A 67,217-nucleotide genomic window follows, 5' to 3' on the forward strand; every position below is an offset into this window, starting at 1 on the left:
GAGATTCCCCAGGTTTTCCACCCAAAAGCACAAATGTCTTCCTGCCCATAAACTTGCTTTTAGCTCTTGTGGAATTTCTGATTCCCCAGATGTTTGATTTTTTAGGTGGAGTTGGTGGAGGGGGATTGTGTGGCCATTCCTGTGGAGCTGGTGGTGGCTGCTGGATGTGGAAGAGCTGAGAGCATCCTTGGGGCACCAGCTGTGCCCACAGCACCCATCTCTCCCCTGGGTGAGTGGCACTGGCTTCATGTTTGCCACAGCAACGTGGCTGAGCCTCAGCCAAACCCAGAAGATCTGCGTGCTCACGAGATCCTGCCCTGGGCTGGCCAGAGGTTGATGCTCTTGCTGCCTTTCTCTGCAATCTGGGAGGAGTCCGATGTCCCAGAGGCTCCTCTGCAAACCCCTCCAGGTGCTGATGGGACATTTAGGTGGATCCAGCCCAGTCTGTTCCATCAATGCTCGCACACAGAGCTTCCCTCGACGCTTCGGAGCCGCTGCCTGAGTTTTGAGCGCTGAAGTAATGACTGACAGGATTTAACCATTTCATTTTGCCCGCTCTGCTCAGCGTGGCCGGTGCTGCGGGCAGGTGACAGCAGTGGGAGAGGTTGGGGTGAGGAGGGGATGGGGAAGGGCAGGGTGGGGGCTCCGTGGTGGGGTTTAGGTGGCAGAGGGGTGAAGGTGCCGTGGCTGTGGCATCCCTGGGGCCACCCCGGGCTGCGGGATCGCGGGTGCCGATCCCTGGCCGCCAGGACAGCGGCTGCCGCCAGCCCTGCCTCCCCCAGCCCGGGATTGAGAGTTTATTCACGCACTAATCAAAGTGACATGATGGTCGTGGCAGACTAAAGCCATTCACTCCCCGAGCTGGCGAGGTCGGGAGGTCGCCCAAGTTCACAAGAATGGGGCTTTTGTGATGCAGATCGGCAGAGAGCGGCCAGACGAGCGTGGCAGGGTCCCCCCACGGTGACGGTGAGCGGGGCCGATGTGCCGGCACGGACCCGAGTGGGGGTCCCGTGTCCCCCGGGGCAGCTCGGGAGGGACCCCGGGCTCTGCCCTGCCGGGGCCCGTCACGGTGCGGGTGCTGCGGGTCTGCGCTCTGCAGCACGAGGGAGGAGAGCTTGAGGAACCATGTGGGGCACGAGTGTCCCGGCCCTTGGGCAGCCACCCGGCACCCCTGCCCAGGGTGTGCCTGGAGTCTTTGAGTCTCCCCTCGCACGCTGCTGTGCCCGTGTCAGCTCGGTCCCGGCGGTTCCTGCAGCCCCGGGATGTGCCTGGGTGATTCTCCTTCCACCCCGAGCCCCCCAGCTTGTCCATGGGATCAGCTGAGCTGCCAGAGCTGAGAAACCCCGAGCTGGGGTTTCTCCCAAGCCTGGAGCTGCTGCTTGTGGCAGGGGAAGGGGAGATGCTGCTGGGCAGGAGGATGGAGGTCTCGTTCCTGAGATGAGAATCTGCCTTCCTGCACTGGCCTTTCAGCATCCCCTCCATCTACACCCTCCTCTCCCGCCTGTGCAGGGCCATTTGGGAGCTTTACAGATGTGACGACAATTTTGCACCTCTAAAGCTAAGCAAACCCCCAACCCAATTTTTATAATTGGCTCTTGACCAAAATGAGAGTTTCTTTGAGGGTGTTTCAAACAAAACGCGCTGATGGAAGGGGCACCCTGAGCCACAAAAGGGCTTGGCTTTGATCCTTTCTGCTTTTATTGTCAGTGGAGGTAAAATAAATGGTTTAAAAATTAAATTGGTGCAAGGGTTTTTTTTTAAATTTAAGCAATGCTTTCACGGCAGATTTGAGGCAGCGACTGTGCTCAGGCACCTCTGTGGGCACTGGCATAAGCAATGAGGAGTGAGGTCAGTTTAGGGTTGAGGACTGCTCTGGCTAAAAACAAAGGCTAATCAATTTGAGCAAAACTGATTCCTTTTTGTTGGAATGGAAAGCCTTGGGAGGAATTATCCAACAAAATTAAATCCTCGGGGTTGGGGGGTGGGGATGGAATGGGACATGACGACACTGGAGGAGAATTTGTTAAAAAACATGAGCAAACTCTGCAAGAAACAGAGAGGTTTTCCCTTTCTGGAAGTGAAAGCTCAGGTTATAACCCCAAAGTGCTGAGTTTGGACTAACACAGTTGGAATTCCGACTTGTTGGTGTGAACGTGGAATGTCCTGGGGCTCACTGGGTCTTTGCTGTGGTGGTACAAGGGCTAGGTTGTGCAGGGCAGGCTGAAGGTCTCTGCTGGCCTCCCTGATAGAGAGATACAGGCAGTGGCAGGGCATGAAATCTGCTTGAATTGGTGACTCCCAGCTCGCGCCGGCCGATGTGCCTGAAATGACTAAATTACCTCTGCCCTGCCCGAGGTTCCCCTGGGCTGGGGAGGGTGGGCAAAGCTGCTCTGCACAGCTCGGAGAGGCTTTGGAGCCAGGGCCTTGCCTGTGTTGAGGGGGTGAGCTTGCTCAGCAGTTGGGGAAAATCGAGTTTATTCCTCTTCAAATCGTGCCTCACATATCATTTCATCTATATTTGAGGTGTGTTCCGTGGCATTTTTGCTGCTGTTCAAGCTGGAAAGTTCTTGTTCAGCCTGGTTCTGTAAGGACAAGGATGCGTGTGCCCAAACGTGTCTCTGCCTCCCAAAAACCCCTGTCGGGACCCACTGGCTGCAACTCCATCTCTGTCCCATGGCAGAATGCAGCACTGGGGAGGGATGATGGAGAAGAGCAGGCTGGAGGGACAGAGAGGGATTTACTCCCACATTTTCCTTATATCTGCTTTTAAAGATGATTCCAAGGAGCCTTTTGGTGCCTCCTTGGTGGCGTTTGGGGAGCTGGAGCACAAGGAGGCCGGATGGTGAGAGCTGGTGGGGTGAAGCGATCCTTCCCAGGGCTGGGCCATGCCTGGGGAGGGGGGACACAACCCCAAATACAAAATGAACCGGAGAGGGACCATCTCCCTCGGACAGAGAAAGCAAAGGCAGAGGCACAAAGGGGTGGGCTTTCTTCTCTTTTTTCCCCCGGTGGAATACAATGTGATGAATTCAGCGCGAGGGCCAGCGCCACCCTTTAATATACTTTCAGCTGAACGGGGGTTTCTATGGCAGCCGGGAGAAACAGGCGAGCCCTGAAAAGCTGTTTGTGCAGAGCTGTGCCAATGGCATTTGTGGTGAGGGGCACCGGTGCCAGACGGGTAACGCTGCGCAGCCACTCATCACGAGCTGACAGCCCCCGGTCCCCCACCACCACCCCAACGTTTCTGGGCTTTTAATGCCCTCACACAAAAGGGGTGGCAGCTCCAGCCCGGGATGTGCCTGGGCATCGGCCCGGCACCGCTGCCTGCGCCATTGTGGAGGCAAAAAATCAGCCGGGGGAGCGGGAGGAGACACTACCCCCAGACAGGTGCTGGAGAGCAGGATGGAGAGGAGGAGCAGGGAACAGTGTCTGCCAGAGCTTGGCCATCCCTCCAGCTCCAGCTTGTTTTATTCCCTGTGGTTGGGAGCGTTCTTCAAAGCAGGAGCAGCGGAAGGGTCGGTGTAGATTGTTTCTCCAGTTGCGTGGCTCCTCTTGGCTCTGCCTGCTACTGAGTGCACTCAGAGTGGTCCACAGGAAGGACCAAGCAGCTCCTTGTCCCCTCTGCTTTCCCCTGGCAGGACCTGAGGAGGTGCTGATGGTGGAGCTTTGGGTGGAAGGGAGGGCAAGCCCCAGCCTGAGCACAGCTCCTGCTCACCCATCTCGGCACAATTCTGCCGTAGATCTCCAACACCTCGTGGCATCTTCCTTCAAGGGAGTAGCTGGGTTAGGGTTAGCCCTGCTCAGCTGCTGCCTCTCCAGCAGCTGCAGGTTGAGTTGCTGCTCACCCTCATCCAGGAGCACTTTGCTTTTCTCCAAAGCTTCCTCTTTCATCAGCAGCTCCCTGGGCTGAAGCTTTGGAGCTTGTGCTCCCCGATGCAGCCAGAGACAGAAGTGCTGCTTTTGGGGTGAGCCCTGGGCTGGCTGTGGTGGGTGATTCAGGGTGGTCCCACTGAAGGGAGGGGGTTCGGTGCAGCCCCCACATGCTTCCCCTGGTGCTGCAAGTGCTTCCAGACGGATCCTTCCCCCATCCCCGGGGACCTTCTTATGCTCGTCCTCGCCAAAAGCTCCCTCTCCCCCACCAAAAAATGTTCTCCAACTTGCTCCTTTCCCGTGGGCATTTCCATCCCTAATCTTTTGTTGTTGTTGAGAAAACATTTTGAATGAGATTTTTCCTGAGCAGGGTTCCTATAGATTCAGGGCTGATCTCATTAAGACAGCCGGAAGGGGAAGAGGATGTTTTAAATTCATTGGCAATACGAGAAATTTTTCTTCCCTTCTCCTTCCCCCTTTCTTCCACTTCTGAGGAAGAACAAGAGATGAAACTTCAATGTTTTTCTCAGAGTGAAATTGCAAAGTAAATTACTTTAGACTCTATAATGTGAAATATTAAAATGAAAAGTGATTTTTTTTCAACAAGCTCAGTGTTCCTTCTTGAAAAGCCCAAAGCAAAATGTGTTGATCTTGTTTCAGTGCTTCTCCCCTCACAATTTCTCTTTCAAAACAAGCTCTTTGTAGGAACGGACTGTGTTTAGGCATGACATCTTGCTTTTGATGAATTGTCATTTTCCATCAGAAAAATGTCCAGCCAGCTCCACCCACTAAGCCTTTCCTTGGTGATATCTCCAACAGCTTCAGTTTGTGCACAGCTGGAGAGGGGAGCTCGCCAGTCCCCTGGGAAGGGTTAAAGGATTGCTGCCACCTCTGCACCAGTCTGGAGCTGGGTCCCCCAGTCAGCACCAGCAAAAGCCAAGATAGTGCTGGGACCGTGTGTGGGTGCTGAGGCTTGGCCAGGTTTGGGGTGTGCAAACCCAGATATTTTCACCTCTGAGCTCCAGGATTTCTCTCACCACTTCTCCACCCCGCCGGAGCAGCCTGGGATGCTCAGCTCACCCCAGGGCTGCAGGATATGACTCTTCCCCCTTGCCTCTATCGGGATTTGGGAAATAATTGAGCAGCTCCAGGCTCAGGGAAGGTGATTTCTGAAGGTTTTTGTGCTCATTCTCTAATGGGCACCAAAAGAGCCACTCCCTGGTGTCCCCACTGTGGCCTGAGAGCCCAGCAGTGCTCCAGGGCTTGGGGTGAAAGGGATGGGACCAGGCTGCACCCATTCCCTGCCTGTCTGGGCACCTTTGAGCACCTGAGGAGTGCACAGAAGGCTCATCTTCTTCCCCAGCAGGAGATGGCCTGGTGAGGTGTGTCCTCTCCCAGGCCTCTGAAAGAACCCAAACCAAAACTGTGCATGGAGGAGGTAAAAGCTGTGAATAAATTACCTCCAGAAAGTAAGCAGCAGCTCTCAGGAGGAAGGCCCAGCACTCTTTCAGTGTTTCTTGCCAGTTACTTGACTCAGTGCAGAGACACTGTTATTTTTTAAATGCATAATTGTCTGTTTTTTCTCCCGAAAAATCAGGTGGGAAACAGATGGGGCTGCGCCTTCCTATGTCCCAATATCTGAGCTAACAAAAGGTTTATTAAAAAAGCAGGGAGCAGAGCAGCAGTGGTGGCTCTGTCCCATCGAGGAAGGTGATGCACGATGAATTCCCGCAGCCCTGCCTGCCCTGGGCTCCCCCAGCCCGAGTTCCCACTTCGGGCTCCGGGGAGCATCAGCCAGGGCTGGAGGTGGCTCCGGGAGCCTCTGCTGGCACCGGCCCTGGAACTGCAGCACAGCCCCGCATCTTCACCCAGAGGAGCCTCGGAAAATGAGGGGAAACCCCAAATGCCACGAGAAAAGAAGCCCAAATCCCAGGCGGGTGTGGCAGGGGGCGATGAGCAGACGCGGTGTCCTGGGGCAGGATGGGCAGTGATGCTCTCGGCGGAGTGACCAGATCCTGCCCTTGCTAGGTCAGCTCTGCTCTCAGCAGCTCCTGCGCTGCAGAAGGGCGCTGCCAGAGAAGTTAAAGGGTTAAAATCATCACTATTTTATTTTAAAACGTTGGTGAAGTTTAAAGCAGGATTTGCTCGCAGGGTGCAGGGTCTGGCTGGGCAGTGGGGCCAGTCCGGGCCGGGGGCTGCAGCTCCTGTGTCCCCCCAGCCCCGAGCTCCATCCGCTGCTTTCAGAAGAGCAGAGACCCCCCCGAGCTGCTCCTTCCTCACCCTGGGCAGGGCTCAGGAGCTCCAGAGGGTGGGCAGTGCCACGGGGCTCTGACCTGCCTGAGGGACTTGCAGTAAGGACTCAAATAACTCTACATTTTTAATGCTTGGAGTGATTTAAAAGGTCTTTTCCAACGTGAATTATTTGATAAAATACATTTATTTCCCTTGTTCTGGCTACATTAGTGAGAAGGGAGGACTCTGCTGCACAGAGAGCAGCTACAGCTGTGGGAGAGCTGGTTTGGGAATGTTGTTGGAATTGCTGAAATAATTTATTCCTAGTGAGGCAGTAGATCCCTGCCTTCACCTGCAAAAAAATTCAGGAAAAAAGTGGCATGGAGGAGAAAGGGGGATGTCAGTTAAATTTTTTAATAGAACACAGGAATTCTGTTAAACTTTTGTCCTGAAAAAAATCAATTATTTTCTTGTATTTAAACTAGAAAAAACCTCCTTGAGTAAACCAGATATTTATTTTTTTTTTTGTCATGTAATATCCACATAGTCCCAGTTAACATTTGGCACAAATATAGCAAAAACAGCACCAAAAATAAAAAAGTTGAAAATATTTTGACCAGATCTAAATATAGCAAATATCTGTGCAATTCCCTGTGCTCCCTAGGTAGGATAATAATAAAAAAAATAATTTAATTTTTAGATATGATGAAGTATTAATAAATCTTTGAGTTAAGCATCAGAGAGTTCAGCTGGTGCTGAGGCTTAAAATTGTGGCACAGAGCAGCGATGCCGTGTCCTGATAGCCCTGGCTCCGAATCTGCAGCTTGTGCTGCTGCTGCCACGGCTCTGATATGGAGTGACCCCTCATAAATATCCTATTCCAGTGTAAATGAGCAAAAACATTTATTAAGGCAAAAATTACCCATCTCCCCTAAATGAAAACAAATCCCTTTCCAACTGTGTCGGCATTTTTAAAGGGAATATTTGTCAGCAGCTCAGCGTTGTATTAATGGAGGGGTGGGGGGGACGTGGCGATTCAGCTGTGAAGAGAGTGTTTATTTTCCATTTATTTTCTGGACATTAATGGCACTGAAAGGCAGGGCACTGCCGCCACTGGGCTGGGAGACAAAAGGCTGGTTTGTGGTGGCAGGTACAGGAATAGGGATAGGAAAGGGATCCAGGGCTGGAACATCCCGGGCATGGCCCTGCCAAGGAGCCGGGTACCTCCGGAGGTGAAATCCTAAATCCCGCCCCGTGCTGCTCCTGTGGATCAGCTCAGGCGACAGACAGACACGTATAAATAGATTTGGGCTCCTCTTTTTTTAGGCTGTTTGTGTGGGGGGCTGTCGCATCCTGCGCCTGCTCCTCTCTCTGAAACCTGTTCTGGGCGAGCGCTTTGTTAATTGGAACAATCTTATTTAAAGGAAGATGAATTAAAAAAAATAAAAAAAAATCAGCAGCCAGCTGCCCCCATCGAATCCCCCAGTAATTGTCATCGCTTCGGCGCTGCCTGGCAGCTGCTGCCCTCTTTTCTCCGCGCTGCGTGCCAGGGCGCTGCCTTGCTGCTGCCACTGGGAAACGCTGGTGGCTTTAGTGGGATGAGAATGGTTCCACTGGGGCTGCAGGGTGGTGCCTGTGCCCGATTCCCCTCCACCAGGCTTTTGGGGTTTTCCAGAGGTCGATAGTGAAAGCTGCCCCGTTGTTTGGAGGGGATCTAGGGGGATCCTGCTCAGGGTCACGGAGGGAAGGTGGATCCAGGGATGTTCCCGGCCCATGAGGCTGCCTTGGCTCAGGGCTGTCCTCAAGGAGTGACCCCTGTCCTTGCCTGGTGCTGGCAGAGCTGAGGGACGAGGGATGTGTGTGGGCCCTGGGATTTGGGGGTCACCACACAATTCTCCATCCCACCCAGTGACCCTCCACGTGCCCTTTGCTCTGCAGAGCGCTGGGACCTTCAGGAATTCACACCCAGTGTGTCCCAGCCCATGGGCAGGGGGCCCCTGAACCAGGTATGGGGCAGGTCAGTGGGGTGAGCATGGAGAAAGAGGCTCCTCCAAGCCTCCTGCCCGTGTGTGTCATGTTTCCTGAGGATCTGGGGTCGGGGCTGTTGCACTGTCCCCTCTCTTCATCACCCTGCCTGTTTGCAGAAGTTCAATGGGATCGGTGATCTTTAGACCTTGTGTGCTAAATCCCATCACTGCTGCTGGAGCAGGAGCGCTACAGGGAGGGGGAAAGCCTCTGGAGAATGTTAAACTCATCCATTTAAGCACCACCCTTGTCAAAACGGCATTTGGTGTAAATGATCATTTTGGCTTTATCCATTCCCCAGACGAGGTTTTGGTGCTGCCTCCTGCAGAGCTGGAGAAATCAGAACCTCGGTCTGTTCATGGACACCATGGCACAGCCAGGGCAGGGCAGTTATCCCAAATGCCTCATCACTTCCTGTCTCTGCCTCTAAAAACTGCTGGCTTTGTTCACATCACCTGCAAAGAGGGAAGGATCAGGCCTGGGCTGTTCCTACAGCTGAAGCTGATGCCAGAGAGAAAGGTTGAATCAAAGTTATCAGGGTTAGAAAGAAATTAAAATCCCTGTTATCTCAAATTGTTTATATGTGGTTCATATATGTATGTATGTGTGACTTCATCCTCTTCCAAATGAGAATGGATTTTTATTTCCTTTCTATGGAGGAATTAGGAAAAGAAGGGGTCCAGTGCACAGAAAATGAGGAACAGTCCAAGAACAATGCCATGGGGGTGGGTGGCAGTGTGGTTTCACAGGGAATAAACCTTATGCTGAGATTTTCCTCACTGGAGTCACACTCACTGTCACGAGGGGCTGTGCAGAGCCTGGCAGCCTCCTCCCAAACCGCTGTCTGACACCAGGTGAAACATTTTCCTTGGGATGCAGCACTTGCAGAGAGGGAAAAGAGCGTTTAGGCTGAGGCAGGGACTGTGTGTGCTTGAGTCTGGGCTTTGCAAAGAATTATTTTTAAGGGAAAATGTGGGGCTGGCTTTGGGAGGCACTGGTAACTCTTCAGCTGGGCTCTGCTAAGAGCAGTGCTTGGCTTTGAAAGTCACTTCTGGGGTTTTTTCAGCTTAAAAAAAGTTTAAACTTTCCAAAGGAAACGTTAAACTCCATGTTTAAATTCCTAGAAATTTTGGAGATGTTGCATTTCCAGTGCTTCCCTAAATAACACTTGCTGATTTTTCAGGTTTTTTTTACTTCAAAAGTAAATATTCAGCTTAATTTATATGGGGTCGAATAATTCTCTGTAGTAAACCAGCCCTGCTGGAGGGTGCTCTCCCCATCCCAGAGCTGGGATGCAGAGGACCCAGAATATTTCATTTATTTTTTCCTCCTCTCTAAAATCCGTTCATTGGTGACAGTAGAAGATGGGTTTTTACTGAAGCAGGGAGTGAGAAGAGAGGGAAAAGACCACAGGGCTGGAAAAAGCCACGGAGCTGGGGGATGCCGAAGGGACCGTGGGCAGTGCAGGGGCACCTCCTGGCTCTACTGGGGAGAGAATTCTGCTGCAAAACTTCTGTTTCTGCTGTTTCTCTTAAGAGTGAAAACAGGACGGTCCTGGCTCTTCCTGGGGAAGCAGCAGCCAAAAAACCCCAGCAATTTATATATTTATGGAGGTATTTTCTACCCTAGAACAACCAGGTTTTTGGTTAAAGGTGAAAAATTGTTCACTCGAGGCCAGTGGAACATGATTTTTCTGCGTTGTCCAGTCCAGGAGGAACAACTCTCAGCCTTGCTTCAGTGATGAAACAATTTTCCATCAAATTTAGTAATTATTTATATGATATAAAATGATCTAGTTGATGCCATGATTGCAGTAAGTCTAAGCAAATAGTGACTGAATATAGCAGCATGCAAAACGGACAGATTTGAAGTTTTTTTGTGAAAATAAAATAAAAACAATCTAGATGCAGCAGAGTGTTTTCTAACAGAACTGTGATGTTAAAAAATAGTAATAGTAATAATAATAACAATAGTAATAATAGTAATAATAGTAATAGCAACAGTAATAGTAATAATAATAATAATAATAGTAATAATAATAGTAGATATAATAATAATAGTATACCTCAGATTTAATCCCTATGATTATAAATATAGGGACCTGTGTTTATGTATGTTAAAAAAATAAGACAAAAATTAAAATCAATTAAATTTATATTAGAGGATCAAATGGAAAGCTTAAATCCACAAATCATGTACTATTTCCCAGGATTTCCAGCTGTAACCTGACAAACTGATGGTTCACAAGACTAATGCATTTTATTTGAATGTTTTATTTTTAGACTCCGAGTTTTTGGGGGCTGCAGCTGGGACTGAGCCCGGTGTGTGATGGATGGAGCCGGGGCAGGAGGGAGCTGCGGGCACCGCTCCGGCTCCGGCGGACTCAGCTCGGGGGAGCTGCAGCTTCTGGGACCCTTCCCTGCTCTGTTTGATCGGCTGAAATCCCCGTGTTTCTGGGCTTTATTAAAAAAAAGAGCGACAGAGAGGGAGAGAAAGCCCCGTTTTCCATCTCCCAGCCCTTCAAACCTCTGGTTTTTTTGTTCCGTGGTGTTTTTTTCTTGCCGTTCCCCCGCATTTCTTTCCCCAGAAGCGATGGGGAGGCAGCGTGGGGGGACCTGGGGGATGCGGGGCCCCGACGGGACCCTCTCCTCGCAGGAATTTCTCGGAGAGTTGCTGCAAACCAGCCCCGTCCTCGGCTTTGCTCAGTCCAAGCCAAACAAAAAAAACCCACCCTCCGTTCTCGCTGTGGATATTTGCAATTTATTTACGATTAGCCCCAAATTTACCAGAGAAGACAGGCTGAAAGGGGGGGGGGGGGGACGGGGGGGAGGGAAGCAATTAAATTAATTTGTAATCTTGCATTTCATTAGAAAATGCAAGAATAATGATCGCGTCCAGCAGTCAGGGGGAAAAATCATAAATGGAGATTTCCCCCTCCCAAATCAGATTATAAAATAAGCTTTTTTAAATTAAATTACTTGATACACAGTTGATCAGAGTAACTCCAGACTATGAGCGAGGCAAACACAACAAATAGAAATAACAAAGGACACTAAAGTTGTCTGCTCTTCCCTCTTTCGGTGCAACCTCCGGAGCTGTTGGGAGGGTCCCGAAGGGGAGCAGAGCCCGGAATGGGGGGGATGAGCCGGGAATGGGGTGCGGGGCTGCAGCCGCCTCTCAACAGGGCAAATAATTCATTTACAAACAGGGTTTTGACGGCAGCGAAAAGATCCGAGTTGAACTGGCAGGAGCTGAGTTGTTTTATCCCGGGTTAAACCCAAAATCCGCACAAAAGGGGAATTTTGGGGGGGAGCAGCGCTGGATCTCGGGCTCAGAGCGCGGAGCCCGATCAGCCCGGCCCGACCCGCAGTCTGTCCTTTGAAAATATTCATTGGCAGTACTTTTCATTCTCGCTCTCTCTCTCTGTTTTTTTTTAATTTTTAAACAATTTATTTCACACGGAGGAACCTCCCTGCACCGTCCCGAGTGGGATTCGCTCCCCCGCTGCCCCCTCGCGGATGGGGGCGTGGGAAAGTTCCCAAAACCCCCCAATTCTCCCCAATCCTTCCCACCCTAACTTCAGCTTCGTTTTCTGCCTTTTCTCCTCTCAATTTTCCATCCCGTCAAATGGACAAAAAAAAAAAAACCTCTTTCAATTGATCCAATCCGTATTTTAATTTTTTTCCTCTAAAAATCGTTGAAGAGGAATTATCTCCCCTAAACCGCAAGAGGAGAAGTTTTGGGGAATATCGTGTGTTTCTGTGCCTGCTCCCAGCTCTGTGCCGGAGGAAGTGTGAAATCTCTCCTGCCACACGCTCAGACAAAGCCGTCTTGTTACCCGGGATTTGTCGGGTCAAGCAGGATCCCGTTTTAAGCCAGTTACTAAATGTAATTCTCCCACTTTACCTCTTAATTTAGCAAACGAAAAAAAAAACCAACTTTTTGCAGGGAGCATAAATGGCAGTGATCATTTGCCCCCAAAAGTTAAAAAAAAAATAGTGATTTTAGCCACTTTATTATTCCTGTCATTAGTGTTTGTTCATTTATAGAATGAACAGCATTCCAGAAATGTTAGAATGCACTAAAATTTCCGCATTTAATTAGAAATTATTTTGATAGAATACCGTATTTGAAATGACAATTTTAAATATCCACATTTAAAACATTTCTTAACAAGGCTTTTACAGGGTCCCGAGCTGGTGGGAACCAATTTAGCTCCTTTGTGTAGCATCATCCCAGGGTATTACCTATTATTCTTAGGAATTTGGATTGATTCTTTATTGTGAACTAAACATTTTCTCCATGGTCCTGTTTTTTCTCTTGGAAAAAAAAAGTGAAAAAAAATGTAAATAAAATAAAATAAAATAAAATACTCCCTAAATGAAAAAGTGTCAAAGTAGAAGTTGGTGTTTTGGAACTTATTCCATGCATATACAGAAACAGGGGCTCTCAGGTGTGTGGTTGAACAAAAGTTTTTAAACTTTTTAAACTCAAAACCAGTTTTAATTGCAAAAACTATCCTTGAGTCTGTCTGTTGAAAAACATTAATCCGTTCTGAAGCTGGTTGAAATTTTCATACTGTAATTAAAGCAAAAGAAAAAAAAGGTGTGGGGAGTTTTTACTTTTTAAAGATAAATAGTGTCTTCCACTGTCCCTGCTCAGCAGCACCCAGCAGCTCGTGCAGCACAGCCACTCCAGCAGTGTAAGTCTCAAATACTTTTGCAAAGGGGGAAAAAAAAAATTAAAAAAGGAAACTTGAAAAAAGTTTTGAGAAATTTTCTTAGAAAAATGCAAGTATTCCCAGGGATTTAGCCGGGTCCTTGCTCCAGGTGCAAGCTGCCCAGGACAAGAAAAATCAATGTATTTATCAGCCAGCCTGGAGGCCTTTGGAAGGGACAGATAACTTTGGAGGGGATGGTGCCCACAGCACTGGGCTGGAGGAGCTCGGGGAGCTCGGCTGCCTTTGCATCCAGAGGCATTTGAACCATATTTCAGGCCACTCTCCCAATGCTTCGCAGTTTATTGTATTTTACCCTGTGGAGGAGCTGTAAAAGCTCCAGCACAGGCAAAGGAAGGTGCCCTGTGCTGTCTCTGGGTGCGTGTTTCACCTGGCACGGTGGGCTCCCTCTGTCCCTGGCACCGCTGAGGACGGGGTTCCAAATCTCCCTGGCTAAGTGTAAGCGTCCCCGCTCTGCACATCAGCGAAGCTGAAACATTCTTAATGCATTTATTTCTTTTTTTTAACGTGGAAGGAGAAGGTGTCCTTAAAAGCCACCCTGCTCCCCCTGCCCGCCTGGATCCCCCACCCTTGCGCGTGGTACCGGCGCCCAGTATTGTGCAGGGCTCTCCAGCCCCGCTCGGCCTTTTGTCAGCCCCCTTTTCTGTGTCAATCAGATGCCTTTTGTCAGGTCCCAGACATGTTGTGTCCACACGCACACAAATATCCCCGCGCAGAGCGTGGGGAACGGGGAGCACATTCCGAACATGCGCCGCGGCCTCCCGGGCCCGGGCACACGCACCACAAATATTCCTGTCGCAATTGCAGAAAAAATTCCTGCCCTGCCGAGGGGCTGGGGCTGAACCTCGGGGTGGCTGCAGTGGGAAATGTGGGCACCCATTCCCCAGCGTGTCCGTGTGTCTTTGGGTGCTGTGTGTCCTGAAGAATGGAGCTGGGGGCTGCTGCCACTTCTCTCCCTCACTATGAACTTCCCTCCCCTGTTGCTTTTATCCATCCTTTGAGCTGCTTTTTTCCAGTTTTACACCCATGTCTCTCAGGAACAGCTGATGTTTGATTGGGTCCTCAAGTCATCCCTAGAAAATGTCTGTTTTACCGTTCTATGTGTCGCCTTGGTGAGATCTGGCACAATTAGTGCCACATAAGCACAGCTCGGGTTCGGGGCAGGGGGGACACCCTGACCACCCCCGTCTCTTCTCCTCAGTTCCGGGGCTCCTGCCCATCCTCGGCTGCCCCGAGCCCGGAGGGTGTTTGCTGCAGCTCAGAGGGCACCTTTGGGTTAAACCCCCCTGCTTTGGGCACTGGTAGCACAGGGCCGGGGAGCCACACTGACGGGTGGGATGGGGCCGCTTTCCACCTGTCCCTGACGGATTCGCAGCGGAAATAAAACCTGTGCCCCTCCCCAGAGCGCTGCCATGGCCCCAGGGCAGGGCAGCCCCGGCCAGGTCACCGCGTATCCCCGAGCACCGCCACCTCGGCGGCGCCCGCAGTTACACGGGCCTGGCAGGGGCAGTGAGGGATGGAGGAAGCAGGAGCACCCTCAGTGAGGGATGGAGGGAAGCAGGAGCACCCTCAGTGAGGGATGGAGGGAAGCAGGAGCACCCTCAGTGAGGGATGGAGGGAAGCAGGAGCACCCCCGTCTGTGGCCCCCAAGTGTGGAAAATCCACCACGGTGGCCGCCGTCCCTGGGCATCAACAAAATGGCGCCGGGGGCTCCCAAATGGCGGCGCGGGGAAGGGGCCGGCGCGGTGCCAGGGCCGCTCTGAGGGCACAATGACTGGCACATAACGGCCCTGGCCACGGCCGCCCCTCGCCATGGCCGTGCCAGCTGTACCCCCCTCCCTCTGCCTTGGCACGGGCAGGCAGCCCCGCCATAGCCGCCTCTGAGGAGGATTAAGGCCGCAGTTGTGTCTCCCTCTTTCTTTCCCCCTCAGTGGCTGAGAACAGGAAACGTGAACCTATCTGAGACTAATTGACTTGCAAATTAATCGTTTGTCCCTGTGCCTGATAATTAGTGCTAACGATTTTTACACCACCCCCCCCCCCCCTTTGCTCTCTCCTCCTCCTCTTTATTTTAAAGGGGGCTGTTTTCCCTTTCTTTTCCTTCCCCCGCTCCTCTTTTTATCCACCCTCGCTCCGGCTCTTCCCCGAGGATCCCCAGCTGCCCCCGCCGTGGGGTGCGGGTGCTTCGGGGTGCAGGGGCTGGCAGGGCACCCACAGCTGCTGCTTTGCTTCCCACGCCTCGGTGCCAACCTCCAGGCCAGGACAATGAGGCGGGCTGCGAGAAGGGGTCAGGGCTTTGGGAGGCTGCAGAGGGGCTGGGAAGTGGGGGAGCGCTGCTCAGGGACGTGGCATCGCTTTGGAGGCGGCTGCAGCTGAACCCACGGTTCCAAATTTCCCAAATAGCCAGGAAACGGGTGTAAAAAAAAGAAAAAAAAAATTTACAAATCACTTCAAAAAGAAGCAAAGGTCTGGGGTTGTTTTCTCCAGCCTTCCCTCTTCCTCTGTTTTTTTTCCGTGGATATATCTTGTTTTCACAAGTCAAAAAAGGTGTTTTTCCCGGGGGAAGGCAGCTAAATGAAAATATTTGAGGCTGGGGACTGGAATCACTGGTGTTGTGGCTTTGTCCAAAAGTGTCACCTGAAGCAAGGGCGCTGCAGGGGATGGACAGTGCTGCTGCTGGAGCACGAAGTCAATGTGAGAGAAGGGGGGAAGTTGCTTTGTGGTAATTTTTGTGTCTGAGGCCTCTCGGTGCAGCCCAATGGAGCTCACTTGTGCTTAGGTCTGGTGGGAGAGGACGTGTTCACATCGGTGGTGATATGTCAACAGGAAAACACAATTTTATTGAAATTTATGTATTTTACAGGAATATTTCCCTGTCAGCAGCAGAATAACCCTGCTAATTGTGATATTCCAATGCATTTATTGGATTGGTAACATAACATATCATAAAGTACCTTAATACTTTACTTTAAGTAAACTTCTGCTGTCTGTTGCATCTTCAGTGACACTGTACTGCGCAAATAATTGAAAATTCTGTTTCAGTGCAATTCAAACCCAAACAATTTGTTGGTCCTGTGTGGGAACTCTTGAGGAATTCCACTCAGCAATTTAAATTTTTTTTCTCCCCTGTTAGGAGGAAAAGATGCCATTTGAGGGAGATGTGTTAGGGAGGAGGGAGACCTTTTGTGATGCTGAGCTCCTCTTTCTTCCCTGTCTGGATGGGATTTGGATCCTCCCAGTGCCAGGCAGGCCGAGAGGTAAAACAGCCCCCCTGTGCCATGCCCAGGACCCTGACTGGTCCCAGACTGTGCCAGAGCCAGGTTTTTCCACCCTCCCCATTCCTGACCCTGAGTCAGGCTGCAGGAGAAACACCCGTGCCCAGCCAACCCCCAGGGATCCCCCAGCCTTCTCCAGAGTGGAGGGGAAGTTCCCACTGACCATCTCATCCCCCCAGCCATGAGGTGCTTCCTCCTCTGACACCCAACTGTTGATAATCAAAGGGATCCTTTTCTTTGCAGCTCTTCCCCCCACATGCTCCCGGTGCCTGACATTATTTGTCAGCTGTAGCCCTGCTGAAATCCTATTTTTGCTCCCCTCCCTACCCTGCTTTGTGTCCAGGGCTCTCTTCATCTCTGGTTGTGCAACCCGTGCTGGTCCCCCTTCCCTCAGAGCCGGGAGTCCATAAACCCCGAGCCGCTGCCAGCCTCATGAACTCGCTCTGTTTGGTTTGTCCAGAGTTAATTGCACACAAACTCCAGCCTGTTGGCACACAGGGGCTCTTTGTTCCTGCAAGAATCACTTGCCCTCCGAGGTCACTGCGGCCAAGGCCTGCTGTCCCCGAGGGTCACCCTGCCGACATGCACTGTCAGTCTGATCCCTGCGCCTCAGCCAGGGTGGGACGGGACAGGTGGCTACAGGGAGAAAGCTGGAACGGGGAGCTGAGGCATTGGTGGAGCCTTTTGGGTCAAGCTCATTGAAGTAATGGGATGATTAGCAAGGATTGCTGAGCTTTATGGCTGGGGAGGAGGAGAGAGGGTGAAAGAGACGTTAGGGGTGGATTAACCCCTGTCAGACCTGTACAAGAGGTTTCCCAGATTAAACGCAAGTTCAGTGGTCTGTAAATGTTCCCCTTTCACCGGCTGCTTCCCCCGAGCAGCTCTGGAGTTAAAGTTCTGCAGCTCGTGTTAGGGACCTGCTTGTGCTCTTGAGGCCCACATCCTTTAACTCCCCTGAATCAACATCCCTGTGTTCTTAGAGACTTGAGTGACAGATTAACCTGGATACTTCGTTCTGATTAGCTTTCCAAAGTGCGCAGGAGCAACCAACAAACTTTTATGGCATTTATGGTCCCTTCAAGAGGTTTTGGGTGATGTTCCCATCTGTACTGCACTGGCACTGTGGAGGCAGAGGCTGTGGAGGACGTGGCTGCCATGGTCTGGCATTCCAGGACAGCAGAAACCCTGAAATCCTGTGTGGAAGCAGGTGCTGCTCGGAGCCACAGGCACACAGGATTACCTTGGTCTCCTGATGGCTCAGCTTTGCAGGGGACAGAAGTGGCTGCTGCTGGGTGTAGGCAACATCACTGAGGGCACTGAGGGCTTAGTGCCCCCTTGGCAGAACTGTGGCCATTCTGAAAACCCTTTCTGACTCCCTTCCCAGCCCAGGCATAACCTCTGTGCCTCTGCTTCCCTCTTCAGCATCCTTCAGGCTCCACCTGGATGAGACCAAGGGACAAGTTACAACTGGTTTCAGAGGGAAATGGGGCTGGTAACTGGCAGCAGCAGTGGGAATGGTGCCCTTCAATGCCCTGCAGAGTGGCAGAGGGCCCTGGGAGCTCATCAGCTCTGGAGGGGAAGTTCCCACTGGCCATATCATTGGGCAGGTGGGCACTGGCCCAGAGGTGGGCAGCCCTGTGCAGACCCTCGGTGCTGGGCAGGCTGGCGAGACGCTGCCTCGAGGCGGTTTCCCAATCTTGCGCACCTGGTACTCTGTCAATGCAGCCACTTGGCTAAATGTGGGTCATTGTAGGAGGATGCAGCCACTCAAGCAAACAAGCCTCAATTGCCCACTGATTGGGGTGGCTGAGAGCACCATCACTGAAATTTCTGAGGGGGGAGGCATTAATAATCCCCATTCTGTCTCTGCAGCCCTTGCCCCCTTGTTATTTCCCTCTTTGTGTCTTAATTTGGCCCATTATTATTATTTTATAAAAGGGCCTTTTCTCCACCCCCTCCCTCTTGAAGACACTCCTTAGACCGATGGGAAAATGGCAAGGAATAATTATGAAAAACATCAGTGAAGAGAGGGCCATCTGAGAGGGATTAAAGGATTACAATTAAAACTCATTTTAGGGAGGTGATGTGACATTAGCGTTTTCATTCTTCCCCCCCACCCCCCTTCCCCAAACACCCTCCAGGATATCTGGGTCTAAGTTGATTAAATGACAAACTCCAGCTCAGAGGGAAACAACAACAAATTAAAAACTGAGTAAAATGAAAAACAACAACCCAAAAATGATTTACAAAATGAAGTGAAAATGAGGTCACAGAATTACTGGAAGTCTGGCGGCAGCTGGAAATGGGGTGGACAGAGCACCTGCCATTAATAGCAGGTTTCTGATGGTGGGAGCATCTCCCTGCTCCTGCTCCAGTGGCAGGTGAAGTTGTCTGAGGTCTCTCCTCCAGATACAACTGGAGTGTTGGGCTGTGGCAGTGGTTGTTTTGGCAGGGCTGGTGCTCTGCACTGATTTTGCCAGCTCTGTGCTCCACTGAGGCCACGCTGGGCTCTGCTTTGGGAGCAGGGTGCGGACATGGTGCTGGCCCTGCCCTCCCTCCAGCAGGGAGCAGATCCCAGCCTGGGAGGTGCCCCAGTGCCAAGGCAGTGTCCCTTCCTGGCGTGCTTCCATGGCCCATTTTCTCATCTCCTTGCAGCTCTTACTGATGGCTGGAGCCAGCCAGCCCCCGCCCCACACAGCTTTGAGCAGCTCCGGCACCGTTCCCGGTGCTCACTCCGACCCTCCCTGAGCAGAGTGAAGCTGAGCCTGTGCTGCAAACATCTTCCCTCTCTCCTCCTTTTCCATGGGGATGCACAAAGGGTCCTGCTCATTCTGCCTCCATTGTGGAGAATCCTGACGGGGCTCCTGAGGGTGGGAGCTGTTTAGGCTGGCATTGAAATTCAGCGCTGTCGTAAATGAGGGGAGTTGGGAAAGGCAGCGTGCTTGGAGTGGGAGCTGCCGTGTCCAAATGGAAACACTCTGAGCTGGGGTTTTATTTGTTGTGGAAAGCAAATTCTAGGATGACTGCTGGCCATTTCAGTGAATAAATATGAAGCCTGGGATGGGGGATTTCCCTTTAGAAACCAAAAAGATCTGTAAATCAAACTATTCAGATGATGTGGACACCTAAAGCCATGCTGCCAGCCCTATTGGAAGGGGGGATTACATGAAGATGCGGAGGCAGATGAATGACTCAGGCTCTGCAGTTCACAGTGCTTAGGAAGTTTTGGCTGCCAGAATCTGATCTGTAGGGCTCCAATAACCACAGTGGGACTGAGCCCACATCCTGCCCTGAAAGCACATCTCTTACTGCTTAAACTCGGCCACAAAGCCTGCAAGTGTGTGGCCCAGGAACGCTTTCCCTCCAGCCTGCGCATTTCAGCCGTGCAGCTTTGGGCTGCAGAGCAAGAGCAGAGCAGAGCTTCTCCTACATCCTCCTGTTTCTCCTGCCAAAGAGGTCGGGCTCAAACCCAGCCTCTTCGCTTTCGCCTCCATTCAGCAGCCTGGCATAACTGGGCATCTCATCACGTGGCCGCGCACGTGGGCGCGAGCGCTCGTCATGTGAGGTGCCATATCGTGTCTCATATTGGGAGGCCGGGAGAGCTGGAAAAGCTTAACGGAAGGGAAACTCCCCCTCCTCCCCCCCAGATCCAGCCTATTTTCTTTCCTCTTCTTTTGTTTCTGATTTCCGGAACTATGCGGCAAAGCAAAGCGTGGGGAGAAGAAAGAGGCTGAAGAGAGCTGGCATCTGGCAGGGAAAAGAACAAAATAGCAGAGCAGGGCTTTCCTAGGCAGGAGCGGGGAAGGCGAGCAGCGACTGCTTGGGAACTGGGCAAGCCCCGGGAAAATTCAGGGTCTAAACATGGAGCTGGCCCCAGGCAAGTGTAAATGGGCACAGAGCTTGCTGGTAAAGGCAGCAGAGGGGTCAGCCCAGCAACTCGAATTGTACTCCGCTCATGGGCATCCTCCTCACTGCTCCCTCCTTCACAGCATCTGTTCCTCCATGTCCCTCCTGCTCCATCCCCCTGAGCCTGTCCCAGCAGTGAATTCCCCAAGGCCATTGCCTACACCTCCAGCCCCGTGTCATGATGCTGGTGTGATTTGGCCCCAAACAGAGGGGAGGTAGAGGTGGAGGCCATTCTCCTGCACACACTTTCTCTGAGCACACACAATGATCGGTGTGGCACAGTTCATCCTGCGATGTCCCTTTTACAGTTGCGGCTGAGAGTTGCCTGAATATATTTTTATTCCTGTTATTTCCTCTGTCCTGGCCAGTACAGAAAGAGGTCTTTGCATACAGACCCAATGTTAATTAGGTAAATTAATTAGGACCAAGATGCAGTGTTTTCCCCCTGAGGAGGAAATACAGTAAACTCCATTTTTGTGAGTTGTTTATTCAGCCAGGGGGGTCGAAGGAGAATAGCCGTGTCAAAGAAGCTGCCATTTTCAAGGTCCTTGTGTCCCTTCTGCACCGCCCTAGAAAGGGAACAAAACTCTGTTGACAGCAAAATCTCAGCAGGAGCCCCTGGGCTGAGGGGCACAGGGAAGCGAAGTGGAAAGGGTGCCAGGTTTCCGAGCGCCTGGAGGGAACAGGCTTTGGTCTCCGGCGTTTCAATGGACCGGGGAAAGCAAATCAGCCCTTTCAAGGCCAATCATGCTGTTCTTGAAGGCACACACTGGAGACAATGCCAGCAGGGCAGCAGGAAAGGGACTGGGTGGCCATGGCAAGGCCGAGGGCAGGAGAGCTACCAAGGGCCAAGAGCCAGTGACCGTGCTCCTGCTCCATCCATCCCGCTCCTCGGAGCCCTGGGAAGGGTGCTGGGATGCACTGGTGCATCAGAAACAGCCCAGGGAGGCTGTTTCCATGTGTGTTTCTAATTTGTGTTGTCTCTTCCCTCTCCCCCAGCAGAGCCACGGTTTGTGTGGTGAAGAAGCATGGAGGACTAAGCACCTCCCTGACCTTCTCCCCACTCCAGCCTTTTATTCACAGTTTTTAATTCATTCCACCCTGAAAGCTTGTGACCCGGGAGAGCCTGATCCCAGCCCATGAGCCTGCTCCAGTGTCTCTCCTGGGCATGGCGTGTTTATGAGTGGATGGATGGACTCCCCGAGATGTGCAGGTTCGTGGCTGCAGTTGGGGTCTTTTCATGCCCAGGTGCTCCTGTGTCTCCTGGAGAGGAGCAAAGGCAGGTTTGCCTTGGTAGCCTCTCCCAGCCCAGTGCTCTGCCCACAGCACCATCTCCTGTCAGCATCACTCAGGCTTGCAGGGGCAGTGCATCCTGGGAATTTCCTTCCCCAGTGCCAGAATACCTTCACCCCAAGTCCGAGAGTGCAGATGATCTTCCGTCATCATATTTAACCCCCCCTCCCCATCCCTGACCAAAGGCAGGATGAAAGTGGCGGGGTTTTTTTCCTCTTTCTTTCTTTTTTTAATGGCGTTTCATTAGCCTCCAAATCAGACAGGCGAAACAATGGTGTTCTGTCAGCGATGGGCTTTCGTGCTGATTTCATCTCCTCTCTCATCCGTATGCAAACCAGCTTCCAGCAGGCTTTGGTCATGCCATGGAAACCGAGGTGCAGGCCCGGAATGGGGGTTCTCGGAGTGAGAAATCTCCTGTTCGCTTTTTCCCATTTGCATAATGCAACTTTTCTTCCCCCAGACACTGAGGCGCTTTGTTTATAGAGAGCCAAGAGAAAGGGGGATGCTGGGGACAGAGGAGGGACCGCGGGGAGGGGGGAAGCGCCCGGTGGGAGTGGGGAAGAGGAGGGCAGCGCTCGCAAAAGAAGAACACGCAGAGAAAAGTGCAGGGTGACTGGAAGGGAATATATATGAGGATGGGGACTGGGAAATGGGGCTGGGCCAGTTCCCCGTGATCCTGGGACCCGTGCACTCCTTTGGCCTCTCTGAGCCAGCCGAAGGGTGTCGGGGGGACTTGGCGTGGCTGAGGATCCAGCTGGGAGCCTGGATCTGAGCTGAATTAAAGCCGGTTGTCATGATAATGCCCCCCAGAGGAAGCAGGAGCCTTTTCAAGCCTTGCATGAAATACCTCAAAGGGTTTTGTGCAAGAAGTCTCTAAGATCTTCAACTGGTGGAAACCGAAGGTTGTTTGGGGAAATAGTGACCCACGGGGCACATGGGAAGGTGGCTAAGTGACAGCCAGCAGAGCGTGAGGACCCGGCTGTCCTGGGAGCTGGGGGCAAAAACGGTGGGGGTATAAAATCATCCCAGATTTATTCCCAGTGCTGTGTGGGGCTGGGAGAGAAGGAGGTTAACAAAACACAATTACAACCCATTTCTCTCCCTTGAAATGTGGCAAACTGCAAGGTGGCACAGGGGGGCAGAAGGGTGAAGGGATCAAATTGTCCAGTCCCCACCAAAACCCTGATTTACCCCCCTCCTTGTACATCTTCTGCAAAGCGGTGATCTGCTGCTCTCAGTTTGAGACCTACGAGGGCAAGGGGCTGCTCTTATGAGTCTCATCATCTCTGATGGCTGCACCTCCTAGAAACAAACCTGCTTCTTGTGGCTCCATCCTGGGCAACAGACTTTGATTTGTGAATTGGATGGATGCACGATTAATAGTAATAATAACAATAATAGCAACGAAATGTATTAATCAGTGACGGATGACAGACACGAAACCTGCAATTAGAAGTATTTTAGGATATGTAAAAATCCCTGTAAATGATTTGCAAATGAGGTGCAGACAGTAAAGCAGGCGGCAATGGAGATATTTTTGGGTTTTGCCTCAGTGTGGGACTGCTCTGTTTTTAAGGTGCTTCAGTGTGAATTGAATGTACAGACACGTTCCTGAGGGGAAGTCTTGTGTTGGAACTGCAAAATGTGTGACTGTTGCTCCAAAGTGTGGGATGTTCCTCCAGGACCAGTGAAATCCTACAGGGCAGGGCCAGCAGAGCTACAGGCAGGAGCCTCAGTGATTCACAGACCTGCACATGGAAATTGCACGGATTTAGGTGGGAATTGTTCGAGCCTCTCTTGTGCCATTTGCACTTCAGGGGTGTGGTTACACATGGTACCAGATGTTACTCCAACCCTGTTAAAGGGCAGCTGGGATTCATACTGGGTGATCTACACAATGTGAAATATTAAATCTTTACCTGTGGGCAGGAGAATTCTGCAGTCTAATCCCAGAATCTGGTATTCTGGGACAGGAAGAAAAGTGGAGGGAAAATATTTGTGCTTTGGAGGATTCTGCTGTAACTCTGTGGAGTCCCTTTAGCCAGCAAGGATACCCATCCCTCTCAGGTGTACTGGTACCTCCATGTAGCATGTGGAGCAGCTGGGATGCTGCAAATGCTCTGTAAAAGGGATGGGGATTGTGAGGAGTCTGGTTTGGGGCTTTTTCTCATTGTTTTTAGTCTGGTTTCTGCAGAAAATGAGATTTCTGCCATGACAGGGAATTCTGTCATTTCTCACTTCTCTCCCAGGAACTTCCGAAATAGGACGACTTCAGCTCCATTTGGCTCAATGTCAGTTTTTGATCCCCAGTCAGTGGGAGCTTCTTTGGTATTTCAGTTACATTTGTTTTTTCAGAAGCTCATTTCTACTGTTGGCTCTAAAAAGCTGTTTTTACTTCAAGACAAGACTGGAGAAGGGCTGTGAACCTTTCCCTTTGGACAGGGAGGGAGAGGGGTCTCTGTGGTGGGGGTGCAAACTGCAGATGCCTCAGCCTAACAAGCTCTGTGATTAACAAAGCATCAGAGCATTCCAGTCCAAGGGGGCTCCGGTCCAGAGTGTTTCTGAAGGAGGCTCACACACCTCGGACAGCGCTTGTCTGCTCCTGCCTGTTCTGAGACAGGGCTGCTGCTGGCTTCGGGCAGTTGCCTGTCCCAAGCCCACTGTGGTGGCCTTTGGGCAGTGACATGGAATCAGACAAAGGAGCAGGGTGTGATTAAAAGCCGTGGCTGGCTTGGGCTTTGCAGGTGTCCCATGCCAGGACAGGAAGGGGCAGAGGGTCGGCCTCTGCCAGAGCAGGGAGGGGACCAACCATCATCCCCTCCACGCTCGCCCTCCCGGCCTCCAGCCTGCTGGTCATGCCAATTTGTCACCAAGCTGGGATTTCAATTAAACCCCGAAAGAAGGGGTCAGAGGTTATGCAAACACGTTGGTAAAGGCCACTCGCCTGGAGGGCTCTCCCGGGGCCACTGGAGCCGGCCCCTTGCTTTACACAGTCCCGACTGACCCGGGCTGAGGCCAGCATTGTTCCCCCTGCTCCATTCAAGAGGCAGTTTGTCAATAAAGTTGACCTCTCGACTCCTGGGGGTGCTGCCATCTCATCTTCCTCCCTTTGCTGACAGTTTGGCTGGAGCAGAGCTAACAGTCCCTCTGTGGTCCCTGTGCCCCTGGACATGCCAAGGGTGAGGGCAGAGATGGGAGCAGGAAGGCCCTGCAGCACTCATGGCAGCTTCTTCTCCCATGGTGGTTTTTTTTCTGGCTTCTGCCATTTGGGTTTTGGCACCTGAGGGCAGTTTCTGGCTGGACCCCTCGGAAACACCATCACAAGCAGCAGGTTCTGTTCGTTCTCTCCAGACCTCATTCTCCTTTCAGGGCACTCGTTCTCGTAGCTGCCTCCACAAGAATCCCATGATGGTTTTCTGCCCCTCACCACCCAGGCTGGCTTGGGATGACCTCGAGGTCCCTCCCTGTTACACAACGGACACCAAAGTCCCACGCAAGGCAGCGCCTGTCCCTACCAAGCCATGTGCACACCAGCACATCCACCCACGGCAGGCATGATCCCGCTTTCCAGGGAGGTGTGAGGCTTCCCGGTGGCTTTCGGTGGTGGGACTGTACCAGCCCCTGTGCTGGTGCACTAATTGCACTGGACAGCATTGCAAACAAGCACTGCTTGAACCCACAAGCCTGAGGAGGCCATTTCAGCTGCGAGATAAATGGATATCGTGGAGCAAGTGGCAATTAGCGTGGGTAAAGAGCCCCTTAGTGACTGTCCCTTACATAACACCTTTGTTCCAGGCCCTTCACTTCATACTCAGTTTGTAAATAAACTTGACTCCCAGCTTTACTGGGGCCTTTATTCCCTCTTTATTTTATTTTATTATTCTTTGAACCCGGGGAAGAACGAGTCAATTGTTCACCCCCAGGGACATGCAGCAATCTGAGGCCCTGCCTGGCCTGGCGGTGCCCACTCGCCCCAAAACGGGCACTGGCAGCAGCCCATGCCAGAGCCACCCACGCAGCTACCACAGCAGCGATTTTAATTGCTTTGCCCCCGCTGATGGTGCCCAGGGGCTCATTACGCCGCTGGCAATGAATGGGGGCCTGGAAACATGTTTCTGTAATTGCAGTGGCAGTGGGGACTTTCACTGGGGGGTGTGTTGGCAGGGGGGCTGAGCTCTGCCCCCAAAGTTTCGGGTCAGGGATGAAGCCTGGGGGGCTCTGGATCACTCGAAGTGCAGGGACCTTTCTCTAACTCACATCATGTCCTCCCTGTCACCATCTAACCCGTGGGAGGCTTTTCCTACACCCGTGGTGCCGCTGCAAGGCTGGCAGTGAGCAGAGGTTCCAAGGCATGGTGGGATGTGCTTTGGAGGATTTGGGGCTTTGGGTGTGGTGTGGTGAGCAGGGTTCCATGGCTCTCCTGCCTTTAGCCTTCACTTGTCACTTTAACCAGGTCCTTTTCCAAAGGGCAGGGCTGCTTGGGGAGCTCTTGAGGTGTTCAGTGCCATGAGTGGTGGCTCTTCCTCCACTGTCACTCTCCACGGGCTCTCTCCTTGCTGCTGGTCTTTCAAAGCAGTGCTGGTGATACTGGCGCATACTGGGAACTGCTCTTTGTTCAGTGTGGGGATGGCTGGGCCCCTGCTCCTCTCCCGAGCCTTCCCTCTCCCATATGGTGCCCATTATTAGATGTGTGCACCAGCCTTGTCTGACAAGGAGCTTTACAGGTGTCGCTGGGATAACGATTCACACTCTAAGGAAGGTGGGAAAGATGATTAGCTGGCTTTCTATCAAACAGCACACGGCATCAGCTGCTCCGGGTGGTGGGGGCTGTGGATGTGTAAGGACATGTATGCCGGGAGCTCGGGGAGCCCAGGCTTTGTCCTGCTTCTAATTCCAATGGACTCTTGGGCACCTCTTTGTGTGCCTTAGTTTCCCCAGCTGTAGCAGAGGGATGTTGTTATTGCTTTGACTTGTAAAACACCCTTCGAGCAGCTGATTGTGCTCCTGCATTAGCAAGAGGTGAATTAGGCAGGTCTCTTGGCAGCTGGGCTGCCACGGAGAGGGCAAGGGGAGCTGTCAGAGCCGGGGCTCTCAGGGGACAGGGCTGGACACGGAGGACATGAATTAAACAAACCCGCTGGACACAGGCATGCGGGGCAATGTGCCTGGAGTGTGCCCTGAAGGCTGTGAGAGCCCCGTGGCATGGGGAAGGGTCTCTGGGGCCAGTGTGGCATGGGCAGGCGGGCAGGGCTTGCTCCACGCGGATGTGTCCGTGTCCTGCCCTGCCTACTTTGTGTCTGTGTTTTTGTCCTGCTGGTGTATTTTAAATAAAGACTCATTTTAGCAGGCAGATCCCGGCACCCCTGAGCCTGACACGGACACACTGCACACCCAACCCCTGCGAGCTGGTGGAATATCTTCAGCTCTTTCCACACCTTGAATACTGTTGGAGAGAGAGGCAAAATGGGAAAACGGGAGTAAAATGAGCTGTTCTCGGCTGTCCTTTGCTCCAGTGCAGGGAAAGCTGTTCTGTCTCCCGTTACGTCTCCCCAGGTCAGGCTGCGATCCGGAGGTGAGCCCTGCCTTGAGAAGTGACGGAGCAGAGGGGCTCCCTGCAGGGCTGGGGAAACTGAGGCACGAGCGGAGTCTGGCACCCAAACCACCCCCGAGGCAGCGGAGGTGTGAATGGGGTGCTCGCCCAAGCTCCTCGTGCTCGGTCGGGGTGCGATCCTCACCCCGACACCGCCGCGACCCTCCCGTCCCGGGACGGCCCCGGGCGCTGCGGGCAGAGCCGGCGCTGCCTCTCCCCGAGGCCGGGGCCGGCGGGATTATCTGCTTAGCTGCACCATCTGTTCCTCAAACTGCCATCATTATGTTCAACTTGGGAAGAAAACGGCCCCTACAGAGAAGCAATTTGTTCGCTGACTAAACCTTTCAGGCTCTCGCCTTCCCCGGCTCCCGCCGCCGCCGCACGGAGAGCTCCGCGCTCGGGGCCGCGCTTAAACAACCGCGGGCCGGGCACGCCGGGAACGGGCGTGGGGAGGGCGCAGGGCTCCCCTAATCCCATTACAAAACATAACAGCCTTTCAGAGGGGCCGGGGGCCGGGCGAGGGGAGGAGGAGGGAGGTCCATTTCACACCCGACCCCGACGTCTGGGGGTCTCGCAATGATCTCACTGGAGGGGCTTTTCTTCCCGTCGCAGTGGGTTGCTTTAGAAATGTGCTGCGAGGAGATCAGAAAGGAGAAGGGGGCTTCCTGGGAAAGAGGAGGAGAGGGCTGGGAAGGAGATGAGGTGGGAGGAGGTGGCGTGGGGCTGGGGTGAGCCCTGCACCTCGGGCTAAGGGTGACAACTGGAGCCCAGCACCTCCTTGCTGGGGCACCAGCCCTCGTGCCCCTTCTCCCTCTTGCATCCTTCCTCTCCCTCTTGCATCCTTCCTCTTCCTCTTGCATCTTTCCTCTCCCTCTTGCATCCCTCCTCTCCCTCTAGCATGTTACACGGACATGGGTACAGGGATGTGTCCTCCCCTGCTGCCTGAGTGGGGAGTGGGGCTGCAGTCCCTGCAGAAGCCTCCCCCAGTGCCTGCAGAGACAGGTGACCCACTTCCCTGTGTTTTGTCACGGAATTTCAGTGACACCAAAGCATTTAATGTGCTGATTTCACCAGTTTTCTGTGATGGACAATGAAAGTGGGAAAAGTTAAGTTAGACAGTTTGACTTATACAAAAGCAAGAAGTTTTGACTTAATGCTGTGTTTTAAAGTGACGTTTTATGATCACCTGCAAACAGGTGTTTTTCATTAACTATTTGCATTTTTTTGTTCAGTCAATTAAAGGAAACCTGTGTCCTTCAACAGCAGCAGATATCAGAACAAGAGGGTCCCACCTGTGGCTACTTTAGTTGGGAGGCAAAGCATTTGCCCCAAACTTTGCTGTGCTGGCCCTGCACCCCTGTCCCCTCTGTGTGGGGTAGGGCTGTGGTCCCCTCCTCAGGGGTGGTGGCACACCTGTGCCTGCAGGAACCCCACATGGTGGGTGCTGGAGTCTGGCAGCCACCCCAGACTCATGGGAAATGGGACCCCAAGGTGTCCCCCCCACCGGGGACCCCCATCACATCTTCCATGGCCCCTCTAGGAGTCCTCTGGGGCTGTGCCCCTGCTCCAGTTGCTGCAGGACCCTCTGTGGGTTCATTCGAGGTGAACACCACATTCCCAGGGTGTTCCCATCTGCTCCCAGGCGGGGTGACAGCCTCTTTGTGGGGAGCAGTGGGGCCCTGTTTCTGGGGATCTTGGGGCTGCAATGCCAATGGTGCTGGGGACCCCGGTGTCACCCTGCTCCTGCCCCTGGGTGCTGCCTGCTCGGGCTGTCCCACGCTCCAGCGACTGCACCATCCTCAGGCGGATGGGGCAACCCACGAAACCCAACAAATGGGCATCAGTGTTTGGGGTGCAGGGGAAACTGAGGGGCTTTGCCTTCCTCACTGGATGACACCCAAAGGAAACAGCCAGCAGAGCTGGGTAGGTGCCATGAAATTCAGAGGCAAATCCTGAAGCTACAAAAAAATACATATATTTTAATTGTCGTGTACAAAAGTGTCTGTACAAAGTCTGCTGCTTTCTGTTCAGCCTCCTGTGCCCATTTCCCAGCAGTCATCCCTCCTCCCCTCATTGCCTTCCTTCAGAGAGCAGCTGATGGGGAAATTAAGCAAGGAGCAGAGAGGGGAAGTGGCTGAGCCAAGCCTGGACACCCCGAGGTGACCCTGGGAGCAAAAGTTGCTACCACAACAAGCACTGGGATACTGCAGCACCTCTTCACCCTGCAAAGGCCTGTGGACACCCAGCTATTCCCAAAACGTTTGGGACCAGGAGCTGGCTCCCGCATGGGAACAAGCATGACCGTCTCCAGAGCAGGCTGCTGGGAAGTTCAGGCTGCCAGAAGCCAGCTGGCACTGGCAATGACAGACCACTGGTGGTGCGGGAACTCACTGGGGATTCGGGGTCATTACACCAAGGTGCTGATGCCCAGCTCCTTCCTGCTTGCCCTGTGCTCACATCCTTCCTCAGCCACCTGCAGCAGAGACATGGGCAGGGGCAGAAATGGGTGCTACTCCAGGCAGGGTGGGGGCAGGAGAAAATGGCCTCGAGTTGCACTAGGAAGGTTTAGATGGAATATTGGGGGAAATTCTTTCACTGGAAGAGTTGTCCAGCTCTGGCACAGGCTGCCCAGGGGAGTGCTAAAGTCACCATCCCTGGAGGGATTCAACAGACTGGTGGATGTGGCCCTTGGGGACATGGTTTAGTGGTGGCCTTGGCAGTAGTTGAATGGTTGGACCTGGTGCTTTTAGAGGGCTTTTCCAACCTAAAATGAGTCAGGGATTCTGGTCCATGACCAGGGGCATTTACTGCAGCTCTCCTGCCCTAAACGCTGCTGCAAGAGGAGGGAGGGTACCAACAGCTGGGGGGAAATATCCAACCTCTGCTGCTGCCTGAGACCCATAAACCCCTTTTTACCAACAATTCCCCAGCTTTACCTCCCATAAGACGGTGTTTTCCATGTACTGCGCGTCCGGGGAACACCTCAGCACCTTGATTTTCAGGACGGCACCTGAGGACGCCGAAGCCGGGCGAGGGCGTCTGAGAGCGGGGCGGCCGCTGCCCGGGCTTCCCCTGACATCTAGCGGCAGCGGCGGGCGGGCAGCGGGGACCGGGGGAAACGGGGAGCGGGGGAAACGGGGACCGGGGGGAGCAGGGACCGGGGGGGTACAGACCGGGGGAAACGGGGAGCCGGCACCGGGGGAGCCCAGACCCGGGCAGGGAGCCGGGACCGGGAGGAGCACGGACTCGAGGGAGCCCAGCCCGAGAGGAGTAAAACCCGGTGGATAGCCCCGACCTCCGCTGGGTTTGCACAGTGCTAAGCACCACTGGGCTCTGCCCGGCCTGCCTGATGGGGATGCTTTGCTCTGGGGCTGCTCCTGCCCTTTCTCCCAAACCCGTCAATCCCCCTGCCCCTCGCACCCTCCAGCCCATTGCACTGGAGCAGAACTCACCTGTGAGGCAGCCCCCGAGCGCTGCAAGCAGCAGGGTGAGGGGCAGGGCACCGAGCTGGATGAACGCTTGGTCAGTGACTGTCCGGCTGCCCTGGGCCACCAGTGGGAATACAAGCTCCAGCCTGCAAGCCAGAGAGGACAGGTTTTTGGGCTTTTAGGCGTTGTTTGGGTTCATGGCTCTAGGTAATGTCTTCTAAAGGGGTGCTGTAACAGGGTGAGTGGAGCAGTCCCGACCTCAGGGGTTGTGGTGGCCCCAGCTTGGTGCATGGAGTCACTGGCATCCCTGATTCTGGCTCCTCTCACCTGTCACCATAAGTGTCTGCGGTGGCCAGCAGCGTCAGCAGGGTCCCCAGCAAGGCCCCCAGTATCCCAGGCAGCCCGTGGATGTTGTGAACCCCCCATGTGTCCTGGATTTTCAACCTGGAGTGTAGAACAGGCTGGGGAGAGCACAAGGAAGAGCTGGGATGGGCGATGGGGGTCAGTTGCCCAGGGAGGCTGTGCTGCAGCCCCGTGCTTGCAGGTTCGGGAGCAGATGATCCCCTGACCTGGGATCAGCGTCCTTGGCTGTCCCCAGGGGACTCACCGTGAAGAATCTGAAGCCAAGTGGGGAGATCAGACCAACCAGAAACCCTGCGATGAGGGCCCCGAAGGGGGTGACCAGCATCTCCCCAGCCATACCCATCACAGCCATGCCAGCCAGCGTGGCATCCTGGATCTGAACCTGATGGAACAGGACATGGTCAGGGAAACTGGCTCCAAGGAGAGCATCAGCATGGGACTGGGAAGAGGGGTTGTCTTCCTCAGGGATTTAATTGGTTCCTAATGAACCTAAGAAAGCCTAACAGGCCTCCCCTTCTGCCCTGGGTGTGTTTGGGCTTACCATTCCTGTGGGACAGGATGTGGGCAGGGCATGAAGCTTGGGTTTGTCCCAGGAGAGGACCTACCATCCGTGGGGTGCTCTCCTCGTAGAGGACAGGAGAGAGGATGAAGGTGGCAATGGTACTTGCCACCAGTGACAAGTAGGAGTTGAGCACTGCCCAGTTCTCAGCATTATCATGGGCAGTGGTGGCAGAGGTGAAGCTGGGCCAGAAGATCCACAGGTAGATGGTTCCTGCAGGGAATAGAACAGGCAGCTCTTGGTGCTGGAGTTGACCCTTTGTGGGACAGAAACTTCTTGCAAGTGCCAAGAGATGCAAGTGGCCACAGCTTTTGGCTGTGAAAAAGGAAAAGCTTTTTCTAGGAGAGGGTGGTGCAGCCACACAGCAGGTCCCTGGGGAGGTGGAGGACCTCCTTGGTGGTTTGCAGGATTGTCCTGGTCAAAGCCACAGCCTCCCTGTCCTCGTATTGGTTACAATCCTTCCAGCACCAGCTCTGTGACTCAAGTGTTGTAGGATTCGAGCTCCATACCAACCACAGCAAAGACATCCGTCTGCTGCCCCATGTCCTGCCGCTCTTCCCTCTTCCTCTTGTCCCTGCAGGGCTGGTACAAGACCCGTGAAACCACCAAGCCGAAATAAGCACCAAAGGTGTGGACGGTCAAGGAGCGTCCACTGTCGCTTACCTGGTGAGTACGGAAAAGCACCGTGCAGGAAGTGGGGATGAGGGATTTGTCTCTCCAGACAAGGCAGAACTTGACATGAGGAGCCTAAAGCCAGGGCCACTCCCTTTCTGGTGGCTCCCCAGTCGGTGACTCACCCCCATGAGACTGAGCAGGATGTATTCATTGAGAGTGCACAGGGTGACTTCCAGCAGGGCCAGCAGCAGCATCTGGACAGGGTTTACCCTGCCTAGAACAGCTCCAGTGGAGATCAGAACAGCTGCGGTGCAGAAGTCAGCACTGACCATGCTGGGAAGGAGAGGAAAGGTGTGGGACTGGACCTGGCACTGCCAGGGATGAGCACAGGGGTTGGGGAGAGCTGGGTGGGATCAGGAGAGGAGCCTGCAGCACAGGCCCTGCATCCCACTGCTCCTGCAAGCTGAACAGGCAGAGCCTTGTGATGCTGGTGACAAAGGGATGGCTGGGCTTGAGGCAGGTGGTGGCCAGAGTGCCCCCCGAAATGCCTGGCTGCAGCCTTGGCAGTACTTACACAGCCCTTGCTAGGGCGGTACTCAACCAACCCAGAGGCCTGGTCCCACTTGTCTTCAAAACCCTCCTCCAAAGCAGAGCCGTGATTTTACAGAGGAGGGAGCCAGTGTGCCAGGGCTGGGCTGGGATGAGCTGTCTGGGCAGCAGCAGCTCCCTCCTGCCTTACCTCGGAGCTCCCACGTAAATTTTACCATTGAGGAAGAAGTAAAAAAATCCCTGGATCAGAAGAGCCCACTGGATGGTGAAGGCTATGATGAGAATGCTGATGGCTGCACTGCCTGGCCCATAGCGGCTGAGGAATGCCACCAGGAGCCCAAAGCTGAGGAGCACTTGGATGTGGACATCCTGGAAACCTGGTGGAGGACAAGCACAAGGGTGGGTCTGAGATGCCAGCACCCGTGGGACCTTGCTGCTGCCCCTGAAAGCATCACGTCCCAATTCATGGGATGAGGAGAGAGGAAGGATGAGAAAATAATTTGGGTTAGTTTGGTACCATTTGGTGGCAAACTGGAGGATGAGGGGCTTGATTCTTGCTTGGGCTAAATGTCCTTTGCACCCACAGCTGACAGCTGTGGCCCAGCCTTCTCCATGAGTCACTGCCTGGGTGGGGTTATGTGGGCAGGTGAAACTGGGAGAACCTGCCAGCTGCCAGCTCCCTGCCCAGCGGCTCCATCGCTCCCCTCTCTCTGCCAGGGCACTCTGAAGCTCCTCTCCCACTGACTGCCTTGTCTCTGGCTCAGAAAAGCGAGGGGCAGCCCCTTACCCTGGCAGTTCTGCAGTGATGCCCAGCATGCAGTAGGATGCTCCTGGCAGGGCAGACCCCCAGCCTCCCTTGGGACCCTCTGGTAGCACCCAGGGACACAAATCCTCTGTGGAGGGGGCTTGGTGTAAATCCCCCGGCACTGCAGAACCCAGCCTGTCACTGGAGAGCTTTGCAGACCCTAAAGTGCCAGGAGAAGTTGCTGTGCTCCCTACCAGGCATGGGACGATGATCCCTAGCTTTTCACTGCTCTCAGTGCTCCTCCTGGAGCTCCACTGCTATAACACATGCCCTAGACCCAAATGTCCCTCTCTTGGAGCTGGCTCTGTCCAAGTATCTCAGAAATCCTTGCAGCACATCTGCTTTACCCCCTCTGGGATGCACCAGTCCCCCAACCCTGCAGCTGGAAGTTCCCTCTCTGTTTCAGTCTGGAGCCTGTGACAGGTCTGCAGCCTGAACTGAGCACGGTGGCACCCCGTGCCATCCCCTCAGCAGAACAGCTCTCGTGCACCCACGGCCGTGGGGGTACTCACGGTGCTGCTGGAAAGCCGAGTCCTGGTTTCTCTGGCTGCAGTTCAGCTGCGGGGGGCACAGGCCGGGGCTGCTCTCGGGGCTGTACCGGACAAACACGGCGAAGAGGAGGATGTTGAGGATTTGGAGGAGGAAGCACAGCCCGGAGAGCCGGAGCCTCGAGGCAGCTGTGTGCTCAGGCATGTTGGGGGACAGCCAGGGCAGGTGAACCCCTGTAAACGGGGTGCATGAGGAGAGCCACGCTGGGACTGCAAACTCCTCCTGCCAGTGTGGCTGCCAGGTCCTGCCCTCGTCTCCTGCACCTCGAAGGGAGTGCCGGGAGCGGGACAGCGCTGCCAACACGGAAACTCGGCACTGGATGCCCTGGCACGCCTCCATACCTGGCTGTGCCGTATCAGGTGGCTCCGGCCACTGTGCTGGGAAGTGTGTGGGGTCAGTGTCCCTCTCTGCTGGGTGCAGGAGGGGCAGGGGGAGGATTTGGGCTGGGGCAGGAGCTGTGGGTGGGGTTTCAGCCCCTGCGTTGTAGGAGCACGGTGTTTTTGGGGACCGGTCAGGCAGAGGAGGCGGAGGGTGATGCACCCGCTGTGGAGGTGCTGGCTCAGCAAAGTCCCACAAAGCTAGGCTCAGATTCCCTGGTCAGAAGCTAAAACGAGTGCTCAGGGGGCTTTGAGGACGAGGTTTCCTGTGGGCCCGTGAGGGGAGAAGGAGAATCTGAGCCTTGAAAAACAAGGGCAAGGAGCAGAGTCAGAGGCTCCTGATAGAGCCCATGCCAGGAGCTGGGGGAGCTGAGCACGAGGAGTTCCTTGGCTTTTCTTTCGCTGTCTCTGCTTCTGCAGAGGTGTTTGTATTGCACCAAGAGTGGGTGCAGATCCCAAAAAGGGAGAAAAAGAGACAAGGAGCAGAGAAGTAACACAGTGTGTGTTTGGGAAATGACTTGGGTGACTCCTTTCCACAGCTCTGGGCCCAACTCTGAACTCAGTGGTGGGCTGGGGTCATGGCCTGATCCCAACAGGATGGGGAAGGGGGATGAGTCACTTGTGGGAGCCCCTGCAAGTGTTCTGCTTCGGGCTGTGGTTTTGTGAGTGCTGGGGACTGTAGCTGGTGCCTTCACTTGGGAAAAAATGTGAGAAATGCTCAGCTCATTTGTGGTACCACAGCTGGGAATCAGCATCCTCCAGGCCAGAAGCCCAGAGCTGCTGCTGGGGGAGAACAGGATCTGTGGATCTGTGGGCACAGGAGGTGTGAGGGAGGGAGATGACAGACTCTCTGAAGAGCCATGGACCCAGCTGATAACTGTGGGGAGCTGCAAGGGAGGAGCTTGCAGTGCTGCTGCTCCAGTTCAGCCTCCCTCAGCCCTGGGAGAGCAAAGCTACAGGCACCTTTTCCTCTTTACAGTGAACCAAAGCTCTGACCATTCTGAGCTGGGAGAAGGCTTCCAGTTCATCCTGCTAGCATCAAAAATGATGCCCCTCCTTGAAAAGAGGCTGGAAGCAGTGGGGAGCAGGTGGGGGACAAGGGCCTGGGGACTTAACATGCACCTTGATGCCTTTTCTGGCGGGGGCAGCTGTTTGCTGTGCTGTGTGTGCCATGGTGAGGCCGGGGTGATGCTGGGGACAGGCGCTGCTTGTCCTCTGCTTCCTTTGAGAAGAGCTTCCTCCAGCCCTGGAGATGGACCCTGGGGGAGGGAGAAGTTGCTGGAGCTCAGAACACAGCCCCATTGTGTGCCTGTGTTTTGCTCCCGGCAGCGTCCTGGCCCGAGGTGATGATGGGGAAGCCTCTCCGATGCCTTTTCGGAGGGCAGGATAACTCCACTGCGACTCCATCCCTTGTACAACCCTCTAGAGCCTCAAGGGATGGGAACATCATCCCTTCATCAGGGACAGGGAGAGGGGGATAAAGTTAACCATTGCCCTGCTGCCTGTGGGATCAGAGAGCACCATCCCAGCACAGGGGGCTGATGCTGAGGGGGGGCTTTTCCAGCCCAAGAGGCTGCTGGAGCCCAATGCAGAACTGTCCTTTTCCCTGGATTCCCAAAGCTGTGGCCTGCAGATAAAGGGATGTTTGTTAGCTGGGCACACTGTGTTTTGCCGAGCAGAACAATAAAGAGAAAGACACTCACAATGGGAAATTGTGCTTCCTCCTCCCTGTGTGCTCCTCGGGGAGGTGTTGGAGAGGGAAAAAAAAGAGAAGAAAGCGAGAAGAGACGGTGACAGGGCAGGGAGCAAAGGCACGGCCGGCACCATGGGAGTGGGCATCAAGGGCCCGCGGGGCCACAGGGCTGCCAGGACACTGCCCGCCCCAGGACGGTGACGGGGTGGCTGGGAGCACCTGCTCGCCACCTCCCGTGTCCCCGTGTCCCCGTGTCACCTCTTCCCAGGAGCCTCGTGGCGTAGGTCCGGCCTTCCCAGCACCCTCGGCCCCACCATGGGGTGTTCATGACGGAGACGGGAAGCAGCAGGAGCTGGGGCAGCACGCGGGCTGGGATGGGCATTGCGGCTCCCCGAAGGACACGTCTGGGGACGGTAAGAGACCGGGGGGTGCCAGGAAGGAGGGTTGGCACAGTCTGTGGGGTCGGTGTCCTGCAAGCAATGTCCCCTCTGCACAGTAAATGTCAGAGAGCCCCCGCAGGGCAGGGCCACATCCTCCAGGCCCCACCAAAGCTGGGCTGTGTCCCACTGCGTGTCCCTGACCCCTGCGATCCCCCCAGGCACCATCCTGCCCCCGGCTCTAAGGATGCACAGGCTGCTCCTGCTCGGCTGCCTCTGGCTCCTGGCAGCACCCCCAGCGTCCAGCATCTTCCAGCGGCCGACGGGGACCCCAGGTAGGGAGCAGGGCCTGGCAGGAGGACAGGGAGCCTGGGTGAGGATCAGGGCCTGGGGGACAGGGTGTGGAGCCTGTGTAGGGAGCAGGGCCTACAGGGAGGACTGGGCACTGCTGTTTGGAGTCGGTGCTGGAGAGGGAAGGTGAAGCTGGGCGGGTCCAGCCGGGGCAGGCGCTGAGCTGTGCCTCCTGAAGGTGCAGGAGAGATGAAGAGGAGCCAGGATGGGTGAGAGAAACCATTAGATGCCGGAGAGGATTGAGGGGTGCTCAGGGAGGTGTCAGAGGAACGGTGGCTGGTCAGTGCTGAGGCTGCCTGGGGGCTGCAGCCCCACCACGCCTGCAGTACCTGCTGGAGCCCCTCCACCCCACGGTGCACACGAGGCGTGGTGCCACGGCCACCCTGCCCTGCGTCCTGCGCGCCCTGCCCCACAACTACCGCGTCAAGTGGAGCAAGGTGGAGCCGGCCAACTACCGGGAGAACATCATCATCATCACCAATGGGCTGTACCACAAGAACTACGGGCCGCTGAGCCCGCGGGTGCGCCTGCGGCACAGCCACCGCTACGACGCCTCGCTCACCATCACCGATGTGGCCCTGGAGGACGAGGGGCGGTACCGCTGCCAGCTTGTCAACGGGCTGGAGGATGAGAGCATCTCGCTCATGCTGCACCTTGAGGGTGAGGCTGGCCTACATCTCTGGGGGGTGTGGCAGGAGGGGGACCCTGGAATGGAGGTGTGTGGCTCTCTGTCTCCACCCATGTCCCGCATTGCGTCGCCCAGTTCCCCAGCCTTAAATTCAGTACTGAATCCCCAGGGATGTTAAGTCAAAGCCTGCCTGGGAAGAGCGTTGCCCTCAACCTGTCCTTGTCCCTCTAGGCGTCGTCTTCCCTTACCAGCCCAGCAATGGGCGCTACAAATTCAACTACCACGAAGCCAAGAGAGCCTGCGAGCAGCAGGACTCGCGCCTCGCCACCTACCAGCAGCTGTACAAAGGTGAAGCATTCAAAAAAAGCTCCTTTTCAGCCCTAAACCACCTCATCCAGCTGTGGGGAGGAGGGAGGTGCTGGTGCTGAGCCACCTCTCTCCCCACAGCCTGGACAGAGGGTCTGGACTGGTGCAACGCTGGCTGGATCCTTGACGGGACCGTCCACTACCCCATCATCAACTCGCGGGAGCCGTGTGGTGGCCGCCTCCTCCTGCCCGGTGTCCGGACCTATGGCATCAGGGACAAGCAGAAGGACCGATTCGATGCTTTCTGCTTCACCTCTGCTCTCCAAGGTAGCGCTGCAGTCCCCTGTCCTCCTCACAGCGTCACCAAGCCCTGCTGCCCACCTGGATTTGCAGCGGGGCTGGGGTTGTTTGCAGGAAGGTGCTCACCCGCCGTGTCCCCCTTCCATCCCCAGGCCAGGTCTACTTCATCCGGGGCCACCTGAACTTCAAGGAGGCCGGGCAGGCGTGTCGCAACCACGGGGCTGCCATTGCCAAAGTGGGACAGCTCTACTCGGCCTGGAAGTTTTCACAGCTGGATCGCTGTGACGGGGGGTGGCTGGCGGACGGCAGCGTCCGGTACCCCATCACCACCCCCCGCGAGCGCTGCGGGGGGCTCCCCGACCCTGGCGTCCGCAGCTTCGGCTTCCCCAGCAAGGAGATGAGGACCTACGGCGCCTATTGCTTCGTAGGGAAGTAAGGACACTGGGAGGAGAGGGGGGCTGAGCAGAGGGGGACAGCAGTGGGACACCAGTCCTCATCAGCTGGGCAGAGGCTTGAGGCGGGGTAGGAGGGGTGGTCTCCCAGCGATTTCGGGTGGTTTGGGCAGCCTCTGGTTAAGTGGTGGAGCTGGATGTGGGTTCTTGGTGCGTCCCCCGATGGAGTGCCCGTGTCCCAGCCTGCTGTGAGGCTTGTGGGGTGTTTGGAATGTACTGGAGAAGCCAGACCCACTGCTGGACCAGGAAGGGGGGTCTAATCCAGGCCCCCAGCAGACGGCACAGGCTGCCCATTCCCCAACCCTGGTGAATCCCTCGCCCCACCCTCACTCCCCACAGCCGTGAGGACTATGGCTGATGACTCTGGCTGCTGCAAGTGCAGAGGACTCGGGCTGGGCATTAACGAGTGTGACTAATGGCGTGTTGCCTTTTCAATTAATAAAGCAACAGCAAAACTGTGTGGCAAAGGCACACGCTTGCCTGGCTCCTTCCCCTGGGGCTGTCTGGCCTCTCCATGAGGGGAATTTGACAGGGACTTTCCATCCCCAGTGCCATGTCCAAGGGTTATCTGTGTTCTGGTCACTTCACTTCAGGGTTTTATGGGTGTTGCTGTTCATCACAGCCAGGAGAACTATAAAAAGCTGTGGATCTGGCACAGTGCAGGGGGAATAACAGCATGGGGAGATACCCTGACACTGGTGATGCTCTCCCATTCCCATATATTTGCTGGGAGCAGTGTCCCCTCCTGAGCCCTGACCAGTACCCAGCACTGCTGGGATGTGGGGGCACTTTGGGTTGTGTGCCCCTGTTTCTGTGCCTAGGCTCTCCACTGCTGCCACGCTCCTTGCTCAGGGGCTGTACAGCCCTGCCAGTCCTACCCCTGTGCCAGACCCCCCCAAATAACCAGGTCACCACTCTGTGCTACCTGTTTACTGGTTTTAATGGTTTTAATACCCACAGAAGCACAGAGAGGGGGGTTGGCACCATGCACCCACTCCAAGCCTGCCACAGCAGCTTCTGCCTTTCCAGGGAAGTGCAGAAGCCCCTCCACAGCTCAGGATGGGTGCTGAGCTGCAGCAGAGCTTGGCTGTCCCCATGTCAATCCCCACCAGGGAGTCACAGGATGAGGACCCTTGGGGTAGAGGTGGGAGGAAATGGCTGGAGTGATGCTGGCACATCACTGCCATCCCCTGCCCATGATGTCCCCCCTGGATTTCAATTCTGTTGTGACTCCGGGAACAAAACTCCTGTTGTGCTGCATTTTGGGTCACCGTCGGTTCCTTTCAAGGGGGTCTTTAATTATTAGGATTTCTTTGTACAGATATAAAACAAACAAGGGGGCAGACACCTGACAGTGAGGTTTCACTCCACGTCGGGGTCTGCGCCGGGGTCTCAGTGCCGTCCCCATCCACAGCGGCTCCAGGGCTTGGGGAGGCGGTGGCTGCTGCCCCAGGGACTCACTCAGTTGTTGGGGGGCTGAGCCAGGCCTGGGGGGACACAAGAAGTCCCAGCTGAAAGGAAAGCGCCACGGGCAGGCTCTGGGGGGTCAGGATGTCACTCACCAGGGCGACAGGCCAGCTGGGGTGGCTCCCACGTGCCGTCCTGGCGGCAGCGGATGATGGGCGAGCGGCGCGGGGCGAAGCCGTGCCGGCACTGGTACCGTGTGATGGAGCCCACCTCGTAGCGCTGCTTTGGTTTGCCAAAGGCACGGGCATTGCTGAGGGCGGGGGGGGGCCCGCACTGCACTGCGGGGGGGGCAGCTCATTGCAGTCAGCCCTGGAGGGCCCCCCCAGCCCGGAGCAATCCCCCTAAAGCCCAAACAGGCTGAGGGTCCCGCGCACAGGACTCGTTTCCCTGCTCTGGAGGTGGTGGGGGGTGCAGCCCCAGCCCCCCGGCCTTGGTGGGGGGGAGGCACGGCTTACCCAGCCCCATTTTGCAGGTGTAGGACAGGTGGTAGTTGCAGGGCACGTCGCTCCACTGGCCCCCATCGTGCCACACGATGACCACGCAGTTCTCCCCGGAGAGGAAGTAGCTGTCGGGCTGCCCGGGGTGCCAGTTCTCGTAGAGCTGGGGGGACAGGCGGGACGGGGTGCACGGGGCATCCCAGCGCACCCCTTAGGTGCGGGGGTGGCCCTGCACCAGCACGCACCCATCTGCAGCCTCCTGGCTGGGACATCCCCGTCAGGAATGGGGTCCCACCTCCGTGCCCCTCAGCATGGCCTCGGGACCCCAAATCCCAGGGTCTGGCTCTCCCGAGGATGCTCAGCCCCGGTGAGGCAAGTGGCTCTTGTTTGGGAGCTTTAAAGCCCAGCCCCGGGGCTGGAGAAGGATAACGAGGGGCAGGGCAGGGTGGTCTCCCCCCACGAGGGTACACAAGGGCTGGCAGCCCCGCTTACCAAGGGGCTCCCGTCAGACCACTGGAAATCCCCCTCGATGGTCCGGTCGTTCAGGCCGATCCACTGGTATTCCCTGTACTGGTCTGGGGGACACGGGGTGTGTTGGAGACAGGGACACATCCAAGTGCCACCAGTCAGGAGAGGGCTACAGGCTGAGTTCAGGGGGATTGGGGATCTGGGGGTGACTGGGAGGTGGGGGTGTCTCTAGCCCTGCACGGGGAAGGTGCTGGGAAGACTGGGGAGAAGGGGACCCCCAAAAGGGACATCGGAGGACTCCTTTACCCCTCAGCCCCGGGAGGCGGGACAGGGCCGGCCGGGAGAGGGCGGCAGAGCCCCGGGACCCGCCTGTCCCCGCCGGCCCCACCTGGCCCCCCCCTGCCCCAACCTGTCCCCACCTGTCCCCACCTGTCCCCGCCTGTCCCCGCCTGTCCCACCTGGTCCCCACCTGTCCCCACCTGTCCCCCCCTGGCCCCCCCTGTCCTCGCCTGTCCCCACCTGTCCCCACCTGTCCCCACCTGTCCCCACCTGTCCCCGCCTGTCCTCGCCTGTCCCCACCTGTCCCCACCTGTCCCCACCTGTCCCCACCTGTCCCCGCCTGTCCCCGCCTGTCCCTGCAGGTTCTCGCCTGTCCCCACCTGTCCCTACCTGTCCCACCTGGTCCCCACCTGTCCCCACCTGTCCCCGCCTGTCCCACCTGGTCCCCATCTGTCCCTACCTGTCCCACCTGGTCCCCACCTGTCCCCACCTGGTCCCCGCCTGTCCCCACCTGTCCCTGCAAGTCCCTGCCTGTCTGCATCAGTCCCCACCCGGCTCTACCAGTCCCTTTTCTGGTCCAGCCAGTCCCTGTCAGGCCCTGCCTGTCCCTCTGTGTCTCTGCAGCTTCCTGTGCAGTCCCTCCCTGCCCCTTCCTCCTTCACTCTCATGTCCCTTCAGGTCTCTTTGCTCTCTGTCCCATTCCCACGGCTCTTGTTCGCTGCTCTGCCTCCCTCTGTCTTCCCCCCATCCCTCCAAAGCTGATTTCAGGCAGGTTGTGGCTTTGCCTTCAAATTTACTTGCACACATCCAACCCTCTGCTGGTCTGTCCACCCATCACTGGATCAGGGAATTTTGTTGGAAAAGGCCTGCGAGATCATCAAGTCCAACCATTCCCCCACAGCCAAGGGCACCACTGTCCCCAGGTGCCACATCCACAAGTCTCTAAAATCCCTTTAGCAATGGGGACTCCCCTGGGCAGCCTGTGCCAGTGCCTGGCCACTGCCTCCATGAAGGAATTTCCCAATATCCAACCTAAACCTCCCCATGAGTGAGATGGTCCCAATGAGCATCCCTTTCTTCAGGCTGAGCCCCTCCCCAGCTCTCTCAGGTGCTCCTGGTGCTCCAGCCCCTTTCTCCAGCACTGTTCCCTTCTCTGGACACGCTTGAACCCCTCAATGTCTTTCTTGTTGTGAGCAGCCCACGACTGCACCTGTCTGCTCTCGTGTCTCTCTGTGCACCCATCCATCTTCTCGCACGTCTGTCCTCGTGTCCATGTGTCTGTTCCCCATCCGCCGGCCCTGCAGGGCTGGGCTCTGCCTTGGCTCTTTGCTACTCGTTTAAAATTTGCAGCCCAGCACTGAGGGTTCCTGGGCAGAGGTGGAGGGATGCAGCGTGGTCACGTACCGTTGATGAAGTCCTGCTCTTCGGGGGTCAGGATGGTGGCCAGGTGCCCCCCATAGTGCCTGCACTGGGTCTCTGCATCCTCCCAGCTCCTCCGAGTGGAGAAGTGCTTGTAGCAGGCGCCCTGGAAGCTGTCCCAGCCGGGGCTGCACCTCCACAGTGCTGAGCCATGTCAGGGAGCAAGGGGGGAGAGGAGAGGGTCAGGGTGGTGGAGCCCAACTCACCCCAAACTCCTGATTTCCCCTCATTTCTGTCCCCTGGGCCACTGGTTCAGCAGCCGAGACAGCAGCAGGAGCTGGGTGGGGACGATCCAGCGTGGCCATGGTGGGAGCCAGGGGACTCACGTCTTTCACAGCTGCTGCCTCCGTAGCCAGGCAGGCACAAGCAGGTGAGGTGGGCGCCGTCCTCCACGCAGGTCCCTCCGTTCAGGCAGGGGTTGGGGACACAGCCACCTGCAAGGCACACGCAGAGCTCGGGGACCTCCTCAGTGCCCAGCAGTGCCAGAGCCTCACCCTGCAGTGTCCCACAGCAGCCAGGTCTCTGAGCTGGCTCCTGAGGCCACCAGCTCTGGGGCAGGTGAAGGTCTCGGGTGCACCTCAGTGTGCCTGAAGCCATCCTGCTCTGCCCTCCCAGCACTGGGTGTGAACAGCTCAGCAGCCCCAGCCCAGAGCTGGCCAGACCTGGCGTTTTGGCCTCCCCCCAGAGCACAGAGATGAGAGCTGGGTGCTCTGCTCTCCCCATCACTGGGCTCATTGCCACACCAGCCCCTGGCCCACTCCCTCTGCCCAGGGCCAGCTCCTGGAGTGATGCAGCAATTGTGTTTTGGGAGAGGAGCATGCAGATGATAAACCTTTCGGCACGTCTCGGCCGCGTGTCCTCGGCCTGGCAGCAAGGTGACCGCACGCCTGTCCCTCTGCTGTCACCTCCAGCCTGGCCAAGGCTGATAACTCAGCCAGCACCTTCCCCACGAACCCGTTACGGTCATTAATGCAGCCAGAGCACATGGTGTGCTCCCAGCCCAGCTCAAGAGCGTGATGAAGGGATGCTGCCAGCGCCAGCCGAGTGGAGACTCAAAGTCCTTGACCCACTCCAGCCTAATGATGCCCTGTTTTATGGTCCTCAGCTCGGTGGAGACGTGACAACGGTGATGCTGCCACCCTCACCCACCCCCAGGGAGCGTCACCTCCCCACGAGGTGCCGGCGGCTGGCTCGGGATGTACAGCTCATCCCCAGCAGAGCGAGGCATGGAACAGGATGAGCAATTGAGGGCCCTAATGTCACATGGCTGGCTCTTCCCGAGCATCTCTCCTTGCCAAGGCAAAGGCAGCCGTCCCACGGGGTCTGGCCACCCTCCACAGAGCCTCCTTGGTGCCATGGGACTGGGCAGGGCACTGCCAGAGCAGGGGGGCAGGGACCCCGCATGGTCCCTCTGCTGCGGGAGCGGGATGGGGCAGAGGCGGTGGCTGCAGGACGGGCATCAGAGCTGGGATCATCCCGGGAGAGCGGGGAGGAGGGGCCAAAGTGGGGCTGGTCACCCACAGCAGGTCATGTTCCCACTGCTCACCCATCCCAGCCCCCATGTGGGGGGACTGGGGCTCAGGGGGGTGGGGGATGCGGTCCACAGGGGACTGCAGTAATTTTAGGCTGCTTGGCCACTGAGAGCTGCACAAAGCACCGTGGTCTTGGTGGGGCTCTGCACCCCATGACCCATCAGTGTCCCCCATGTCTCCCCCTGCTCATGCCATGCAGCGTCCAGCCCTCATCCCTCCCCCCGGGGCAGTGCAGGGTCGGACCCAGGGGGGCCACACGGAGGGTGCAAAGCAGCCATACCCCTGCCAGACCTCCCAGGTGTCCCATCCAGCCCATTCCCAGGGACTCGCAGGGCCGGGATCAGGGGATTAGTTCGTCAGTGGGAGGGGCGCATGGGCAGCAGGCGCAAGGACGAAGGGAAGAGCTCGCCGAGATGCTTGTTCTACAAAGCTTTTAATTCCCTTTATTAGTACCACGGTTAGTCAGAGCAGGGACTGGGGCAGCCTTTTGCTTATTGGGCTTTTTCATGGAAACAGTCATTAAAACACTTCACAGAAGTAGAAGAGATTTAAGTGCATGCAGAGATCAGACCAATTTGTTTGACAAATATGTGCTTCTCCAGACCTGTAAACCTTCCCTTACCCAGCTGAGGAGGAGAGAGAGAGAGAGAGGAGACGTGGACAGACAGACAGACAGAGGGAAGCACAGCGTGAAGGAAAGGTGTTGGCTATCTCTAGTGCCAGAGGGCAGCCAGGAGGGCTGCCCCGAGGGCAAGGGTGGCACGGCAGGGACCCCTGGCAGAGCAGGAGCCCGCCCCGACGCTGGCCCGCTCGGTGGGCAGGGCGGGCAGGGGCACGGCCGTGCTGGGGGCTGGGTCCCCCAATGGGGTCCCCGCCAGGACCACCCCAGAGGTGTCAGTACGGGGAGAGGCCAGGCCATCCCTGCGGGTCCCACCTGCTTCTCCAGGAACGGCCTCAAGGAAACCCTCCACGGTTGCAACGGAGGGAGCAGGTTGCTCTTCCTCCTCCTCCTCCTCTTCCTCGGAGCCCGGCGGTGGCGGCGCTGCCTCCTCTCCTCCCGGGGCCGGTGCGCTGCTGCTGCCGGGCAGCTCCGCGTGCCACGGTGTCACTGCGGGGACAGTGCTCCCGTCCCCCGGGCGCACGGCCGAGGGGAGCCACACTGCTCCCGACTGCTCCTCTCCCTCCTCCTGCGTCTGCGAGGGCGCAGGAGGCAGCGGGGACGCGCCAGGGCTTTCCACCACATCTCCGGAGAGCTCGGCGTCTTCAGCGGCGGAAAGCGAGGGGCTCGCCCCCCCGGACTTGTGCCCGCGGCGGCGACCCCCGCCAGGTTCTCGGCTCTCTGTCGATGAGGCAGAAGCGGCACCGGTTGGCGATGTCGGACGGTGCCCAGGTTCCCCAGGGCTGGCAGGGTGGGCCGGCCGCCCCAAGGCGTCCCGCGGACGGGCTGGGCGTTGCGTGGGGGGCACGGGGCTGGGCGGCCGAGGAAAGCCCTCAGGAGGCTCCGTGTCACCTGCTGGGGCACCGGTGGGTCCCTCTGGCTCCATGGGCTGGCCGGGGTCTCGCCCTCCGCTCGGGCTCTCCGCCGATGTGCTGCCAGGGCCCCTGCCCGGCGCTGCTCCCTGTTCCTCCTCTGCAAAGGGCAAGGCAGAAAGGCAGTGAGAGGCCGGCGCCGGGAGCCGCATCGCCTGCCAGCACTGCCGATCCTGCTCGCACAAAGTTGTGCGGGGAGATGGAAGTGGCCCCGAGCCCGTGTGACACTGTCCCCTCTGAGCCGGCACGGCTGACTGAGCTCTGGCCTGGCCACGGCCAAGCCCAGCCCCAGCTCTCCTGTGGTGGGGGCCGTGCTCAGCCCCTCACCGCTGCACCTCGTCCCTCCAGCTGCCAGCTCCCTTCTCCAGTTCCTTGTGCTGCTAAAGCCTGGTCCAGTACAGACCCTGCACGCCGGACTCCAGCCGAGGGACACGCGGATGTCCCCGTGCCACCGCACAGCCCTACACCAAGATGCTGGAGCCCCGGCCATGGCTGCTGCCTCCACGGGACAGACAGGGACAGCTGGGGTGACCCAGGCACCCTCAGGTGCCACTGACCTCTCCTTGTGACCCTGGCACCTCCGTTCTGTGGCTGCTCTCTGTGTCCCAGCCCTGCTCCACCTACCAGTGTGGGACAGTCCCCACTGTCCCTGTCCCCCCATTCTGCTCCGCAGGGGACGGGCTCCCCAGCTAAGTGGGACACCTGCCTCGGGGGTGGCCAGGGCTGTGGGGGAAGGGGGGGCAGAGGTGGGGTGACCTGAGGACACGGAGGTAGCTAGTGGGGGGTGCCGGGCCCCTGGCCCCAGTGCGTCTTCGGGGGACTGGCTCGGCTTTCTCAGATCAGTGTCCTCAAAGAAAGGGACGGCGTAAATAGCCCCTCGCGACTCAATCTCCACTTGCGCTCTGGGCAGCTGCAGCTCCTCCAGCTTTTCTGCCACTGTGACAATCTCCTGGAGGAGATTCTCCTCAGGCTCTTGGGCTTGGTATTTTCCTGCAGCCTCAGGGAAAGAGTTTGTCCCTTCTGTGGGCAGAAAGAAAGTGGGATATTACTGCCCTGTCCTGGCTCTGCAGCAGTCAGAGATGACTTCACCCCAGAACAGGCCTGGAGCCTTGGCACCCCAGTAGGGACCCAGCTCTCCTCGGCCTCCCCTTCCCCTTCTAGACAGGGTCAGCGTGGGGGAGGATCAGGCCCTCCGAGGTGCTGGCAGAGCTGGCAGAGCCAACAGCTCCAGCAGGAGCTTGGCAGCACATGGTGGGGCCAGATCCTGAACCCTACATTCCCCTCCCTGTGGGGATCCTTCTCTACACCCCCATCCCTACCCCGGGGAGGGCACACATGCATGGGGAGTTAGTGGGTTACAGGGTTTGTGGAATCATGGGGTGGGTCCATCCTGCCTAACCCATGGCTTTCCCTGCTGAGAGATGGTGAAACTGAGGCACAGAGATGCAGAGCATCCCCATACTGTGAGCCCCCACGGCCCTGAGTGGATACATGGAGATGTGGGATCAGGCAGGAGGAGTGGAGCTCTTCTTCCTTCTGTGCCCGTTATCCCTGCCAGCCTCTGTCCTGCCTCATTGCTCACAGGCAGTGCCTTGCCGCTGCCCACAGGTCTCATTCCTGCAGGGATCACCCCAAACCAGCCTGGCAGGCTGTGTCCCACAGCCCCACAGACTCAGGAGTGCTCCCCAGGCCAGCAGCCCTGGGGGATGAACCCTCCTGGAGCTGTGCCCACGGAGCTCACGCAGACTGACGGTGCCACATGGACATCCCTGTTCTGTCCCAAAGCGTGGCACGAGGTACTGAGGACATGCAGGAGCTCCCTACTGTGCCACGGTGTGTCAGCATGCACTGCTGGGACCATGCAGAGCATCCCTGCTCTATCGAGAGGTGTCAGCATGCGGTGTCAGGACCATGCAGGTTATGCCTCCCCTATCAGGTCTATCGGCATGCAAGGCATCCCTATCCTAGCACGGCTCAGACGGTACCAAACATCCCCTCCCTGCCCTGAGAGCGCGGCACCGGCACAGACCGGCACAGGGACCCCAACACCAGCACCCCAACACCAGCACCCAGCTGGGGACACGCACCCCCGCCCGGAGCCTTCCCGAGGCCTCCCACCGCTCCCTGCTCGGGAGCAGGAGCGGGCCAGGGCTGTCCCTCTTTACCTCGGAAGCAGTACGCATCGTATCTGCTCTGGGCGTCGGGGAATCCCGTCTGGTTGCGGAACACGAAGATGGTTTTGACGCCCGGCAGAGCCCCGCCGCAGCGCTCCCGGGGGGTGACGATGGGGTAGCGGACGCTGCCGTCAGCCAGCCAGCCGGGGCTGCAGGCGTCCAGCCCCGCGTTCCAGGCTGCGTACAGCTGCCCCGGGCTCGCCAGCTCCGCACCCAGCGCCCGGCAGCGCTGCGCCGCCTCCTCCAGCGTGAACCTGTCTGGGGCCGTCTCCAGAAAGATCTCCCCTGCCAAGAGAGGAAGGAGATGGGTGTCAGAGCTGGGGAGTGGGGCATGGGCTGCGGGAGCCGCTCACTCATCCACTCTCTGCATGACCCCAGGAGCCGGCGTGGAGATGGAGACTCCAGTGTGTGGAGGCACACCAGGGGCTGGAGGAGGTCCCGAGTGCTTCCCTGCCTTCCTGCCTGCTTCCCTGCCTGCTTCCCTGCCTGCTTCCCTGCCTGCATCCCTGCCTTCCTGCCTGCATCCCTGCCTTCCTGCCTTCCTGCCTGCATCCCTGCCTTCCTGCCTTCCTGCCTGCATCCCTGCCTGCATCCCTGCCTGCATCCCTGCCTTCCTGCCTGCATCCCTGCCTGCTTCCCTGCCTGCATCCCTGCCTTCCTGCCTGCATCCCTGCCTTCCTGCCTTCCTGCCTGCTTCCCTGCCTGCTTCCCTGCCTGCATCCCTGCCTTCCTGCCTGCATCCCTGCCTGCTTCCCTGCTGCCCTGCACGTGCACAGAAAGCCACCGCCCAGGCCCAGCTGGGGCTCCCACACAGCGTGGGATTGATTCCTGTCCTTGCAAACAGACCTGACGCTTTGAAGCACCCATGAAGGGGACTGCAGAGGAGCAGATCCACACCCTGCACTGAGCAATCCGTGTGTGGGACATTTCTAAAGGAGACCTGCAAGACCAGCAAATGCTGTGGTGAGGCTTCACGCTGAGGAGGGCTGGGGACCACTGCCCCAAGGTGCGGATCGACCCTCACGCTGCAGCCTTGTCCCAGTGCCTCGTCCCCTACACACAAGGGACTTGTCCCTTGTCCCTGCCCCCTGCCTGGCACCACTCAACCAACCCCACCAGTGCCACCACCAGTGGGGAGCCCCACTGGGACCCAAAGGAGGGACCTGCCACCCCCAGGCACACATTGCCAGGCAGGAGCTGCAGCCCTTCATCTTGTGCAAAGCACGGCACGTGCACAACCAAACCCCAAACCACCTAACACAGCATGCTGCTGGTCTGGGGCAGGTCACTGTGGGCACACCCCAGCCTGAGAACCACCTGCTGCAAGACAGAGAGCCCCACACCCCACCAAACTCAACCAGGAATGCTTTAGGAAGTGGCACAGCAAGTCCCTGCACCCGAGAGACAGCATCTGCAGCTCAGGGGCAGCTTTTTCACTTAGGTTTACAACAGGTTACAGGGGCAAGTTAGTGTGGGAGCAAAAGCAGAGGAGGGCAAGAGGTGGCTGGTGGCACCACAGGCACCTGGGAGGTCCTCAGCGTAGCAGTACACATCGTACATGTCCTCCGGGTCCACCACTCCGTAGTTCCTCACCCCCGGGTAGCCGTTCATGTCCCCGTAACAGGCCTCACGGGGCGTCTGGATGGGGTACCTGAGGCAGGAAAGCACAGGGGAGGGCTGGTGACTGGCGGGGGAATGACTGGCTGAGGCCACAATGGCTGGGCAGCTGCAGTGCCCACCTGACGGTCTGGTCGGCGATCCAGCCGGCGTCGCACTGCTCGTAGCCCCCCAGGTAGGCGGCGTAGAGCTGCTCGGGGGTGGCGATGCTGGCGCCGATCCGGGCACAAGCTTCCTGCGCCTCGGGAAAGGTGTAGGCGTAGCGCATGGAGCCCTCCCGGTAATGAAACACCACCCCTGGGGGCAGACACGGCCATGGGAAGGGGCTTCACAGCGGCCCCCACCCACGTGGGTGCAGATGCACCCAGGGGAGCGTTTGCTGAGTGGGAGAGGGCCCCGGCGTGCCCCGAATCCCACCGCTCCCCACTTTGAAGTACCTTTGACTTTGACATCGAGGATGTCGTGGCCGTCCTCGATGCCGTGCTGCACGTCACAGCGGTAGATCCCCGAGTCGTTGGGGCGCAGCTCGGTGAGCAGCAGCGAGGCGTTGGTGTAGCGCTGGTGAAAGATGGGCAGGGAGGCGCGCAGCCGATAGTCCTCGCTCACCTTCACCCTGTCCCCCCGAGCTACCAGGATCTCCACCTCCCTGCCCTCAGAGATGAAGGTCCACTTGACCCGGGGGGTTCCCAGCACTGCCCGGCGGCCGCCCATGCCAGCGGTGGGCTGGGGGCCAAGGTAGGTGATGAGGCAGGGGATGGTGATGTCGCCTGCCAGCACAGCGTCCAGGGCTGGGTGGCGTGGGATGGAGACCTGCAGAGCCTTGAGGTCCTCTGGGTGGGAGAAGAGAGGAGCCGTGAGCAGGACTGGGGTGAGGGCCCCCCCGAGACCCCCAGTACAGGGCACCAACGGGGCAGGGAGTTACAGAAATGTGGCTGATGATGCCGAGTTACCTGTGCCGTCTCCGGGGCCAAACCCCTCGGGGACCACTGTGGGGACAAAGACCCAGAGCAGCAGCAGCAGCGGGAGGGCTGGGGCCATGCTCTGCCCTGCAAGGGGGGAATAAAAACCACCAGCTGCTCTTAGAATCCATCAAAGCACCAAAAATCTCCCATCCCTGCATGAGGGGGAGCGGCTGGGGAGAGCCCCCAGCCCATGTGTGGGGGGGATGGGACGATGTGTGCTGCATTGGGGCACAGAGGGGAGCCCAGGCACGGCCGCAGGGTGAGCTGGGCACAGCGGAGGGGAGAGGGAAGGGAAATCAATGTGCCCTGGTTCACAAGAGGGAGAAGACAACATGAGCAACCAGGACCATTGGCTGGGAGCCACTGGGTGCCATCCAAGCCCTCTGACCTTCCCCAGGAGCCAGGTCCCCTGGGGACAGCAGAGTCCAGCCTGGCCCGGAGAGCACAGACGGGCTCAGCCCGAGTGCTGGCTGCCGTGGGCAGGGAGGCGATGCCAGCGCCGGGGCCGTGTCCCCATGGTGCCACCTTGAGAAACCTCGGCAAGGGTTTGGTCAGGAAACCTCGGCAAGGGTTTGGTCAGGAAGGAGGTGGCGAGGGAGGCGAGGAAGCAAGCGGGACACACGCGTGTGCTCATGCCGCTGCCCACGTGCAGGTGTGCACACGCGTGTGCGAGTGCTTGCGCACGTGTGCCCTGCCAGGGGTGGCTGGTGGAGGGAGCTGAGGTCAGCGAGCAGCCGGGGGGACAGCCCGGAGCACACAAAGCACGGGGCAGAGGGGGAGGGAAGGAGCAGGACGGCTTCTTTGCCATTCAGCTCACGCCGGAGGCTTCCCGCGCACGGGCTGGGAAAAGCGAGGCTGACCAAAGCTGCCATTATGTCCCAGGCCTCTCTCAGGCTGCCTGGCACAAAGAGCTCTCACCGGTGGGCTGCAAGGAGAGCCCAGGGACCAGCACCAGCCCCCAGCCCTCTCCAGGGAGCAGCACTGGGGTGATGGGCACCTCAGAGGGGGTTCCAGCTGCCCTTGCAGTCTTGCTGCTCTTGCAGCTGTCCAGAGAGGACGCTGATGCTGGGAATGTGAGGAAATGTCCCTGGTGGATGCACTGCTCCAATACCCCCTCACCCATCTGCAGAGGCTCCTTGGGGGGCTGGAGGCTCCTCAGCTTCCCATGTCAGGGGTGCATTGTGCCATTGCCTGGGAACAGAGCACCTCAGAGCAGCTTTGTAATTTATGAGCTCTTTGCGCTGTATTGATTTCAGCAGCCACAGGAGCAGCTTAGGCAGCTCCGTCTGCAGTCACTGGCTGCCAGGGACAGCCTGACAGGACTCTGTCCTGCTCACCTGCATCCCTCTTCAAGCCAGAGTGTGCCCAGGGGACCCCTGCCCTGGGGAGAGGGTGTGAACACAGCTCTGGGCAGCAAACGCTGTGCATGCACCCCCAGCACCAATTACCATGGCTGTAGAGCCCCTGGAGCCACGTTCATACAAGCCTGGCACTCCATGCCAAGAACATTCAGCCCTGGCAGGGCACAGTGTGGATGCACAGCCCCTGAACCACGGACACTCAGCCCTGGCAAGGCACAGTGTGGATGTACAGCCCCTGGAACCACGGACACTCACCCTGGAACCACGGACACCCAGCCCTGGCAGGGCACACCGTGTGCATTCCCTGGCACCACACACCGTGGCTGCACAGCCCGCAGCACAAGGCACTAAGCATGGACAGCCCCTAACACAAAACTCAGTGGGTTTAAAGCCCCTGGCACCACAGTGTGGACATGGAGCATCCCATGCAGACCATAAACGTCCCCTGTCCAGTGGGAGCTCAGCAGGAGCAGCCAAAGCTCGATTGCCCAGGGCCTGGCCAGTGATGCCAGCGCCAAGCCAGGGCCTTTCTGCGCTCCGGACGGATATTTTGAATGCAGCCCCATGGTTCTGGACCAAGGGACAAAACCTTCCTGCATGGCAGCCATGGCCAGGCTCCAGTGCAGAGGCTGGTGCCACCCCCTGGGCAGCCAAGCGAGGAAGGCTTTTGTCACGGGCACCTTTTCTTCCCGTCCCCAAAGGCGCCACGGTGGCGCGAACAGCGGCCCTGAAGCCCCGGGGAGGAAATCCAAGTGATAAAAACTCCACAGGAATTGGTCAAGCTGGAGTGTCTGCTTCCCTCCTGTGCCCACCCCTGACTGGACCTGTGTGCTGGCACTGGAAAAGGGATATGGAAAGGGTTAAAGCCAGTTTCACTCTGCCCATGGGTGATGGCCCGAGCTCCTGGAGTCCCATGCTGGCAAGAGACTCTCAGACGTCAAGTTTGGGGTTTGGGGTTGGATTTTTACAATGAGTATTTTTCCTGTTTTCCACAAATGGAAAATCTTTCAACCCACAAGTTATGAAGGAAAAGCTGGGATCAGGACTAGGGAAGGGCAGCCAAAAAAGGTTGAATGGTTATAATGGTAGCAGCTTGTGAGGCTCAATTGTCCCAGAGAGCTCTGAGCTCAGAAGCTGCCGGGATCACACAGACACACAGGCACACACGCACGTGGCAGGGCCAGCTAACCTCCATTTCTGTGGGAAACCAGGTGGAAAATGGAGCTGAAGTCTATTTTGGGACAGCACTGATCTTCCTTTCTCCCCTGGGCTCGGCCCTGCTTTCAGAGCTGAGCACAGGACCTGCAGGATCTGGGGCTGCATCACCTGGTGCAAGGCTCAAGGCGGGACATGCTGCGAGTGGATGCCCGGAGGGTGTCCCTTTTCATCTCCGGAGAGGGATTTTCTGCTCCGCGGCCCCTCGTCCCCTGATGGTTGCTCATCCAGGCTCCCAAGGTGCCCTGGCAGCCCGCAGCGAGCTGGAGGAGGGGGGAGCGGTGGCTTTCCAGGGATGCTCAGCTGCAGAATGAGTCAGCAGCCGCCGGCACGGCCTGGCCCCGCTCCAGCCCCATCGCCACCAGCAAAGGGCTCCGGCCACGCCGCTGCGGGGGACAGACCCACAGCCCCGGCTCGGGAGTGTCCGTCCCCCCGGAGCTGCCCAGGACCCGTCCCCGCGGGGCCATCGGGGGGTCCCCGGAGCGGGGCCGTGCCGGGCACACGCCAGCTCCGCTCAGGGGGGCGCGGGGAGCGCCCCGCAGCCTCTTGGCAGCGGCTGCTGGCACAGCTTAAAAGGCCGGAAGCAGGTGGGGAGAAGGGGGGGTCCCTCCGGCTGCCAGAACCCCTCGCCCCCTCCCCCCAACAGGGAGAAAGGGGTTCCTTGTTGCAGGGAGAGCACAGGGAGGGTCCCTGGGGAGATTTGGTCCCGCGCAGAGGAGCGAGGGGTGAGCAGAGCCGGCAGGAGCCGCCAGGGACACACGAGCACGTGTACCCCTGGGTAAGTGTGTCACACGAGCACGTGGAAGGTTTGCACACCCGTCTCCGCCTTCCCCGGCTCCGCTGGGGAAACTGAGGCACGAGATGGAACAGAAGTGTGGGGCGGAGGATGGGAGTCCCCGATTTCAGCACCGCAGCTCAAGTGAGACCCAGCCCCGCTGCTGCTCACCAGCAAATTCGCCTCTCCCCCCTCAGGGCACAAAATCACCCGATCTCCCAGTTCCCCCAGTCTAAAGCCGTTCCCTGAAAAGCAGCGCTGAAACATCCTGCTCATCCTCTCCCTGCCACGCCTGAGCCCAGAAGCTGGAAAAAGGCTCCAGGCTGGGGCAGAGGGAGGTTTCTCCCACCTCCCGGGCAGCCAAAAGGAAGAGCAACAGGTTCTGGGTTGGGCTGAGATAGGAGAAGTCGCCGTGACAGGAGCAGCGGTCCCTGGCAGGGATGCTCAAGGGCAGCCCCTTCATCCCGGGGATGAAATGCTCCGGCTGCGGGAGGGGAAGGGGACTGCAGTAAAATTCCCTTTCCCCGGGACACCCCACGGTGGATCTGGGGTTCACACTGGGGCTGATCGCTTGGAAAAAGCCATGAAAACCCTGAAAAAATTTCCCTCGGCCCCTCCTGCCGCCCCCACCGGGACACCAGCAGAGGGTGGGGACAGAGCCGAGAGAGCTGGGGGAGGACAGGGAGAGCCGGCGGTGCCCTAGAGCCATCCCAAACCTTGGGCTCGGCCCCAGCCCCCCGGGACCGGGCAGCTTTGCCCCTGAGCCCAGCCCACCCCCACGCGGAGCAGCTACACGACCGGGCAGGAGCGTGGGGAGACAGATCACTGGCCAGCTCCGTGCCTCAGTTTCCCTTTCCACTGCTACCCTGATCTCAGCCTCCTTGGGACATTGACCCGGCCAAAAGCTCTGCAGGACAGACGGAGAGGACTCTCCACTGACTGAACACACCAAACCCATCCTGGATCCCCGGCCCCGCTCCCAGAACAAGGATCCCGTGGGAGCAGCTGCTGAAACAGCCCGGAAAATGCCCTTTCTCCCCCACACCTTGGAGCCTCGCTGCCGGAGGGGCTGCGGGACGGGCTGGGCTCCAGGCTGCAGCAGCCGGGCAGCACCAAAGTCCTTTCTCCTTCCAAGTTCGCCAGAGCCCCCCCAGCCCCCCCTCTGCCCCCGACGCTGCGGAGCCGCTACAAGCCGCCCCTTTTAGAAAGAACTTGCAGCGCGGTGCCGCGCTCGGGAGGGTCGGTGACAAGGACAAACCTCCCCGAAAGCTGCACCGTGGGCTCCCGCAGCCCCGAGCATCCCCCGCTGCGGGGCAGGAGGATGCCCCGAGCGCCTGCATCCCGCGGGGAAAAGCGCCAGGAAAGCTCTCGGCATCCCCAAACCGGCTCAGGTCTCGTCTCACTTTCTCCCCGTGCGGGGGTGAAACGCGATATTGAAAGGAAAAGCGCAGTACGGCAGCGCCGGGGGGACACCGCAGCTCCCGGGGCACCGCCGGCCCCACGCGCTCCCCGCACCCCACCTGGCTCCGTGCGTGGCCGCAGCCCCGCGGCGGGGACCCCTCGGTTCTGCGGGGGGAACGGCGGAGCCGGCGGGGCCGCCCCTGGCCCGGGCTCCCGGCGTGGGGCTGAGCTGCGGCTCCTCCGGGGCAGCTTGGCAGGACGGCTGGGAAGGAGCTGCACCAGGCATAAGTGCAGGCACCGAGAAAAGAGGCTTCTGTGTGTGTGTCCGTGTCCTCCACTCTTCTTTTTTTTTTTTTTTTTCCTTCTTCTCCCTTCCCCTTTCCCTCCTCCTTTTATATTTATTCCTTCCCCTAATTAAGAAGGAAAAAAAAAAGAAAAAGATATTACCGTGTTGGCAGGCTCCTCGTCCCTCCCCGTCCCTCCCTCCTGGCAGCTGGCAAACCCCGCACGAGAGGAGGATGCTGAGCCCGGGCACGGTGTTAACCCAATGCAGCAGAAGTCTCTCGGACCCTGCCAGAGAGCGGGGGGTGTCCCCGCCGCAGCCCCCCCCGTGGCAATGCCCTTGGAATGGTTATTCCTCGTATTTGGCAGCTTCAGCCGGACGGGGAAGGGGCCACGGGCGGGGGTCCCGGTAGCCAGCAGAGGCTTTGTCATGCAAAAGCCGCCAGGCCGAGGTGGGTGGAGGCACCGTCCGAGGGCTGAGGGAACCCAGGGGCTTTGCCAGCCCCGAAAGGTTGGTGGGAGCAGCCAGACCCGACCTCCCGACACAGCACTCACAGCCAAATTTGGTCCGGCAGAGAGATGCCGTGCCTCAGTTTACCCACCTGCATCTCCGTCAGGATAGTTTATGGCGCTTGTTCCTGGAGGAATGTGGAAATGCCAGGAAACCCGGGCGCTCAGTGAGGTCTGGGGGGCAGCTGGGACGCCTCATTTACAGACTCGAGCCCCTTGGCAGGAGGGCAGCGCCCAGGAGCTGGCACCAGGGGGGTTTTTAACCAGATCTCACTCAAACTTCCCCTGGCACGGAGCATTCCCTGCCCGGGGGGGCGGCGCGGAGCCTGCCAGGGAATTGCTCGGGTGAGTTTGCAGAAAGCCCAGCTCCTGAGCAGAATTAATCATTTGTCGCCCTGGGAAATAATTGCAGGCGGCAGAGGCGGTCTCGGGAGCGGAGCGGTGCGGGGAGGGGTGAGGCTCCAGCGGGTGATGCTCGGCTGCTGGGACACTCACACCGCGCTGCTCCGCCCGGGACGGGCACCGGGACGCGCCCCAGGGCTGCCCCAGCCTCTGTCCCCCCAAACCCAACCCGTGAGGTCACATCCTGCACCCGGATGGGAAATCCGTGCAAAAAAATGTGCTTTGTGGGAAAGGGCTTGCTGCTGGGGGAGCCGCGAAGTGCCTGCTCAGCAAGGAGCGTCCCTCATCCTAACTGGGAACAAATGTTCCGGCAAGCCTGGGCTTTCCTTGCTGGCTCGGAGGGAACTTTCCAGGGCTGCTGCTCTGCCAGCTCCTTCCCAGGGCACCTCCTAGTCCTTCCTGGCTGTTGGCATCGATGGGGCAAAGTCCTTGGGACATCCAGCTCCTGGAAGGGGCAGGAGAGAAGGGAGAGAAGCAAGGCAGGAGCAGGGCACGACCCTTGTCAGACACCAGAGAATCCCCATCCCTTCCTTCATGCCCAGCCCCAGCAGCCAAGGGCATGGAACGGGGTCTGGTCCCACAGGGACCCCCGACAGCCCCAGCCCCCAGCCCCAGCTGTGTTCAGGCTGGAAGGGCCACAGGGCCCAGCTGTGCTTCCTCCCCCTCCTCCTCCAGCCCTGCTCAAAGTCACGTACCAGCCCGTGCCAAGCATCCCGTGCCAGCTCCTCGTGCCATGCACCCCGTGCCGTGCATCCCGTGCCAAGCACATGCCAGCTCCCACCCTGGGGCTGTGGGGCTGGGACACCCTCGAACCCCCACAAACCTCTGCCATGGCTGAATAGCCACCCCGAGCACCCCACGGGGACAGGGGGCACAGACATCCCAGCCCAGGGGGTCCTGAGCCTGAGAACCCCTCAGGAGTGCCTCCTCATCCTGAGCGTCAGCCAGTGACAGGGACATCCCCATCCTAGAGGGTCCTGATCCCCCACACCCCCCAGTGACAGGGACATCCCCATCCTAGGGGGTCCTGATCCCCCACACCCCCCAGGGACAGGAACATCCCCCTCCTGAGAGACTCCTGACCATGAGCACCCCTCAGGGCAGTGGACATCCCCCTTCTTGGAGTCCCCTGACCCCAGTCATCCCCCAGGAGCACAGATGTCCCCATCCTCAGTCACTGACAACCCCCAGCACACCGGAGAAGGAAGGGATTCACAGACATGTACACCCCAGGGTGCCCCCAGCTTTGCCCCCAGGATCCCCCAGGCAGGGAAGCACAGGGACTCCTCAACACCCCTGGGGATCCTGAGTCCTCCCTGGGCTGCAGGATTGGGATCATCCTGCTGAACCCTGCTCTTGGCTGAGAGAGAGGGGACCAGGCACAATGGGGAACCCCAAAAGGCAGGAAGAGGAAGAGGGGGACAAGGCCAGGGAGGAAGGAAACTGCCAGGACACCTCCCAATGTGGCCATAAGCACTGGGGGTCCTTTTGCAGCAGCCACCAGTTTTGGAGGCACCTGGACATCCCAGGGACACCCAAGAGGAGGTGGAAAGGAGGAAAGTGGGAGCAGCCAGGGGGCAGGGAAGCTTTGGAGCAGATGTGCTATGGAAATGAGGAGGAGGATAAGGACATGCAGCAGAGCTTCATCACCTCACTGTCCAGCGCTCTGGGGACCCCAGATCAATTATTCAAGCTCAGCGCTCCCTGTGCTCCTTAATGGCATTTCAATCTTGGCTGTGAGAGGCAAAGCAGAGCCAGGCCAAGGAGCCAGACAGGATGTCTGGCTGGAGATGAGCCGGAAAGACGATGCCTTTGGGGACCCCTGAGCTGGGCCGTACCCCCCGCCCGCCGTCCCACGATCCAAGCACCGGGGGAAAAGCCCGTCCCTCCGAGGGCTGCTGCTGTTGCTGCTCCCCCATATGGAGGGCGTGAGACCCCCAGCAGCTCCCGAATGGTTCGAGGCTGGAAGGAGCTCGGGGACGGCTCTGGGTGGCCTTTGCCAGCAGAGGGGACTGTTGCTTGTCTTTCCAGAAGCGCTCGCCTAGAGCCTGTCCCGTGGGACAGCCCGGGAGGAGATGTTCCTGTCCTCCTTGCCCTGCTGAGGACATAGCGGGGACCCTCCCGTGGGAAAATCCCCGTCTCCCGGGAGGAAACGCTGGCAACAATTCTCTCCCCAAGAGACATTTTCCTGCTCCTTTTGTCCACAGAAACCTCCCGAGTCTGAATTTTTGAATCTCCGCCCCTTGCCAGCCCACTGCCCTTCCCCCAAATAAGTCATCTGGGGTAAATAGAAAGAGAAAATCAAAACTCCCAGTCCCCAAATGCTCCCCGTGAAGCGATTCCTATCCCGACCGCGACTCTCTGACCTCGCAGGTGGGAGCTCTGTCGGGAACCAAAGGCGGAGTTTCGGAGGCTGCCGGAGAAGCAGCTCCCGTTGGGCTCTCGGCTCCATTCAGCCCGGACATCTGGAAAGAGGGAAGAGTGCAGCTGGACACAGCTGGATGCAGCGCCCAAGGAAGCCTTGGCTGGGACAAGGTGCTGCGCTCCCCGAGGCTCCTCGCTCCGCAGAGGGATTTCCGTACGGATCCATCCAGGGCACCCGACCTGCCGTGGCTTGTGCTGAGCCCGAAACCCGGGCACCGAGAGCTCCGATGTGCAGCCATCCCCTCTCCAGGACTGTGAGACCCTCGGTGGGCTCCTTTGGGGCCCCTCGCCCCGAGGCTTTGGAGCAGCACGGGGCTGACCCCGAGGGATGCCGCAGCCAAGCCCTCAGGATGGGCATCTGCCAACTGCCCTTGGACATCTCCCAAGCTCCACGCCGAGCCCCACGGCCGCCCTCCAGCTCCCTGGCACGGCCCTCAGGCTTTAAGGGAGGGCATTCCCAGCCCAGCCGCGTCGGGAGAGGATCCAAGCCCTCAAGTCACACTTCCGAAGTGCGAAGGAACACCTTTTGCTCTTCCGCGGGGCTGGGAAATCAGAGCTCACTGTCAAGCCCACGTGGGCTGGAGTCGGCTCGGCCGTGCAAGGGTTAAAGCCGGCTGCTCGTCCGGGTCTCGGGGGCCTCCCACTCGCCATCGCAGAGTATGAATAGCTGCGCTCCCCTCTGCTCCCAGCCACTCGCTTCCCTCCCCGCCTTTCCCACTCGACCTCGGAGTTCTCCCCGGCATCCTCCTCCCCCGGCACCCTCCGGCAGCGCCGATGCTGAGCACGGAAAGTTTCGCAGGGGCGAGAGCCCTGGGAGAGGAATCGCTGCAGATGTGGGACCTCAACAAGCGGCTGGAGGCGTACCTGGCCCGCGTGAAGTTCCTGGAGGAGGAGAACGAGGTGCTGCGAGCTGAAATCCAGAGCAGCAAGAACAGCCCGGCCGGGGACTCGTGGCGGGTGAAGTACGAGGAGGAGCTGCGAGCCCTGCGGGATGCGCTGGATCTCGCCTTCAGGGAGAAGTGCACGGCCGAGCTGGCCAGGGACAACCTCTACGAGGAGGTGCAGCAGGTGAAAAGCAGGTGCCAGAAGGAGCAGGCAGCCCGAGAAGAAGCTAAGAAGCAGCTGTCCTTGAGCAGGAAGGAGCTAGAGGAGGAGAGGAGAGCGCAGATCTGGCTGAAGGAGAGAGCCGTGCAGCTGGAGAAGGAGGTGGAAGCCTTGCTGGAGGTGCACGAGGAGGAGAAAGCGGGGCTGGACCAGGAGATCGCGAGTTTCTCCCACAGCCTGGAGAGCTTCCGCTGCGCACCGGTGGCTTTCCAGCCGGTGGAGGTGGAGGACTATTCCAAGAGGCTCTCGGAGATCTGGAAAGGGGCAGTGGAGACCTACAAGACAGAAGTGTACCAGCTGGAGGATTCCCTCTGCCAGGCCAAGGAGAACCTGTGGAAGGCGGTGGAGGACAATCAGCAGAGCCAGCTGCAGCTGCAGCACCTGGAGAAGGACCTGGCGGGGCTCAAAGTGAGGAAGGAGATGCTGGAGGAGAGCCTGGCCCAGCAGTGGCAGGAGCAGCGCGGGGAAGCAGAAAAGTTCCAGGCGAGTGAAGGCAGCAGGAAGGAGCTGGGGAGGGGGAGAGCTGGGGGCTGCGGGTGCCTGGGCGGGTATTCAGGGCACATCCCTGAGCAAAGGGATGGGAGAGGTGGACGGGAGGAGGCAAGACAGAGGGAATAGACCAGGGAAAACCTTTCCCCAGGGGAGGGATGGACGGTGGCCCTGGATGAGCTGCAGATGAAGGTGGGGAGGGCGGCAGGAAGAGCAAAGCGGCTTGGGGACATTTCTGTCCCTGGCACAACAGAGACCCAGGGGAGCAGCACTCAGACACCGGGTCCTGCCCCAGCACCCTGCCCGGGCCCGTGGCTCCATGTCCTGCTGGGCTCCAGAGTCAGGATCCCGGGATAACGACTGCCCCCGATGGGGGGTGCAGGCACCGGCGGGGCTGTGGGCAGGAAAAACTCGGACCGACTGGGCTGCAGCTGCGATTCAACAGCTGCAAAAGTGATTCAGCAGAGGGAGGTGGAGGCGTGCTGGGCTGGAAATCCCGGGAACAGCGTGAACACTGCCCGGGGAAAGCGTCCCCCTTTGTTCCAGATCCTGGGACCAGCCACTGGTGTCCTGGGGCAGAGGGTGCCACAGCCGCGGCTGCTCGCCTGGAAGTTGTTTCTTTCCCACGCTGGCATCCCACAGCCCCGGATCATCCCAGCTCTTCCTCCCTCATCCAGCAGCCCTTTCCCCATCACCTTTCAGCCCTGCTCATCTCCTCGCCCCATCCTCAGCCCCCCGTGCTAAAATGAGCGCCCAGGCTCCCGTCCCTCAGCATCCTGAGGGGATGAGCGGAGCCACCTGCCCGGTCCCAGGCAGTGCCCCTGACCCCCCTGTGCTGCCCGCAGCTGGCGATGGAGGCCCTGGAGCAGGAGCAGCAGAGCCTGCGGGTGCAGATCGCCCGGGTGCTGGAGGACAGGCAGCAGCTCATGCACCTCAAGATGTCCCTCAGCCTGGAAGTGGCGACCTACAGGTGAGGTTCCCGATGGGAACGGCCGCTGCCCTGGGGCCGAGCCTGGCAGGTGCAGGTGGGTCTTGGCACAAGGGGGTCTCGGGCACAAGGGGGTCTCGGTAGCCCTGCGCCCCTTCCAGATGGCCCCACACAAAGGCCGCTGCCAGGGACCGGGGGGACAATTAGCATGAGAATAGGGGCTGGCCCAGCCCAGGCGAGGGGCCTCCCCGGCAGAGCATGATGTCACCCTGCGCGGACACTAATCCCGGCCACGGGGGGATGGGACTGGAGACAGGAGCAAGGGGGGCTTCTTCGGTCCAGCCCGCTCCCTCACAGAGCGGCGCAACCAGCTCCGTGCCTCAGTTTACCTGCCCTGACGCTGCCGCAGCCAGCAAGGTGAGCTGGGGTGCGCAGGAGCACCCCGCAGCCTGCAGCACCCACCCTGCAGGTGCTCCTGACCTCTCCTCTCTCCCCCAGGACGCTGCTGGAAGCGGAGAGCAGCCGCCTGCAGACGCCGGCTGGGGAATTCAGGTTGGCCAATGGTGTGCGAGGTAAGGGACCCCCGGCACCGGCACCGCCTCACCTGGGGGGGCTCGGGGCATCAGGCTGGATTTAGACACATTTTCCTGCGTTCTCCTGGCAGCCCGGCCGCGATAGGAAGGTGCGAACAGCAGCCGGGGGCTCTTGGCACGAGCCTCACAGCCCAGATAAGGCTTATCCGCTCCTTGGCCTCGATTTTTAATTCCCTGCCTTTCATGGGAAGGGCAGGAAGGGATCTGCCCAGCAGGACGGTGGGCTGTAGTAACAAGCTGAGCATTTCCTTTTTCCGCAAAACATAAAAAAACAAGGAAAGCTTGTCACCTGCTCGCTTTCCCCGGCAGCAGGACCCGAGTGTGGCTGCGGCTGGGCAGAGCATTGTCCCGGCCTGATGCTGAATCCCCTGGGACCACCGGCATCCGCTGCACTCCAGAGGGAGGAATTTCCCACTTTCCAAGAAGGAGCTGTTTAAAAATAGGAGAGGGGGCAGCGAGAGGCGGCCGGGGAGGGCTGGGAGAGCCGAGGAGCAGCTTCTCGCTCTCTCACGGCTCCACCTCACTCTTTGCAGATGTCAAACTGGAGGTGAGCAGCAGCAAAGTGGTTCCAGCGAGCCCTGAGAGCAGGCGGCTGCTGCCCCGAGACCACTGCAGCAGCCCCTCGATCTTCCCCAGGGCAGAGGGGAGGGGACAGCTAGCAAAACCCCAAAGTGACACCTCCACACCCAGGAGCCGCAGCCTCAGCTCCAGGGAGCTTCAGAAAATCAGCTCAGCCCTCCACGGCACGGCAGTGCCGGCTGCCCCTGGCTGCCCCACACCCAGCCCCTCCCTCGCAGGCAGAGCTGCCCCTCGTCTCTCCCCAGAGCCCCCCAGCCCCCCAGAGCAGGAGAGCTCTCGGGGAGAGGGTCTCGCCTGGCCAGAGGGGGACAGGGGAGTGCTGAGCCAGGGGACAGAGCCTCCCAATGGCAGCGTGGGGCTGCAGTACCCAGCCCAGCTGGTCAGCGAGGCGCTGGAGGATGCTCTCAAGGCCATGGAAGGTGATGCTCAGCCCAAAGAAGAGCTCAGCAGCACGTGGGCCCCCCGGGAGGCCTGTGTCCCCAGCCCCGTTTTCCCCACTGAGGCTGCTGGAGAGGCCGTGTCAGAGGGGCCTGGGGAAGAGCAAGAGCCCTCTGAGGGCTCTGAGGACGGTGACAGCCCTGAGGTAGAGGAGAGGGTTGGGGAGGTCGTGCTCCAGGGACTGGGTGTGGAGAGCAGCGTCCTGCAGGACAGAGCCGTGTCCCCACCGGGTACGGCCTCAGGGAGCCAGGAGGATTTGGGTGCATGGGAGGAGGAGGAGGAGGAAGAGGAGGAGATACCTGCTGTGCTGAGCCCAAAGGATACAGAACTGGAGGCCCAGGAAGGGGACAGGGGTCTCCCTGGACAAGCAGTGACCAGCTGGGAAAAGCCAGAGCAAGAGGAGGACAGGGCAGAGACCCCAAGCACAGAGCCATCACACCGCTCAGAGGATGAGGAGGAGAGAGGACCCTGCGCTCCCTGCAAAGAGAACGGAGATTTCCAGGAAGAAGGAAAAGATGTGGAAGAAGAGGAGCACAGAGAGCTGGAAGCTGCTCATGCTGTCCTTGTGGAAAACCACCTGGTTTTGCCCACAAAAGGTCACCTGGAAGAGGACGTTGTTGATGCAGAGCAGGAAAGGTCTGAGCAGCAGAAAATGTCCATGTGTGAGACAGATCTGGCTGCAGAGGAGGAAAGGGAACAGGAGCTGTGCCCAGAGCAGGAGCCCTTGAGTGTCCATGAGGCTATCCCAGCAGAGGAGGCTTCGTTAGGAGCTGAGGAAGATGCTGTGGAAGGAGGAGAGGACACAGGCAGAGTGAAAGACAGTGAGGGAGGAAAAGGAGAGGCCAGCAGGGAGGTGCTGGGAGGAGAAGATCATGGTGTAGGACAGGACCCTGAGGCAGGAGAGGAACCCACAGCAGGAGAGGACCCCGAGTCAGGAGAAGACCATGGGGCAGGAGAAGACTCTGAGGTGGGAGAGGATCCCGGGGCAGGAGAGGCTGTGGGAGGTGACCCCCTGGAGTGGGAGAGCAGAGCCCCAGAGGAGCCTGAGGACCTGCAGGAAAGCTGCTCAGTGGAAGAGGAGGAGGAACAGGAGGAGCTGGAGCCAGGAGAGGAGCCCTGGGGTGGGGACAATGGTGGCAATGGCCAAGAGCCCTGTCCAGAGGACTGGGAGCTGACAGCAGAGGATACTGAGGGAGTTTTGGGGCCAGAAGAGCCAGCCTGGGCAGATGACACCCCAAGCAGTGCAGGAAGGCTGAAAAGTGAGGGGATAGATGGCACATCACCAGCAGAGCTGGAGGAAGCCCAAGAGGATGATGAAGAAGAGGCTGAGAGCCAGGAGATGAGCCAGCAGCAGCCACTGCCAGAGGCTGAGCCAGCAGAGGAGCTGGCAGGGCAGGAGCAGCAGGGCACCACGGCAGAGCCTGCCCCAGCCCCGCCAGGAGCCCCGGAGCAAGGGCACAGACAGGAGCTGGCCGAGGCCCCAGAGGAGCCGTGGGAGGTGCAGGATGAGGAGGCTGATGAAGGGCTCAGCTCAGAGCTCGTGGCACTGAAGGAGGTGCCAGGTGCCAGCGCAGGGAGCGGTGACTGGGCGCTGGAGGAGGTCCCCGGAGAGCCAGAGGCCACAGCAGGCACCGGCAGGAGGGTGGAGCTGGAGGACACCCTGCCAGACAGCACGGCCCTGAACCTCTATGAAGGGGAGGTGCTGGCTGTGGGTGCACCCAGCACAAACCCTCCCGAGACCCAGGAGAGCACGGAGACAACAGGTGAAGGGTGCCTGGAAGGGAGGGACGAGCCACCAACTCCCACCGTGCCAGAGAGCCCTGAAGAGGAGGCAGGGGCAGAGGTGGCTGCTGTGGCAGAGAGTGCTGAGGAGGAGGAAGGTTATTTCATGGTCTCTGCTCCCAGCCAAGAGGTGTCCGGCTTGGAGGAAGCCGAGATCTCTGAGGACTTTGAAGAAATTAAAGTTGAAGTGACTGAAGGCAGCCAAGATGATCTGGAGGCTCCTGGAGAAGTATCTCCAGTGCCAGAGGGCAAAGCACAGCTCGAGGTGCTTGTTGCAGAAGCAGATGAAGATATGGAGGTGCCCACTGAAGAACCTGAGATGCCAAAGCATGAGGAGAACACTGCTGAGCTGGAGGAAGGCCCAGCTGTGCCTGAAGCAGATCCCAGCTGTCCTGGGGCCATGGAATCATTAGCAGGAGGTACCAATGAACCAGCCCAGGGTGCCACAGGCACTGGAGCATGGGAGGGACCAGAGAATTCCGAAGATTTGGCTGCTGAATCTGACGAGGAGCTCCACAACACAACTGGTGAGCTGGAGAGGGATGCCAGTGGAGCAGGGCAGGAGGAGGAGGGGGCAGATGAGGATGAGTCCAGCGTGGCTCTCCACGACACGGTCGAGGCCACCCCTCCAGCAGGACTGCAGGCCCAGGCAGTGCCTGATGGAGCAGAGCAGCCACTGGAAGAGCAGCCATCCACAGAGGAGGAAGCACTGGACAGTGACAGCCCTTCTTCACCCAGGAATGAGCAGCCCCTCGAGGCCAACCCACCTCAGCTGGGCTCTGCACTGGAGCAGAGAGGTTTTCCAGAGGTGATTCCTGATATCCCTGACACGGCTGTTCTCTCTGCAGAGATGCCAGCAGATACCATGAAAGACTCAGATATTTTGGAAATAGTTGAGCAGGCCCTGGAATTCAACCAGGAGCTGATGGGGGTGAGGGTGACAGAGGGTGGGCAGCAGGAAGGCAGAAGGACCGAGCTCCCTCGGGATGCAGGGGAGGACTCCTCGCCTGCCTCATCCAGTGAGGAGGAGATGACAGTGCAGGAGGCACCAGATGCGGTCCCAGAGATGGAGGCTCGGCTCCGGGCTGAGAACGGGCTGCACCGGGAGGCCAGTCTGGAAGAGCTGGCGGAATTCAGCGAGGAGGGGCTGAACGGCATCGCCAGCACGGCACCGGCCCAGGAGATCCCCACAGACACCGCAGAGCCCTCGGCGGTGATGCCACCGCAGGTCCCCGCCCCTGGAGATGGCACCCTGAGGGGGAAGCAGGGTGGAGTCCACCCCAGCCCTGTGCCCCCTGCCCTGGGGGAGGATGTCCTGTGCCTCACACCCGACCAGCCACCAGCTGAGAGCTGAGCAGGAGCCCTGCTCCTCAGGGGATGAGTGAAAACAGTCGGGGGAATGTTCTGGTAGCTCCCTTCCTGCCAAAACCCCGTACCCCCACTCGTCCCAGCCCCCTCCTAATGTTTCCCCATCTCCTTATGGTTTTTAATGTGTTTGTGTGGATTTTTTGCACCCCTTTTCAGAGTGAAGAACCACCAAGTTCCTTTCCACCCCACAGCCCACCCAAATTCGCATGCTTGCTCTGGGACCCCTGCTTCAGTTTGAGCTTCCTCTGAGTGGGTTGCCATGGCTGTATTTAATTTAAACTCTGTTTCCTCATTCCCTACAATCCTCCCCCTCCAACTCCACCAGTATTTGCCGCAGGACACACAGCTGGAGGCAAGGGACCCCCAGAGCTGCACCCTGGGGCTCAGTTTTGGGGCTACATCACCCCAGGGTCCCCAGTCCCCTCTGACACTGGGGGCTGAGCCACGCTGGATGTGTCCACAGCCCCGACATTAATTTAATAAAGCCTCATCCTCCCACTCAGGGCCCTGGTTCTCCTCACTCTGGGGGCAGGGGAGGGCACTGTTTGGGGGGGCTGCGAGGAGCCAGAGGGGTCAATTGCCCCGCTGTGCAGCCGGGCGTGGGGAGAGCTGCATAAATCAGCTTCCAGCCGAAGAATGGGCTCCTTTATGCCGGGCAAAGGGCTGAGTCAACCTGACTCGGGTGGCCACGGCATCCCCGGGCCCTGCCAGCCTGGCACCCACGGGTGTGTTCAGCATCACTGCTCGGTGCCCAGGCCCAGCCTGGCTGGCCCCGGCGCTTGTCCCGATTTAGCTGGGTCGTGGCAGCGCCCAGGGATGCTCAGGGACCGATAAGCACCCAACTTTCAGCTGCCTTCCTCCCTCTGAAGCCCCCGGCCCCCTCCCCTGCCCGAGGGCGACAGATTCCTTTTAAGGTGAAACTGCAACAGATCCAAACGCCGGAACAAAAAAATCCCCCTCTGATGAGTTTAATCAGGCACCGAGTCTGCGTTCAATCAGCCGCGGGGTGCCTGGGCAGCCTCAGCCCGGCAGCACCTCCAGCAGCGCCCCCTGAGCCCCCCAGTGCCCCCCGAGGGGTCCCCAAAGCCGGGGGTCCCCGCGCCAGGAGAGGGATGGAGATGTTGAGAAGGAGATGGAGATGGCTCGGGCGAGGCTTCGCCGTGCGGGGGGTGACATTCCTCCCGAAATGAATCCACATTCCAGCCAGTGCTGACAGAGTGATGAGGGGGGACAGATGGCGGGGGGAGGGGGAGCCCCTTCCTCCCCGCGAGGAGGAGGAGGTGGAGGAGGATGGGATGAAGTGCCGAAATCTGGGAGTCAGCCAGAGGTTGGGGGAGATTGCCAGGGCCTTTGGAATCCACGGGGGCTGCAGGCAGGAGAGTCAGCCCTGGTGTGGCTCG

At 58.1% G+C, this 67,217-nt stretch overlaps 4 protein-coding genes across 7 annotated transcripts; 2 read left to right on the forward strand and 2 right to left on the reverse strand.

Moving 5' to 3' along the window:
- Positions 1-28,920: 28,920 nt before the first annotated feature.
- Positions 28,921-34,039, reverse strand: RHBG (Rh family B glycoprotein). Of its 2 annotated transcripts, XM_005532285.2 has the most exons (10): positions 33,761-34,039; positions 32,634-32,820; positions 32,077-32,227; positions 31,789-31,942; positions 31,326-31,492; positions 30,965-31,102; positions 30,685-30,818; positions 30,382-30,503; positions 29,866-29,939; positions 28,921-29,402 (listed from the first exon to the last, which is right to left on the reverse strand). In XM_005532285.2, exons 1-10 carry the CDS (start codon positions 33,939-33,941, stop codon positions 29,337-29,339), a joined length of 1,374 nt encoding a protein of 457 aa, XP_005532342.1. In that variant the 5' UTR covers positions 33,942-34,039; the 3' UTR covers positions 28,921-29,336. The 2 variants fall into 2 exon arrangements, with proteins under 2 accessions (XP_005532342.1, XP_087924776.1); XM_088068650.1 differs by lacking the exons at positions 28,921-29,402; positions 29,866-29,939 and having other exon boundaries at positions 30,383-30,503; positions 31,262-31,492.
- Positions 34,040-35,964: 1,925 nt separating this feature from the next.
- Positions 35,965-38,298, forward strand: HAPLN2 (hyaluronan and proteoglycan link protein 2). The gene is made up of 6 exons (XM_005532371.3): positions 35,965-36,280; positions 36,466-36,579; positions 36,905-37,255; positions 37,455-37,571; positions 37,671-37,856; positions 37,982-38,298. The coding sequence occupies exons 2-6, from the start codon at positions 36,492-36,494 to the stop codon at positions 38,263-38,265; spliced, it is 1,026 nt and encodes a 341-aa protein (XP_005532428.1). The 5' UTR covers positions 35,965-36,280; positions 36,466-36,491; the 3' UTR covers positions 38,266-38,298.
- Positions 38,299-39,203: 905 nt separating this feature from the next.
- BCAN (brevican) lies at positions 39,204-55,168 on the reverse strand. Of its 3 annotated transcripts, XM_088068606.1 has the most exons (15): positions 55,038-55,168; positions 50,155-50,250; positions 49,642-50,034; positions 49,327-49,501; positions 49,111-49,238; positions 47,579-47,872; positions 46,170-46,433; positions 45,394-45,513; positions 44,818-45,222; positions 42,678-42,785; positions 42,337-42,495; positions 40,678-40,760; positions 40,204-40,348; positions 39,844-40,026; positions 39,204-39,768 (listed from the first exon to the last, which is right to left on the reverse strand). In XM_088068606.1, exons 2-15 carry the CDS (start codon positions 50,240-50,242, stop codon positions 39,743-39,745), a joined length of 2,571 nt encoding a protein of 856 aa, XP_087924732.1. In that variant the 5' UTR covers positions 50,243-50,250; positions 55,038-55,168; the 3' UTR covers positions 39,204-39,742. The 3 variants fall into 3 exon arrangements, with proteins under 3 accessions (XP_087924732.1, XP_087924733.1, XP_087924730.1); XM_088068607.1 differs by lacking the exon at positions 46,170-46,433; XM_088068604.1 differs by having other exon boundaries at positions 44,818-45,513.
- Positions 55,169-59,145: 3,977 nt separating this feature from the next.
- NES (nestin) lies at positions 59,146-66,315 on the forward strand. The gene is given in 5 exon segments (XM_014260910.2): positions 59,146-60,123; positions 60,975-61,099; positions 61,556-61,629; positions 62,184-65,790; positions 65,792-66,315. Coding segments are annotated over 5 exon segments (4,662 nt in total). The 5' UTR covers positions 59,146-59,310; the 3' UTR covers positions 65,835-66,315.
- The last annotated feature ends 902 nt before the right edge of the window (positions 66,316-67,217 follow it).

The sequence above is a fragment of the Pseudopodoces humilis genome, chromosome 31 (genome assembly GCF_049639895.1).
Source record: "Pseudopodoces humilis isolate 2021_Gansu_Grassland_sample_001 chromosome 31, ASM4963989v1, whole genome shotgun sequence".
NCBI lineage: Eukaryota > Metazoa > Chordata > Aves > Passeriformes > Paridae > Pseudopodoces > Pseudopodoces humilis.

Bases quoted from the DNA above. Each gene is read 5' to 3' on its own strand.
- RHBG (XM_005532285.2), bottom strand. From the start codon at position 33,941: ATGCCTGAGCACACAGCTGCCTCGAGGCTCCGGCTCTCCGGGCTGTGC. The intron at 30,504-30,684 runs GTGAGAGGAGCC...TCTGGCTTGCAG, and splicing joins GCAGACACTTATGGTGACAG to GCTGGAGCTTGTATTCCCAC. The intron at 29,940-30,381 runs GTGAGTTCTGCT...CGGCGTCCTCAG, and splicing joins GCTCGGGGGCTGCCTCACAG to GTGCCGTCCTGAAAATCAAG.
- HAPLN2 (XM_005532371.3), top strand. From the start codon at position 36,492: ATGCACAGGCTGCTCCTGCTCGGCTGCCTCTGGCTCCTGGCAGCACCC. The intron at 36,580-36,904 runs GTAGGGAGCAGG...TGGGGGCTGCAG, and splicing joins GCGGCCGACGGGGACCCCAG to CCCCACCACGCCTGCAGTAC. The intron at 37,256-37,454 runs GTGAGGCTGGCC...TTGTCCCTCTAG, and splicing joins GCTCATGCTGCACCTTGAGG to GCGTCGTCTTCCCTTACCAG.
- BCAN (XM_088068604.1), bottom strand. From the start codon at position 50,242: ATGGCCCCAGCCCTCCCGCTGCTGCTGCTGCTCTGGGTCTTTGTCCCC. The intron at 40,761-42,336 runs GTACGTGACCAC...CGTGTCCCCCAG, and splicing joins AGAGCAGGACTTCATCAACG to ACCAGTACAGGGAATACCAG. The intron at 39,769-39,843 runs GTGAGTGACATC...GTGTCCCCCCAG, and splicing joins CCAGCTGGCCTGTCGCCCTG to GCCTGGCTCAGCCCCCCAAC.